General features: G+C 45.8%; 4 protein-coding genes, 1 non-coding gene and 1 pseudogene across 10 annotated transcripts; 1 reads left to right on the top strand and 5 right to left on the bottom strand.

The window, feature by feature from the left end:
* The window catches only part of LOC136505233 (respiratory burst oxidase homolog protein B-like), an 18700-nt pseudogene extending 15648 nt beyond the window's left edge, over positions 1–3052 (bottom strand).
* Positions 3053–11632: 8580 nt separating this feature from the next.
* TRNAG-CCC (transfer RNA glycine (anticodon CCC)) lies at positions 11633–11703 on the bottom strand. The gene has a single exon. It is a non-coding gene; the product is annotated as a tRNA-Gly (tRNA).
* A 3538-nt stretch (positions 11704–15241) lies between these two features.
* LOC136504711 (riboflavin synthase-like) lies at positions 15242–17675 on the bottom strand. The gene is made up of 2 exons (XM_066499684.1): positions 16634–17675; positions 15242–15612 (listed from the first exon to the last, which is right to left on the bottom strand). Exon 1 carries the CDS (start codon positions 17583–17585, stop codon positions 16680–16682), a length of 906 nt encoding a protein of 301 aa, XP_066355781.1. The 5' UTR covers positions 17586–17675; the 3' UTR covers positions 15242–15612; positions 16634–16679.
* Positions 17676–17719: 44 nt separating this feature from the next.
* Positions 17720–21817, top strand: LOC136504710 (tryptophan--tRNA ligase, cytoplasmic-like). The gene is made up of 11 exons (XM_066499683.1): positions 17720–18078; positions 18159–18278; positions 18898–19083; positions 19229–19280; positions 19375–19527; positions 19976–20068; positions 20192–20272; positions 20435–20506; positions 20904–20972; positions 21073–21183; positions 21486–21817. Exons 1-11 carry the CDS (start codon positions 17846–17848, stop codon positions 21534–21536), a joined length of 1221 nt encoding a protein of 406 aa, XP_066355780.1. The 5' UTR covers positions 17720–17845; the 3' UTR covers positions 21537–21817.
* Positions 21818–22515: 698 nt separating this feature from the next.
* On the bottom strand, positions 22516–28415 carry LOC136504227 (acyl-CoA-binding domain-containing protein 6-like). 6 transcript variants are annotated; one of them, XM_066499075.1, is made up of 16 exons: positions 28205–28414; positions 28157–28173; positions 27565–27771; positions 27413–27490; positions 27136–27246; positions 26957–27023; positions 26815–26876; positions 26535–26674; positions 26080–26206; positions 25893–26007; positions 25578–25666; positions 25219–25302; positions 24999–25145; positions 24710–24865; positions 24299–24358; positions 22516–22885 (listed from the first exon to the last, which is right to left on the bottom strand). In XM_066499075.1, the coding sequence occupies exons 2-16, from the start codon at positions 28160–28162 to the stop codon at positions 22724–22726; spliced, it is 1611 nt and encodes a 536-aa protein (XP_066355172.1). In that variant the 5' UTR covers positions 28163–28173; positions 28205–28414; the 3' UTR covers positions 22516–22723. The 6 variants fall into 6 exon arrangements, with proteins under 6 accessions (XP_066355172.1, XP_066355173.1, XP_066355174.1 ...); XM_066499076.1 differs by having other exon boundaries at positions 28208–28414; XM_066499077.1 differs by having other exon boundaries at positions 27565–27774; positions 28157–28414.
* A 1179-nt stretch (positions 28416–29594) lies between these two features.
* LOC136505227 (uncharacterized) lies at positions 29595–32569 on the bottom strand. Its single transcript, XM_066500374.1, has 3 exons — positions 32236–32569; positions 30289–30416; positions 29595–30086 (listed from the first exon to the last, which is right to left on the bottom strand). The coding sequence occupies exons 1-3, from the start codon at positions 32396–32398 to the stop codon at positions 29802–29804; spliced, it is 576 nt and encodes a 191-aa protein (XP_066356471.1). The 5' UTR covers positions 32399–32569; the 3' UTR covers positions 29595–29801.
* Positions 32570–70926: the final 38357 nt, after the last annotated feature.

The raw sequence follows: 70926 nt of genomic DNA, 5'->3' as shown, positions 1-70926 counted from the left end.
CACAACCGAAAGGTTTTGTCATGGAAGGAAAAGAACGAATGGGATGCCGCCTAAAGAAATCTATTTATGGATTAAAACAAGCTTCAAGACAGTGGTACTTGAAGTTTGATCAGACAATAAAGAATTTTGGGTTTTAAAGATAATGTAGAGGACAATTGTGTCTATGCAAAGTTTAAGAATAGGAAGTTTATCTTCCTTGTCCTGTATGTGGATGATATCTTACTTGCTAGTAGTGATGTCAGTCTACTACTGGAAACAAAAAAGTTTTGTCCTCAAAATTTGATATGAAAGATCTTGGTGAACCTTCGTTTGTTCTAGGGATCGAGATTTACCGAGATAAAAGTAAAGGGGTATTAGGACTGTCACAAAAGACATATATAGAAAGAATCTTAAAGAAATTCAGTATGCACAAATGTAGTCCCTCACCTGGTCCTATAGTCAAGGGCGACAGATATGGAGAATTTCAATGCCCCAGGAACCAATATGAGCTCAATCAAATGAAAGTGGTTCAATATGCTTCAGCTGTCGGAAGCTTACAATATGCTCAAGTATGTACGCGTCCTAACTTGGCATTTGTTACCGGGTTACTTGGCAGATTCCAGAGCAATTCTGGAACAGAACAATGAAATTAGTAAAGAAAGTCTTGTATTATTTGCAAGGAACGAAAGGCCTCATGATGACGTATAGAAGATCTGATTCACTCCACATAGTGGAAAATTCAGATTCTGATTATGCGAGAGATGATAGAAAATCCACGACGGGATAGTATTCACACTTGAAAAAGGGGAGCTATTTCATGGAAAAGCTCAAATACAAACCGTCACTACATCGTCCATAATATATGACAGTTTGTAGCGTGATATGAGGCAACGGGGCAGGTAAACTGGCTAAAGAAGTTCATACCCGGTTTGAAGGTGGTTGACGACATCTATAGACCACTTAAGTTATACTGCGATAATAATCCGGCAGTAAAGTATGCTCACAACATAAGTCAAGTGGTGCTGTCAAGCACATTGACATAGAGTATTATGTTGTGAAAGATAAAGTCCGGGATCAAGTTATAAGTCTTGAGCATATAAGTACAGAAAAGATGCTCGCGGATCCGCTTACAAAAGACTTACCACCCAATGTGTTTAGAGAACATGGTGTTCAGAGAACATGTAGCTAGCATGGGTTTAAGGGAAAGCCTAAAATTACTGGACAAAAGAAGGCCCAAAGATAAGTATCTATTTCAAAACAAAGTAGTGTGTTGTAGCTGTTAAGTCTATCGGCAATGGACCGTGACGATGAGACATGCTCTATGCGCTAATCTGTAATGGAATGAACAAAAGTAAATGAAATTAAAAGATGGTAGTGAGATCAAAGGGGAGAATGTTAGTTGATCTCCACCGGTCTATTTGGCCCTTGTCTCTGCTCCCTGATCGGGGGAGCCCAACCTTAATACGGTTGGTAGGCCTCTGTCGCACAGCACATATAAAAGGTAAGGTGGGGATCAGGGCTCGGGTAACGAGGTTCAACGGAGCCGCTGTACCCACCGACAGAGAAAACCTAAACCGATCTAAAGTAGTGCTGCCAGCGACGGGAAGCTCCACCACACTACCGTCGCCTCTGCAGCGCCACTGGACTTCATCTCCACCGCGCTGGACGCCTACTACACTGTGGCACTGACGTCTACTCTGCTGCTACGCCGCAAAGGGAAAGGACGAGGAGGCTTACCCAGATCTACGGTTACACAGAAAGGTATACCCACGATTCTAACAGCAAGCAGAGCAAGAGTATGAACCTCGATGTAGCCGAGGTTGTCGGGATCGAGCTCCTCCATGATCAGTGCGGTGTACTCGTCGACGCGCTCCAGGATCTTGGACAGCTTGTTGGCAGAAGCGGTCAGAGTGAGGACCTGATGGTGCATGGAATTCAGAAAGTTCAGATTGTTAACTGAATTGAGCAAGTGAGACAATGTTTGTAACCATTGATCCATTTCATGGACTAGTTTCATTACCTCTTTGAGCTCCTCTTCAGTGATCTGGCCAACGGCATTCTTGTCAACCCTGCAACAAGTTGACAATCAAGCAAGTTCAGACATGGACAGACTTTCTGAAAGTCGTATCAGAAATTCAGATTGCACTTTGCTAGTAACACAGGATTAAACCCATGACATACATGTCAAAGAAGGTCTGAAGCCTGGCATCGAATCCTGGATCAGAAAGCTGCTCCCAGAACTCGCGGACCTGATCCTTGGTGAGCACCATGGCTGTGATGCCCCTTCGCCGTGCAAGGGCGTCGAAGATCTGCGCAGCGAACTCCTCGGATCCAACCATCCCTGCAGTGCAGTGCAGCATGACATTAGGTGCCAAGAACATTTCATTGATTCAGTACCGGCAGCTGTAGCATTGTTATTAGCTGACAGAAATTCAGACATGTTCAGAGTTTTTTTTTCTCAAACCAAATGCAAGAAAGAAAAAGTGGCGGGCGGTGACTCACCGATGCACTGGCCGAAGCGTGAGCGGAGCAGGAAGCCGTCGACGGCGAGGCGGTGGAAGCGCTTCTCCACCTCGGTCCATCCCTCGGTGACGGCGGCCTGGTTGAGGAACTGGAGGCCCCTGAGCGCGCTGGCGGCGCCGGTGACGACGCTCCTGTCGAGCCTACTGGGGCGGTCGCGGTCGCGGCGGAGCAGCGCCGAGAGCGGCACCGCGGCGCGCTTCCCCGACGCGATGCGGCCGAGGTGCGCCCGTGCGGCCCTGAGCTTGGACGACAGGCCCCCCGAGACCGATGAGGTGGGTGGGTGGTCCAGGAGCGCCGAGGCGTCCTGCGCGTCGCCCAAGACGCCGCCGGCGTCGGCAAGGACGACTTCCTTGATGGCCCGGACGGCGACGTCGCCGCGGCCGCCGTCGTCCCGGACGTCGAGCGTGACCTCGACGTACTCGTCCTCGTCCTTGAACCGCGTGCTCTGGCGGCTGCCGCTCTTGCCGTCCGTGGACGGGCTCTTGAACGCCGTCGGCAGTGGTGGCCCCGCGCCGCCGCCGCTCTCGTGCTGCTGGCCCGACGACGACATGGCGGAAGACCGAGTTGAATTAATGGAAGAAGTTCCTGCAATGCATTGCGACGGCGAGAAGACGTCAGCACCGGCCACCGGATGGTCGTCGAGAACTCGACATGGTAGCAAAAGCTTGTAAATCTTTCATGCTCCCTCTCCTTGGATTGGATGACAATGACATGGCAATGCCCCTGCCGTTTTGTTCAAAAAAAAAATCGAAAAAGCAAGTTCAGACATGGCGAGAAGGCATGAAGAATTTCTTTTGGTAGGAGAAAGAAACGTTGGCATCAATCAAGTTCTTGCTCGTACGTACTTGCATCAGATGTTCAAAGTGTGATGTTGCTGTCAAGAAAGAGAAAGAGAGAGAAGAGAAATGACATGACATTCTCCTGAGATTTGGTCGCCAGTCCTTTCCACCATGACGATGAATGGAATGGAATGGACGGTGGCCATAACAGTTTTGTGAAAGCTGAGAAGAGAAGCTGAAAAATAGCAGAAGCAAGTGACAAGGACCGGACTTTGGCGTCTCTCTCTCTCCCAGCTCGAATGAAACACTCGAGGAAAATCTACATTCATGCAGGGTGCAGGGGAAGGGGACGCGAAAGCAAAGCAGAACGGGCAGGCACTCACCTTGCGCAGCGCAGCGGGCAAGGAGAACGCTGTGTGCTACTGCTAGCTCCGACTGCTGAGGGATATATAGACAGTGCAAATGTATGCAATGCAGGCATGCAGCAGGCACGCACGCACAGACACAGGACAGGAGCTAGTAGCCTCCAAAATATCTTTGTCCATGACCAATACCTACAGGACTGGATTTGGTAGCTGTGCAGCATTCTAAGTTAACTACGAGGTGGATGCTGAGGACATTGACGGGTCACCACCAGGAGAGTTTTCGATAGCAGTACTACTACTACTCGTGTTGGCTTGGGTGAGGGTAAAGATTTCCAAACGTGTCGGCACGGCACTATACGGCCCTAGCCCGCCTACACGGCACTACACGGCCCTAGCCCGCCTAGGCACGGCTCGCCTGGGCACGGCACGGCTGGCACGGTTAATGAGGCGTGCCGTGCCGTGCTGTGCCACCGTGCCGGAGTTCAGGCCCAGGCACGGCAACTTGCTGGACCGTGCCTGACGTGCCGTGCCGGTACGGCAGCCCAGCGTGCCCCGTGCCGGCCTTGGCACTGAAATTACAAAAACATTCATTCAAATCATAAGTTCGCAGAGATAACTTCTAACTCATCAAAAACATCAAACAATGCCAGCAAAAAACAGCAAAGAGCAAAGAACAGCAAAGAAAACAGGCAAGTTTTGAAACTAAAACTAATTAAAGTAGGAGCTGTGCAATGGCTGTCTCATTAAAAACCTGTTTAGGTAAAACTCACCCTTGTGAGAAACCCTAAACAGGAAAATGGTACAGCCAGCTCCTAAGATTGTTCATAAGTTCATTACATCCAGCCTCCAGCATGTCCAAGTCTTAATAGCTATTACAGAACCATTACATAAATAGAAAACTTAATCAACATCAAGATAAAGTGCTTCAAAGGCCTCTTCCAGCTCCTTATCCTCCACCATGTGCTGCAGTCTTGACTCAGCATTCATCCAGTCCTTGATGCAGGTTAGTGCCTCCACAGTCTCAGGGTTTAGCCTCCGGCGACGCTCCTTGATGATCCTGCCAGTAGTGCTAAAGGTAGATTCTAAAGAAATGGTTGACACAGGCATAGTAAAAATATCTTTTGCAAGAATAGAAAGCACAGGATAAGTAAGCTTGTGCTCATGCCACCATTGCATGAGGTCAAAATCATCATCTAACTGGCTGACTGTGTCAGAGTTCAGGTAGGATGCAAGTTCACTAGAGTTAGAAGCAGAAGCTGCCTGTAGCAAAGAAGTGGCAGAAACACCCCTGGACTGATCAAGATTAGGAGGGAGGGAAGAACAGCTAGCTCCAATGTCAAGCTCATCATCATCATAAATGTCAGTCCAAGCTGTTCTTTTTTTACCAGAAAGTGATGCAGGAACAGCCCTTTTGAGCCTAACAGAGCCATACATTGCATCATACCTGTTGTACATTCTAAAAAGAAGAGCTCTGGTGTCCAACAACTTGTTAGTGTAATCAACATTAAAAAGAGAATTCAACTTTCTAAGCACTTTGGTAAAGTCCTTAATCTTAGCTCTTGGATCCAGTATGAATGCAATGGAATGAAGATTAGGTATATTCTTCCAGTACTTATTATATTTGTCAATCATAGACTGCACAACAGATCTCAGATGTTCATCATGTTGATATTTATGCAGGTGAACAGCAATCTTAACAATATGATGAATCATAAGTGGAGAAGTAGGATAGTACACACCAGATAAAGCAACAGTAGAGTCATAAAACAGTTCAAGAAATTGCAACATCTTAGTTGCCATATCCCAGTAATCATCAGTCAACAGGAAAGGACTACCTGCAGGTCTAGGGTAATTAGCCTCAATGAAAGTATTGAAAGTACTCCTGTGAGGTAACAATGTTTTCAGCATAAGGTAGGTGGAGTTCCACCTAACATCCATGTCCAGTGAGAACTTCCTAGGTCTAACACAGTTAGCAATGCAATAACTCTTGTATGCAACAATTCTTTGATTAGAGGAGTTTAAAAAAGAGATTGCAGTTCTAAAGTTGTCAATGAGAGGATTAACAGCAGCCAATGCTTCCTTAACAATCAGGTTAATAATATGACAAGCACATCGTTGATGCAAAAACAGATCAGCACCTAAATACTCTTTAAGTATAGGTTTCAGTTTATCCATTGCATTTTTATTGGCAGATGCATTATTCAAAGTCACAGAAAAAACCTTGTTAAGTATACCATACTCAGCAAGGACAGTTTTAACACGCTCAGCAATGTTTTCAGCATTATGGGAGATATCAATCAACCTTAAACCAAGCACCCTTTTCTCTAATTGCCAATCAGCATTAATGAAATGAGCCACAACAGACAGATAATCTTCTTTGGCCTTTCGAGACCAAATATCAGAGGTAACAGCAACAGATGAAACAACATTGTCTTGCAAACAAGTCATTAATTTTTCACGTTTATCATTGAAGTGCTTAAACAGATCTCTAGCAGTAGTTTGCTTAGAGATAGGTGCAAAGGCAGGGTTATGAGCAGTTTTAATGTAATCTTTAAAGGCATCAGTTTCACCAATCAGTAAAGGTAAATCTAGCCTAGCAAGCATACGAACAAGCTCAACACGAGCTACATCAGCATTGTACTCCCAGCGACGAACAGAACCATCAGGATTAAAACCAATTTGAGTTTGAGACATGCGACATTTCTCACGACGCTTAACACAAACCTTAAGATGTCGAGTAAGATGTCTAGTGCCATTAGCAGAATAAGCAGAGTATTATTTCTTGCAATGTTTGCAAGTGGCAGCATACCTGACGGGTCTCGCCTTACCTGGCACCTTCTTGAAGTGCTTCTCAAAATCATCCCAGACAGTAGAGGTAGAAGGCCGATTGGAGCCTGCCACCTCACTGTCGCCACCGTCGGCATCGGGATCGGCCCCTTCCCCGTGGAACGGGACCGCATCTTGGTCACAGGGAAGGGGATCAGCAGCAGACCGCCCAAATAGCTTGGCGCAGTCCTCGCGGACATCGTCCTCCTCATCATCCCCGGCTAACCCGCACATCCGCAGCTCGTCGTTCTGGGAGTGATCAAACTCCCCTTCATCGGCGTCGCCTACGCCTGGGGCCATCTTTGCCGTCTCCGGTTCCTCGACGGCTGCATCAATCAACAACAGAAAAAGATGGTTAGGGTAGGGGATTAGGGTTAGGGTAGGGGGTTAGGGTAGGGGATTAGGGTTAGGGTAAGGGCCCTTACCTCTAGAGCCGAAGCGCCGGAAACGACGATGAGATGGACCGGATGCACACCCCCGGTACCTCAACGGAGACCGGAGCCCCGGAGGTGGCGGCGGCCGGCGATGAGAACGACGGACAGAAGACGGAGATGCGTCGAGGATGCTAAGAACGAGTCCCAATCGATTTTCAGGGATGAAGAACAAGGGAACAGATGGAGATTGAAGGTGGGAACCACCAGATCTGAGAGAGAAGAGGGAGATTGAGGGCAGAGAGGGAAAGCAGGGAGATTGAGGACGGAACCCACCGGATCTGACCCCTTACCCACCGGAGAACGCCATGGACACGGCGGAGCAGGGGAACGAGATGAGGATCAGGCGAACGGGCGAGAGCGAGGAGCGAGACGACAGCGGGCGAGAGCGACGAGCGAGACGAGAGTGGCGCGAGGGAGACGAGAGCAGGCGAAATGAGCTAGGGTTTGGATGGTGCGGGACTGGGGGGGCGGTCGCGGCGGAGATTGAGGACGGAACCCACCGGATCTGACCCCTTACCCACCGGAGAACGCCATGGACACGGCGGAGCAGGGGAACGAGGAGAGGATCAGGCGAACGGGCGAGAGCGAGGAGCGAGACGACAGCGGGCGAGAGCGACGAGCGAGACGAGAGCAGCGCGAGGGAGACGAGAGCAGGTGAAATGAGCTAGGGTTTGGATGGTGCGGGACTGGGGGGGCAGCCGCGGCGGGTGGCTTATGTACCGCAGGCCCGCAGCCCCGCCGGCGCCCCTCCGTGCCTGAGCCGTGCCGCCCGTTGTAACGGGCCGTGCCCGGGCCGGCACTACGGGCCGACTCCTCGGCCCAGGCACGGGCACGGTACCGGGCCGGGCCAGGCACGGGCATGGCTGTGGCGGGCTAGGGCCGGGCTTTTTCGCACCGGGCTCGTGCCAGCCCGTTTCAACCGGCCCGTTTGGAAATCTTTACGTGAGGGAAAGACAACAAAGCAAAGCAGGTCAGATGGAAAACAAACAGAGCTGTACTGCTGTCCTACCTAGGCTCCCTCCCGTGGAATGGAATATAAATAAGTTCCCTCAGAACTGGGAGAGGAAGTCGTTTTAGGGGTTTAGATGATTTGCACAAATCAAGTCGTTTTGGCTCTGTTAACACTCTTTTGGACGCGTTTGCCCCCGGCTCCTTGTTCCCTGTGCTTCATTAATCGCCACGCTCGCCTCGCTTCGTTAATCGCTCGTCTCCCCTTCCTGCTTCCTTGCCTTCTTCGCTCGCTCACGATATGGAGTCCACGGAGATATTTCATCGCCCATGGCGCTGGTGCCGCTGCCGCAAGCGCTACCCGTACGCTGTCTCTGCTGGCGTGCTGGTGTGGTGACGACCGTAAAGTAGTAGATGAAAAAGAAAGATGCCAGGACAGAGGACTAGAACACATCGGTAAAGTTGAGAGCAGAAATCACGCATCAGGCAAAATTACGAACGGTCGCAAAAAAAGAGAGAGGCAAAATCACCAACGGCAAAAACCGGAGCGCCTAACTGCACAGTGCCATGCACATGCAAAATCACGCATTTGTCCGGCAAAAATTGGGCCAACTAGGGCTCAAACCTTGCTACTCCATTATCAGGCCACATCGCACTAACCAATCCAACTACCAACGATTGTTGTACTGGAAATACCCGTAGCCCTATTTAATAAGGACAGACAAGAAAAATACACCCTAATTAACTACTCCTTGGTATGCTAAATGCTGCCCTAAACGACTTTCTTTACCAGTATGGAGGGAGTAAATAACACTGCTGCCGTTCCGTACTTGCAGCTTTAGCTTAGTGTACCCCGGCCCCGGTATCAAAATCAGATTGTGCTCCGGTCAGACCGTTACCTGCTCCGTTCCAAATTATAAGTCGCTTTGATATTTTTGATCCATCAACTGTGCTATATATCTAGACATATTATTTATCTAGATGCATAACAAAATCGATGTATAAAAAAAAAGTTAAAACGACTTATAATTTAGAACGGAAGGGGTCCGTGTCATCACAAAGACAAGAGAGGCAGATAGAGTATATTACTTAGGGCCCGTTTGGCACGGCTCATCAGCCGGCTTCTCGAGCGGCTTTTGATGAAGCCGTGCCAAACGGTGCTCAGAGAAACAGCTTGCGCCTAGAAGCCGGGGAAAAGCCATTCGGCGGCTTACACTGGAGAGGGCAAGCCAAAAAATGTGGCTTCCCCTGGCTTCTTCCTCAACTTTTCCATCTTTGTCCTCGTGGAAAGCACGGCAACGGCAGTTGGAGGAGGCAGTCCCACGCGAGGCCGTCGTGGTGGAGCGCCACCGCGCAGCTGGCGTCTGGCGATCCCCGCCCCAGTCGCGCCGCCGCAGAAGGACGGAGGCAGGCGACGAGCGCGGCGGACGGGATCTGGGGAGGCACAGCGGTGGAGGAGGCCGGACCGCCGGTGAGCACGGCCGCGATGGGGAGGCGCGTGAGGGCAGGAGGCTGCCGGGGAGCCGGAGAGCGCGAGAGCTGGCGCGCGGGGACGCGCAAGCGCGCAGCCGTCGGGCCGCCGACCTCCTGCTACGCCCGCGAGAGAGAGAGAGATGGATGGAGGCCGTTCGGATAAGAGAGAGAGATGGATGGATGGAGGGAGTGGGTGCCCGAGAGAGAGATGGATGGAGGCCGTTCGGATAAGGAGAAGAAAAGAAGGGAGAAGGAAAGAAAAAGAAAAAAAAAAGAAAAATGAAGAGAAAAAAGAAAAAAAAAATATAAGGGTATTTTGGACATTTCACATCTTCTTTACACTAGGAGAAGTCGTTTTGCCAAACGTTTTCGTACAAAATAAGCCAGAGCTAGAAAAAGCTGCTTCTCCATAGGAGCCAGAGTCAAAGCTGTTTTTTCACGAGCCAGAGCCGTGCCAAACGGGCCCTTAATAATAATTTCATGGTTAGCATTGCCGTTACATCGTCCTTGGATTCGTTGCTGGCCGCCGTGTCGTGGTCTACCTTTTTATTTTTTTTGGAGTTTGACAAATAATGGTCGTCTGCCGCATGCCGTATGTAGCCCGAGCCCCGGCCACCACCAACTCAGCAAATCCTGTAGGCGTTTTCCACTCCCTCCCCTAGTTTCTCTCACAATCTTTGTTTCCTTTTGTTTATTACTGTTACCCAAAACTCCAAAAGGATATCTTCTTCCATTTTAGTAGTCACTCATCAGGATTTGGAACAACAATCATACTTTATTGTTACTGTCGATCAACGATTACTTATTATATGTATGTTTAGTGTACATAGTTATATATATGAATAAACTCATATTCAAAATATCATTTATTATTTTTTTTTCATCACATGACACACGCAGACACTTATATATCCACCTACATTCACCTCTAGGAACGTACACATCCTACCAGCCCTATGGGCACCTCTGAAATATAGATTAGTTTTAGTATATATGTTAATGTATTTTTCTGTAAATTTGATTTGAGTTAGACACAGTAAGTTTAACTTCGAACAAAATTAAAGCAAACCATCTTAGTATTTTACAAGAGGGTGGGAGTACCGGAGTAACCTGATGAGCTGATCAATAACGCTTGCATGCATCTGTCCAAGCCGTCATCAAATGTCATTTGTCAAAGAAAAACGGTGACCCTGCTAAAGTTCAAAGAAACGCGTTGGTGGTTATCGCGTTAACACTTGCTATCTCGACTGGAATCGACTAATTAAATCGAGCGTTGAAACGTCAACGAGTTCACCCAGTGAAACCGGTTTGGTGACTCCGGCAGGAGCATGTGCCTCGGGGATCTCATGAGCACAGCTGTCTGGTGTCATTTTTTTTTCTTTATCAATATAAGATTGATTTTCTATTTTTTTCGCGAGACCAAGCGCGAACGCTCGTACGCACGAGCGTACCAGTAAAATGAATTAAAAAAAAAGCATATGTGTCAAGTCAAAGACTTAAACTTAGATAAGCCATCTCTACCACAACAAACCTAACCAACTCTGCTACTGTCGTGAAAGGTTGCCAAAGGCAATGTGGAGGGTACATGAACGAGCAAAGGCTTCAAAGCTTGTACAACGAACCAGATGATGATGAATGGAGCATGGATGGGTTGCTTTGGACTAGGATCAGGATACGTTAATAATTAGGGACTTTGGTTTTCAGTTTCGTAGTCCGGAGATCTTATGAGAATCACTTAATAGTTTATTGTGGACTGTCCATGTAATTATGAGGTGTTGTAGTTTGAAGACCTGAACGAGAATGACGCAGTTGTGATTTACTCAAAGGACTATATATAATACAAGTACAAGAGCTATCTAGCCTGCACTCATGCCTCTTTGAATTGAACAAACTAAACCCAGAGCTAATACGCATGCATGCAAGTGCTTGAACCAATTAATGCAAGCACTTCAAAGCTGCTTGAATAACCTAGCTGGCTAGCTCTTTGAAACTAGCCAATGGGTTCTGTGTACGCACCGTGTGTTCGAACCCGTGCCCATTCATCGAGTCTATGATACGTGCCCGGTTCGGCTGAAAATACCGTTGACTGATTTGTCGTAAGAGAAAAATACTATTCGTTGACTGAAAAAGTATTATAAGCCAAGCGAACAAGGCGATGGTTCTTCAACAAGAACACGAACTGAAAGGGGTTTTGTTAACATAATTGAAAAATGATTCGCCAACGAAGGTACATGGTTGCAAGATGCAATCCACGAGAGACAAACAAAATGAAAATAATAAAAATAAAAAATGGTAAAAGGGCAAATGCGCATCCGGGGAATCGAACCCCGGTCAGTACCGTGGGAGGGTACTATGATACCACTACACCAGATGCGCATGTTTTGTTGCAGTTCCACTTATACTGATGCTATTGAGCTATGCCGGACGGAGCAACATAAGCCACCGAGGCCAAGCGACGGATCAGATCGAGTTGAGAGCCGCATCTCCCAAAGTGGCCAAACATCATGTAGGCAGCACGACAAAAAGTCCAAAACTCTGGGCGACGCAAGGTGCATGCATAATCCATGTATCACTTTTATAAATTCATTCATATGAACAAACCCCTTTCAGTTCATCCCTCATTCCATGAGAGATTATTAACAAATTCTGAGCAACAAAGTATTTGAATGATAGAGGTATAAAGTTTTCAGAATCGCTTCCTAATAGTGTATCGTACAAGATTACTAATAGGCGAATAAGATTGATCACCTTAAAAACTAGTAAAATCAGGTATACGACTATTAGGAAGACGAACGCAGCTGGACATCATGAGCGCTCGAGTGGGAGGGGTTGCGTTGCGTGCATTTACTGATTGCTAGTTTGTGCTTGGACGTGGATGGTACCGTGAAACGACAACTATACACGAACAGGTGTGACGACAGACGTCTCTTCACGAGTGATCTCATCCATCGAATACATGGTTAATGGATATGATTAGATAGTTAGTTTAGTCCCAAAGGGCATGTCCTTTGGAAACAGTTGTGTCCCTTCGACACACCTCTTCATATGTATATATATCCAAGAGATCAATGAAACTGACACTTCTTCCAAATCTTGTTCTTCTAAGAGATGGAAACACCAGCATCACGACAGCTAGTTTGTGCTTGAATTTCAAAACATGTATGGCAATTTTTTTTTATTCGTTGCATCAACCGCAAAACGAATGATCCCAAGGGTGTGGCGACAGAGGGGATGGAGAATGCAAACCTTTGTTGAGATCATATCATCCCATGGGAAGCACAAGCCTGAGCGTCAACGGTGATGTCACTGCAACGGAAGTAGACCAGCCTATGGTATGTTGTGAACAAAATATGCTCTTGATTTCTACTGCACACACTGATGGATAGTAGTATCGGCTGATGTGATGATAAACCAAATGTATGGAGATTCAGTAGGATGCATATAATATCATTATTAGTATTTACTATATCTAGGGGTAAAATTATTGAGAATGGAACTTTAAAGTTTGGAAAGAACAAGCAGCAGCGACAGTGCATCGCCAATAACATCATCAATCAACACAACGAAGGGACCAGAGGTGCGCTTTTCTTGTTAAACTCTGAAATCCAGATATTGTTAATTCTTAGGCCAATGATTCATCAATCGATACCGCAGACTTTTCAGAATTCAGCAGAAACCATATACTGTATGTTATGTGGCTGCTGGGATTTGAGAGGGAGAGAGCTGAGGGAGAGGCGGCGACAGGGGGCTACAATACCCGAGGGTGCTACAGTAAAGCGGGTACTGTTCGTGACCATAACTGTGGCGGCTGGAGCTGCGAGGGAGGCCGGAGGCCAACCGGGGGCCTTGCCCACGGCCGAGCAAGAGGGAATGGATTTCCTTCTTAATTCTTGGTTGATTAGATTAATACATGTCTCCTTACATAGAGAGGTTTACTTGACCCTTAAGCAAATGACCATTATCTCTAATTAACCCTAACACTAGCGGGCTATACTGCCAGCCCAGGCCCAATAGGCTCATGACGTACTCTAACACCTAAAAACAAACATTTTACATCTTGGCTTATTTTAGCATTCTCATCCTGAAATGGACTGGAATTCTTTATTTTTGACTCTGAACATAAGGTGGACACCATCCGCACGCCAAACCTGCATGTGTACAGCCTCCTGGATCCCATGGACACCATCTAGACGAAAGGGATGCATGTGTATGGCCACCTGGAAGTGGTCGCAACAGCGACCAGCGGAGGCGCCCTCGTGGCGGCCAATGGCGGAATGCGACGGCGCTACGCGGCGCGCTTTCGCTGGTGACCCCACGCCTTCTCCCCGCCAGACGGCTGCTGGTCTGCACCGCACAGAGAAGAGCGAAGGGCTTTCGATGGACAACGAGGTGGAGGGATGCGCCTCCCCAACCGCCACCCGCCGGGAAAATAGCATGCCCGCCGCCCGTGGGGGAAACCGCATGCCCGAGATCCTCGACGTAGCGGACGAGATCGAGGTCCTCCGCGCAGCTAAGCGCAACTTGGAGGAGCTGCGAAGGGGTGCAGGACTGAATCAGCTGCAGATCGCGCATCTCCCGCACCCGCCGACGTGCTAGGAGGCCACGCGTAGCAGCCTGCAGCCGACACCTGGAGGGTAAGCATCTTCCCCGCCGACGTCATCGCGATGTCCATCGGCTGCTCGATCTGCTGCAACTTCTCGCCCATGGCTGGGATCTGCTGGGTGTCGGTTATGGAGACGGCTGTCGTCATCGAGAACTCCAACTTGTAGAAGCACGGAGGGTGGGCGCTGTGGCTGACACCCGGAGTTGCTGGTTCTGGAGCAAAGGCCGTGGACGACGAGACGTCGTGGTGGTACTGTATGTTGCCGCCGTAGAGTAGAGGGCCCTCAACGCCTCCATAGAAACCCCCCTCGGTGTAGGAGGGCTGCTGTACCGCCCCACCATAATGGATCAGGGTGGTAGGGGCTAGGGTAGCCAACGTCGTGGTCGCCGGGAACGTTGCCATCGTATACACCGGCCCGACCGTCGGGGCCAGGGTATAAGATGGGATCGACGACGGGGAAGGCGGCATCCGGAGGAGATGGATGGGAACGCCCGTCATGCTGGAGTAGGGCATCCCATACAGCAGCACCGCTGGTAGGGTGGTCACAGCCGGTTGCGGCGACGGCGGCTGGGGCTGCGGTTGGGGCGCATAGGGCCCGACGAGAAAGGCCCTGATGCCCGCCACGGCCTGCCCTAATTCCAGGATTGCGGCCGTCATTTGCTCCGGGGTGAGGACGAGGGCGGACGGCGCCGAGGCAGAGGGCGTAAGTGCCCCTGAGGACGCCAGCGCGCCCAATGCCGGCGCGCCTGCTGTGTGGGGCAGCAGCGCCGACGAAGACGCTGGTGGCAGGGGGTGGGTGTGCGGCGGCGGCGGGTGGGAAGAACTCGGTAGAGGACTGGACACGATCGAACCAGAGATCTCTGATACCAGATTGTTATGTGGTTGCTGGGATTTGAGAGGGAGAGAGCTAAGGGAGAGGCGGCGATAGGCAGCTACAGTACCCCGTGACACTACAGTAAAGCGGGTACTGTTCACGACCATAATTGTGGCGGCTGGGGCTGCGAGGGAGGCCCTTGCCCACGGCCGAGCAAGAGGGAAAGGATTTCCTTCTTAATTCTGGCTTGATTAGATTAATACATCTCCTCTTCTTATATAGAGAGGTTTACTTGACTCCTAAGTAAGGCTTACTTGACCCTTAAACAAGCGACCCTTATCTCTAATTAACCCTAACACTAGCGGGCTATACCACCAGCCCAGACCCAATAGGCTCATGACGTACTCTAACACTAACCCAAGCACAAGATTTTTACCCAGCGATCTCCAATCCAATGCCAACCAGTTCAATCTTATCCCCAAAAGGAGCTGTGAGCCTGTGCCTACTATCAACACTGACTTATTTCGTGTAGTCAAGGAAAAGGTTTTACACAGCTAACTACACAACAAAGTAGTCTTACCATGGTTCTAAGCCTTATAATCCCATTGTTCCAATCACAAAGCTCAGGTCTCATACAGATACAGTAGAGGGGTAAGTGCACCAGAATAGCATTTTGAATTTGCAGGCTGCAGCAACCAAATGAACATCTCCCAAATATCATAACAATTGAAGAATCCATATTGCAGCAGCAGGCTGCAGCAAGCAAATGAGCCAAAATTATCATGCATAAAATTCGTTCAGTGACATCTCCATCACAGGACCCTAAGTGAGCCGGGCATAGGCATTGAATCCAAGCCTTTCTCCACCCCTGCGTAGCATAATAAGCACTTTGAAAATTTACTGACATCACAACGAAAGAAAATACACTAATCAATCAAGTATATTCTTCAAAGAAAGGTAGGAAGACAGCCTACCCTATTTGTAGTGGTTACTGGTTATCAGTTCACCCTGTAAACAACATATCCTGATCCGTTCAATATTGCCTATTTATGTCTAAAACATAAACATTCATCCATATATTGAAACAAAAATAAAATCGTCTCCAACTGTTATTTGTAGTGGTTATTTGGTATCAGTTATCGCCCCGCAAACAACATATCCTGATCCATTCAACATTATCTATCTATATATCTCAAACAGGTATCTGTACATTAAGACAAAAATAAAACTGTTTCCAATTGTTCCGCTACAGTTATAGAAGAGTTTATTTTGGCACATCACAATATTTTTAGGGGCAGGAAGCTGTCAGCGGCTGGTCCGGCACCATGGTTGCAGTGAAGTCAGAGGAATGCGCAGATGCAATTGTTTTTTTTTTGTCACTTGTTATCGATCCTAATTTTCTTTGTTTGAGAAAATAAAGAACATGTGGGTCATGGCTGCATGATCCTCCAACTAGACAATACGTTCAGTACGGTGCAATGTGCCTCCAGAAGCATGTTAAGGCTTCTATATTCTTTGGATATGATTGTTCTGGAGGGGCTCATCATTTATTTGGCAGCATCATTAGTCAGTTAGTTTCTGGATGCTGCTATGCTGCATTGCTGCTCTTGTTCACCTCTTGCTAATTTTCATCAACAACGAAACAAACTTCTACATTTGGCTGCATATTAGAGTATGGGTAATTGTACATCTATCGTCTCAACGGGTAAAAAGAAATGATGAGTCAGTCCTCGATAACTTGATGCTTTATTACTTTCTTTCTTTTTCTTTTTTTGAAACATGCTAGATGCTTTATTACTGTTTCACTCAAATAAAGAAGGCCGCAACCCAATTGCACAAAATGGAATGAACTGGTATTATTGATGAACATAATGACCTTGCTGTAATACCTATAGAATGACGAGCAACCCAGCAGCTCAGCAATGGTAGATTAGATCACGAATCAACCTTCGCCATGGCCTCAACCCTCCCGGCGAGGAGCTTCTCGACGTACTTCCCCAGAATATCCGCCTCCAGGTTCACCTTGTCTCCGACCTTCTTGGTGGGCAGCACGATGTTGTCCTGCGTGTACCTGACGAGCATGAAGTCAAACCACCCTCCCTCGTCGTCCACACTGACAACAGTAAGGCTAGTGCCGTCGACGGCGACGAAGCCCTTGGGCACGAGCAGGCGGAGGATCTCCGGCGGCGCGTGCACGGTGACCCAGAGCGAGTCCCCGTCCGGCCGGAACGCGGCGATCTCCCCGGTCCCGTCAACGTGGCCCTGCACGAAGTGCCCCCCCATGCGGGACGACGGCGTGAGCGCGCGCTCGAGGTTGACGCCGTCGCCCGGGGCGCGCCCGCCCAGCGACGTCCGGCGGAGCGTCTCCGGCGCCACGCCGAAGGTGAGCGTGGACGCGGCCGGGTCGATCGCCGCCACGGTGAGGCAGGTGCCGTCGACCGCCACACTGTCGCCGAGCTGCGTCCCGGCGAGGAGGTCCTTGGTCTCGACCTCCAGGTCAAGGCCGGGAGCCTCGCCGCCGCCGCCGTCGCCAGAAGACGGCGCGAGCGGCGGGCCGAGGCGGCGCACGCGGCCGACCTCCTCGACGATGCCAGTGAAGAGGGAGCGTACGGGGACGTGGGAGGAGGAGGAGGCGGAGAGGCTCTTCGGGACGGGGGAGAGCGAGAGCCGCGGCGGCGGCAGGCGCAGGAGCGCGGGCGCGGAGGCCGCCGCGCCCCGCGAGGCGAAGGGGAGCGTGGCGGGGCCCGAAGGCTGTGGGAGGAGACCCCCGCCGCCGCAGCGGAGGAGCAGGTGCGGGCTGTGGTGGCGGACGGCGGCAACCGCAGCGGCTGGCGGCGCCATTGCCAGAGATTCCTCCAGCGGTTCGCGGTGGCCGGTGGAGACTGGGGATTGGGGTAGTTGGAGTCGGAGTCGGAGTCGGTTCGGTCGGCTCTCGGGTTTTTGTATCCTATAAAACCCGAGACCCGAGACCCGCAGGCGCCATCGCTACTCGCTTTCCTGCGGGCTCCACACGGCAGCGAACGCGAGCCCGAGGTTTACCCTGCTGCTAATCCCCTCGCGCTGCCGGAGACGAAGCAAGGGAGGGAGATCTGCGCGCGGCCATGGCGGCGGCGGAGCAAGGGGTGGACGTCGCGAGGAAAGAGAAGGAGGAGGAGGAGGAGCAGGTGGTGAATCCGTGGGAGGTGTCGGCGGGGAAGGGCGGCATCGACTACGACAAGCTCGTGGACCAGTTCGGCTGCCAGCGCATCGACGACGCGCTCATCGACCGCATCGCACGCCTCACCGGACGACCGCCGCACTGCTTCCTCCGCCGAGGCCTCTTCTTCGCCCACCGGTACCGAGCCACCTGCACCCAAAAAAACACTACTTTTTTATCCCCGGAGGAGGAGGTGCTGACGAATTTTTGTGTTATAGTGATTTGAACGAGCTACTGGATTTGTACGAGAAGGGGGAGAAGTTCTACCTCTACACGGGGAGGGGACCCTCGTCGGAGGCCCTGCACCTCGGCCATCTCATCCCCTTCATGTTCACAAAGTAAGCATTGTGTCACGGTACCCTGAAATTTGGGCTACGGCTCCCAGTTATGCTCTGATTTATGTTTGTGTTGCATAATTGGACAATGCTGTGTCTGCGAGGGAGTAGCAAGTGGTGTTCTTTCACTACATACAAGAACCCACTTTGGATATGTTAATGACACATGGAAACTCTTCTCTTTTTTTTGACAAAGGATTAATGGAAACTATTCTTGATTTGCAAATATAACCAAATTGAGTTATCCAATTTGAACTGTTCCTTGTGGTAGACTGTTAGTTCACATGGCTAATGAACTGATGGCCAGGGACGGGATAAGGCAGGATATGTGCTGCAAAATTGACTTCTCCAATTTGAGGTGTTTCTTGTGATAGACTGTTTTTCACATGGCTAATCAACTGATGGTCGGGGACGGGATATGGCAGAATGTGTGCTGCAAGTCTCCACAGTTGAAGATCCTTAGGAATATTCATAAACATGTTTCTTGAAGTGAAAGGGTTTTATTTTATTTTATTTTGAGGAAACCTAAACAACACTCAAGTTTGTTTGATAACTCGCACGTCGCTTTCTTAGTTCTGGTTTTGTAAGTAATGTTTCATTAACTATCAGAATCTTTCTTCAGATACTTGCAGGAGGCTTTTAAGGTGCCCCTAGTTATACAACTGACAGATGATGAGAAGTTCTTGTGGAAGAACTTGACTATTCAGGAAAGTAAAAGGCTTGCCCGTGAAAATGCTAAAGACATTATAGCATGTGGTTTTGACATTGAAAGAACATTCATTTTCTCCGATTTTTCTTTTGTTGGAGGGTAAGATTACTCTTCCTAATTCTGATTGATATTTTAACTTTTGACTGATATTTTTGGTCCATCACTAAGTAAATGAATACCATGCTGTAAATCTTGGCTTTGCTTGTTATATGCAAACAATAACCCCTCTGGCCTTGTCTTGCAGTGCTTTTTATGAAAACATGATGCAAGTTGCCAGATGTGTAACTATGAATAAGGTGAGAGCTGTTCAATTAAGAAAAAATATTCAAACACTACAGAGCTTACATTTAAGCATCATTGGTTGGCTAATATGTTTTACTCGAACAATAGGCTATAGGAATATTTGGGTTCAATCTCGAGGATCACATAGGAAAGGTTAGCTTTCCTCCAGTGCAGGCAGTCCCATCATTCCCTTCTTCATTTCCCCATCTCTTCGCTGGCAAGGACCAACTGCGGTGCCTTATCCCATGTGCAATAGATCAGGTACAGACATCTTTGGTATAATGGTCTTTACTAGCATAAGTGGTTGTATATCAACTTGCTAGCATACTTGTAATATTTCTCTTAGCGTAAATTTCTGAACTATTGCCTTTTAAGTTCCTGTTTATTTCCATCCTAAATTTGAATTGAGCCCCACTTATGCAAAGTAGGGGTAAATTTGACAATTTGAATTGGTGCCTTTGTCATTTGTTATTTGTAGCACTATATTTGATTGTGCCCTCCAATATGCAAATTAAGAGTAAATCATTCTTCCCGCAATTATCAATAAAATGTATCTTAAGTGTTTTAATTGGAAGATGCCGAGAATGTGGCATATGTTTGTGTCTTTTGTTTTAAAGTTTGACCCATATCAAAAAAAAAAAAAAAATCGGTACATCTTTGTGTGTCTTTCCCTTCAAATTTTGAGAGTAGAGTTTTTTTTTTCCTGCAGGATCCCTATTTTAGGATGACTCGTGATGTTGCTCCTAGAATTGGTTATCAGAAACCGTCACTGATTGAATCTAGATTTTTCCCTGCTCTTCAGGTTTGTTGACCTTGATTGTTTCCAGTTAATTTATAGTTTTAACTTGCTTGTGATTTCTTTACCTGTTTATTATATAAACGGTTATGATTTCAAGGGCATTGATTTGTATGTTCTTTTTCACAGGGGGAGAACACAAAAATGTCAGCCAGTGATGCAAATTCGGCGATATATGTGACAGATAGTGCTAAAGAAATAAAGACAAAGGTCTGCCCTGCTCTGAAGTTTGTTTTTAGCTGGAAATTCTTTTTACCAGACTACCCGTTTTAGTTGTCCCATTTAAGTTATGGTGAAAATGGTTATTAGACTGAACCAAGAATTAGCTGATCTCCTGCATCTATCTCTTATAATTTGTTTCCAATGTTCCAGGTGAATAAATATGCCTTCTCAGGTGGCCAGGACTCAATAGAGCTCCATAGAAAACTTGGAGCTAACCTTGATGTAAGCATTTTCCTGTTTATAATTGAGGATATTGTATTCCAAATAGTGTGCCTGCATTATGCACCTGACCTTTTGCTTTGAACTCAAAAATTAGATTTTTAATATGAATAAATATATCACTGGAAACTTCCAGTTCTAAAATTCATATAGCTCTAAATGTCTTCTGTTTCTTGAAGTATTTCATGTCATACTTCAGTGCTAACATGCTGAAGGTTGTGATATATTTCTTCTTAGACTCCTTTCTTCTTCTTAATATAATGATACGTAGCTCTCTTGTGTGTTCGAGAAAAAAATATTTCCATTTCCATAATCTGCTTGATATTCTGGTTAATTACCATACTCTTCTTAAGTAACACATAACTAGTTTGTGAATGACTGGATTTTTGTTGTGATGAAGGTGGATGTCCCAATCAAATACCTGAACTTCTTCCTTGAAGATGATGACGAGCTTGCGCACATAAAGAAGGTATTACTACAGATTTATGCTTCATCATAGACATAATTCATCATTGTGAAAATACTTAAGTTGTGTGCTTCCATTTTCCATTTTCAAACACAAACACCAGGAGTACAAGGAGGGAAGGATGTTGACGGGTGAAGTGAAGCAACGACTTATTGCAGTTCTATCTGAGATTGTTGCTAGACATCAAAGAGCTAGAGCTCAAGTGACTGAAGAGGTACATGATTCATTCGATCTGCCGTCTTGCATATTGGCTTCTTTTTTATCGACGTAGGAGAGCTAAGTGCCATTTTTCATTACCAAACATATGACCCTGCATGATTGGTTTCTTGCACCTTGTTTCCAAGCGAGATTAACAATTTGTTTATCTTGCGCGCACACATGCATGGCATTGCTTGTGTAGTATCTGCACATAGATATGCAATTCTCACTTACACCCAGGCTGAATGGAACTATAATTGTCCTCATATGAGTTTGTATGAATTTCCTGCAATGCTTTGACGATTCTGTTTTGTGCAGATGGTCGATGCGTTCATGGCAGTGAGGCCTCTTCCCAATATGTTTGGCTGAGCATCACGACGGCAACTTGGAACAAACATTTTTGTTATCAGGGAGAATTTAAGGGTCTTTAGAATTATATGGTATCACCATAAGTATCTCCTGTGTTTTACTTCTGGATTTATGCGAACCTGGCCAAAAATCCCATGTGGTGGCTGTGGTAGATTTTGTAAACTCATACATGATATGGTATCAATTCAGATAGTTTTTTCAAGCATATATACATGTCATTGTAATAGCGAGTACCTCATTTTTTAGGTATAAATGGATGTTATTTTTGTTTAAGTCGAAAACCAATGTGTTTGAATTTAGATGAACAATTACTTGAACGAAACTATAAAGAGAAATTAACTTGTTTCAACAAATGGCACTGATGGTAAAAGAAGACATTGATCAACAGAAAAGGGCTTTTGATTCGTTGTAGTTAGTTTCTCATTAGTTTCTTTGCTGCTTGTATGTCAGCACCATTCGGGGCTCTGCGTCTAAGAGCTAAGGGGGTGTTTAATTAAGAGGTAGTATATTATCATCTAACTCCTTAATCTTTTTGTTTGGTTGGTGAAATAGAATGAGTTGATGCAACACCATCTTATATTTCTTATAAGCTAATAATCAGTACTAGTACGAGAGTGAAGTTATTCCACCGAAATTGAGGGATAGCAATATAGCATTATGATGTATCATCTCATTTAGAATGGATTGGTTCTTCAAACCAAACACACCATATGTGTTTTGACTCCTATCTATATTTTTAAACTTCTCTCTCTCCTTTTCTCTCTTAATTGAAAGAAGGCTCTTGCCACAAAAAAAATTCCCCTCCTTAAATGACACGATGGCCTATTTCTGGCATTCAATCATTTGTGAACCAGCATGTGTATGCCGTCGTTTTCTCATTTGCAATTCATAGGATTTCAAGGAAAAGTAAATCGTTTATGGTGATCATGGTCGATGCCATTATCAGATAAGAAATAAGAAATTGTCCTAACACAGGAAATGCGGGAACACGTGACATTCATTTTACTTTCTATAAGATGTTTTTCACAGTTGATGGAGCTGCAGTTCGTTTAGATCCTGTATATGCTTCCGAACTAGTATCATCCTGAATTCATATATATCATGTTCCTTCAAAATTTTGTGAAATACATGAAATTTAAAAGAATAACTCTTTGGAAGTGGATTCTCTTCAACACTCCTACTTGAGTTCACCCATTCCACCTCCAGAAGCCCCTGCTGCGGTGGGTCTGGTTGCCACTAGAAGCTTCCTCTTCCGATACAGTGCTGTCCAGTTCACTGCGAAGTGATTCAAACTCCTTTTCTAGGGTATCCATCTTCTGTAGTCGTTCTTGAATCTCTGAAATTTCATTCTGTCCATTGGGCAGTGGGGGAGCGATGTTATTGTTATTTCAATATCGAGTACTAGCAAATGAAACAACAACAACAACAACAACAACAAAGCCTTTTAAGTCCCAAACAAGTTGAGGTAGGCTAGAATTGAAACCCAACAGAAGCAATCAAGGTTCAGGCACGTGAATAGCTGTCTTCCAAGCACTCCTATCTAAGGCTAAGTCTTTGGGTATATTCCATCCTTTCAAGTCTCCTTTTATTGCCTCTACCCAAGTCAACTTCGGTCTTCCTCTGCCTCTCTTCACGTTACTATCCTGACTTAGGATTCCACTACGCACCGGTGCATCTGGAGGTCTCCGTTGCACATGTCCAAACCATCTCAACCGGTGTTGGACAAGCTTTTCTTCAATTGGCGCTACCCCTAATCTCTCACGTATATCATCGTTCCGAACTCGATCCCTTCTTGTATGACCGCAAATCCAACGCAACATACGCATTTCCGCGACACTTAGCTGTTGAATATGTCGTCTTTTCGTAGGCCAACATTCTGCACCATACAACATAGCAGGTCTAATCGCCGTCCTATAAAACTTGCCTTTTAGCTTCTGTGGTACTAGCAAATGAAAGGCGACATGAATAAACTGAATCATTCAGAATTAAAAGGGGGGATGGGGTGCTAATTGATAACCTGTACTCACCACAATGTATTGCACAAGTCACTTGGTTAATTTGTTTCAATCAGCCTATTGTTTTCTTTTTTTTATATTATAAAAAGAAGAAGAGATAAAGGCAGTTCAAAATCAAGTACCCGCAAATGAAAGGCAACACAAATAAACTGCACCATCCAGAGTTTTTTTTATAAGTACCATTCAGAGTCAAAGGGGTGCTAACTGATAACCAGTACTCACCATCACCACAATGTATTGTACAAGTTACTTCACTAATGTGTTGAAATTAGCCAAATTTTAATTTTTTTGTAGAAAACCAGTGCGGCATAATGGTTACTACTTTTTTAGAATGGTATACTGGCAATATATAAGCAAGGTGGCAAAGAGCCATGATTACCAGTGAAAAACGAGTTTGTTTATTAGACATTATGCTGTTATTGGACTTGGTCACAAATTTAACTTATCCCTGCTCTGAACATATTCCCTTTTCTAAATTTCTACCCCCTCCATTCCAAATTGTAAGTCGTTTTGGTTTTTCTAGATACATATGTATCTAGACAGTGCATATCTAGGTGCATAGCAAAAATTATATACCTAGAAAAACCAAATATGGATCAGAGTATAAAACAATTGTTCAGGAAAAAGATATATTCTAAAAGGAAACTAAGTTCGCTACAACCATTCATAGCATGGCATAAGGTATTGAGATGATAAATAATCAAAGTGCCAGAGCACGAGCTCAGATCTTTCCAAGTTATTGCCTACCTCGAGTTTGGAAGCCCTGGTTTGTTCAATAGAAAGTTGATCTCGAACTAAGTGGAGTTCCTGCATAAAAGAGAGCCGAGTGAAGAAATGGAACAATTCTCTTGTATGTGTATATGTTCTTTTTTTATGATTTGACTTTTCTAAGAGCTCGATTCAAGTATAGTATTTGACACAATACATAGCAGTAACAACCTATAGCTTCATTGAGGTGCATTGATTCAAAATAGATTTTCTATCTTGTTCAACCTTATGTTGTGACAAATGGTTCACAAGATATTTCTACAGAGGTCATGGACAAAGAGATCAACATGTAAGTGCATCATCACTTAGGCATTAGTAGTAGCACTGTAAATAAATATTATTGACATTCTCTGCAGTTCTGCACAATTTGGTAAGTGAGATATAACTCGCCTCAGTAAGTTTTGCATTTCTGTTCTCCACATCAGCTAGTTCCTGCTTCAGGCAGAGACTCTGCAAGCGCTCATGATTAAGTCTGTCTTCTATTTGATTTTGTTCATCCGTGGCTACTTGTCCCAAGGTTTTGCTGTTATCTGCCCTATTGCCAGGCTGATGGTGAAAATAGTTGCATATGTTTTAACGAACAGACCAGAGAAACCATCCAGCATTTGTGTTTGTGTATAAAATTATTAAGAATGAAAAAGAACAGAAACTGTGTTTATGCATCCAAACATTACATTACCTTTACATCTTTAAGTTCCTCAATTTCAAATATGACTTTCCTGCTAGAATTTTCTGCTACAGATATGGGGGCAAAACCATTTGACTCTGCTTCATTTATTTGTTCAGACGGGACACTTGGTTTGAGACTTGCCTTGAGAGCATAAGCCTAAACAAAAAGAACTGCTCAGCTGAATATAAGGGCATGTGAAAAACACTAGAGTGCTCATAGAGAAGCATGCCTGATTACTATAACGCCCACTATATCCTCCAAATGACACCAGAAAATTCTCTCCATTAATTGTGTACATTACTAAACTTGAGCCCTGTCATAAATATGCCTCTGAATATCAGTAACAGGCTAACAGAAAGAGCACGTAACAAATTAGTACAATCAATGAATAATTATGAGTCTATAAGTTTATAAAAAAGGCAGTTTATTAGACCAGACGAGCTTCACCATTGTGAGATACTTAAATCCATAAATCGTGACCTTGATTGAGTTGGAATTTGAACATTAAACCAGAAGTAAGTTTTTTTCTCAGTTGAAAATACTAAAATTTTCGAGTGAATAGAGTATGCAGAGTATCAATGAGCTCACCTCACTTGTAGGGGGTGCACGGGCCTCAAGATCAGTGAGAACTGACCATTCATAAGTAGACATGTTGAGTACAAGAGTATCTGAGACACCTGCAGTGGATCGGGCGCACGTAAGCAGGAATTATTTTTATGATTTTTTTTAGAAAGTGAAATGATATAACAAGAGAAGAAAATGATTGACACCACACGACAAAGATAGATAAGTAGGCAGTTATATTTATCAGGACATTCCTGATGTCTCCACCATAGAAAATTGGTTTTGAGTTATAACTCATAAATCGTGGGGTAATAAAACTGTCAGATATCTCAACCTTACCTTTCCTACTATTTCCACCCCCAGTAATGAACCAATATTCTCCAATAGTTACACCTGCATGCCCTGCTCTTGGTTCTGGAGTAACACCTTGCTGCTTTGGTCTTGACCATTCCATCTGTAACGACAAAGTGATTCATTTGGACTCCCAAAAGAATTACATACCAGCTTTAGAGAAAAGAATACTCACTGTCTGAGTGTCAAGGAGGTGTAGGTCACTGAAACATGTAGAATGAGATCCCCCGCCAAGTATCAGAAGATACCGCTCAGCAAAGCAAGCAGCAGCGTGCTCTGACCTTGGAGAAGGGGGAGTGCCTCTGGAGAGCAACAGCATAATTTGAAAACAGTCAGATATTAATCCTGCCCCTCAAAGCAGAGCAAGAAGAATACAAGTTTCATTCCATGTCCTAGACCAATTGTATTACCAGCTGCAACTGCAAGCGAATTACGAAGTAGCACAATCACATCACTTCAAGTTTGGGTTCTCCACAATTATATAAGAAACCAGTTCAACATAAAGTGGAAGGCCAAGAATCTTTCCAATAGGGACCGGTGCATAAAAACACATCCACATTTACAGGTTTAGCTAAACCATTTCTAATGTAAGTTAAACAATTGAAACTAAATTTACTTCATAGAACTTACGTGGTCTCAAATTCATCCCAAGTCATGGTCTCAAGATCGAGAATGTGCAGATCATTCAGAAGAGATCTCCCATGACCTTCACCGCCAAACACAACTAGAGTGTCTCCAACAAGAGTCACTGACTGACCACCACGTGAGCTCTAAAGGAAATAGGAAAAATCATCACAGATTTGAGGGGAAAAAAACAGCAGAAAACAAAGCAAGTTTCAGGTAATAAGCTAATTTGTATAAATACTATAGAAGCTTTCTGGCGATAAAACACAGACAAACACAATCATACCGGTGACCTTCCATAAGTACGCAAGGTAGACCAAGTGCAGGTTTGTGGATCAAACTCCTTCACTGTCATAAATGAGCATAAGATATCAGAACTAAGACACTGAGAAATGAATAGGAAAAGACATGTGAAATATTAGCCTAACCACTGAGACTTTCTGCAGGTTCTCTAGTATGTCCTGCAAGACATAGGATCTTATTTCCCCATTGAATCTGGAAGATATTAAAGCCAGATGCAAATACACTATACAGTTATGAGCTAACCAATTGGGATAAAACTGGCCAATTCCCTAAGACTCGAGTGAAAAGAGCTTTTGGTGATTACCACTGAATGACCAGCACATGCAGAAAATGGAACCGCTCCAGCAGATTCTGATGGCTCTGCTTGTGATTTAGCTTCCAGCTTTGACCATGACAAAGTTTTGAAGTCCAGAACCTTTGATCAGAAAAGGATTCCCAATGTTAAGACCCATGGCGTTGTCGCTAAGACAGTAAGACTGAAGGTGCTGGCTCAGTACAGCATCTCAATTCAAGATGGTTGTGAGAATTCCTGCCCATAAATGCAGCAGCCAACAGATACAACATCTAGAGGAACAATCTACCTGAATGTCGCCAAGGTAACGGCCATTGTGATTTCCACCAAAGACGTACATCTTCTGCTGAACCACCGCAGCTCCATGCTGCAACCATCATTGACAACAGGTCACTACGTGCGCAAAAGTGAAATTAGGCAGTCAAGAAAACCAAGTGGGACCTTATAGCGTGGTTTCGGGAGCTGGCCAGAAACAGAGAGCGGCGTCCACTGATCATAGGTGCTTATGGAGCAGAGCCCTTCCATACTGACTTCCTTGTCCTGGATATCAGCCATCTCCCCGTTCTCCTCCGACACGACGACTTTAGGCCCCTCAGCGGCAATGCTGTTGGGGATGGACGATCCGATGGCCACCGGTCCTTTTGCAGCCTACTAACAAGATTAAGGAAACAAGTCCACGCGATCAGAGATCATACTGTTACGTTAGAAAGCAGTCATGATCACATATCCTGGTGGTCCTAATGATCAACTATTACGTTAGTGTATCGAATTACCAGAGCCTACCACAATCATGAATCATGGGACAGAAAATGTCCACAACAATGGAATGCCAAAAAAAAAAAAAAAAAATGGCCGCGGTATGACGAGATGTAAGAAACTGAAACATCTACTTTGTGCAACGGGCACTACCAAGTACCGTAGTAATGACTCTGCGTCGCTAAAGCTTGGGCGGCAGCCGCAACGCGAGAAGCACGGATAACAAGTCGAGAAACCAAGCGGCAGCGCACGAATTATCCTCCACGAGAACACTCACCGCCATCTCGCCGCCCGGCGCTGCGCCCAGGACCGGAGGTCTGCGCCGCCGAGGGAGGGGTGTCGAGATCCGGATGGAGGGGAGGAGGAGCCGAGGAGGGCGCACACCACACAGTGCAGGGGTTCTAGAAGGTTCTGGATCCGGCGGAGCCTCGGGAGGGCCGGCCGGGGCGGAGGATTCTAGAAGGCTCGAGATCTGGTGGGGAAGCGCTCGCTTGACGCAGCGGCGACCCGCGAAATGGGAGTGGGAGTGGGAGGGAGGCGACTTCGAGCAGCGTACCATGAGATTCGTGCAGCCACGGATCAACGAAAAATCAGATTCAAGTGTAATAATAATAATAATAATAAATTGATACAGCATGAGAAAGCTTGCTGCCGCAGCGAGCACAATCGACCTTTGGATCGAGCATGTATAGGAGTATCTCCGAAAAGGCAGGATATGTTCAAATGTACAGGCAGAATATATTCATATTTTCAAATCAAACAATGAATGTACAGGGACTTCAACCTCCAACTAGAATGGATTCAGAAATAAGAGCAGCCCATGGCAGGTGTGTCCTGCATCGGGTAGATATTGGTTTTAATTCATCGGCTCTGTCGCTCAATACTTTTTTAACGAGGCTTTTCATATTGTACGCCTGCGTCAATACTGGTCTAAGAAATCCCTCGCTTTTACAAATTTTCTAATGGAAAGCCATCAAGACCGGGGGTTGTATTATGTTTCATCCGAAAAAATGCCTCTCATATCTCACAATCATTACAGTATAAAATCATGCAAGTGAATTGCCTCCCAGGAAGCTCCAACTCTCTCAAGTTAAAAGTGCCGATGATTGCGTTAAACAACCATAATTATAATTGGCATTATTCTTTTCATGTGAACCATATATGGATATGATATTAAAATCACCCTCTACTAAAAATAGATAAAATTGGTAAGGTTTTCTTTAGTACAGAAGTTGTACCAACTCCTTAAGAAACGATTCATTGAATTGTTGCTAACATAGACAAACATAAGCCGCCCCCATTGATAACCATCCTATTTAAATCCCCTTCTTCAATTATGCAATACCAAAGTTTAAGAAACTAAACCTACCAGCATACCACCAGACCGGCCATGAGATCTATATAATGCCACAAAAATTTCTTCCTATCATAAAGTTTTTTCAAGATATTTGGAGTGCGATCCCTCCGGCCCGTTTCGGATAAGGCTACAAAATTTAAACTCATGTATGCTGTTTAGAAAAGTGGCTAAAACTGATTTAAGCGCCTCTTAAAATTTGCATAAGTTGTACAGCAAAATGGCATGAATATAACAATAAAGCTATATTCGCCGGATGTCGTTTGCACTCAACTTTGGTCCTGGCAAACACTCAGACACTGTTCTCACAGTTCGTGATGCTTTCACAAGACCCAGAATAGACCAATGCCCGTATCAATCGTAAGCATGACAAGCCCATCGGGCAAAAAAACTGTCATCTTTATTCAGGTAAGGAAACACGCCCATGTTTTCTCAATTTCCACCACCTCCTCATCTCAGCAGCAGGAGCAGGAGAAAAACACTACAAAATGACAGACATTCCAGCAGTTCTCTATGAGCTTGGGAACAAGAACAAGGCTCAGAGTTAGCTGCAAGACCGCGTGGACCCTCAGTGCTCCTCTTTCTTCTTCACGTTCTCATCCTGGGGCAGCGAAACGAACTGCACAATGTTTTGGACGACAGAGGCTTCGACTCTGAACCTCGAGGCGATGTCGTCTACACTCATCGGACCCGGGTGGTTAGTAGACTTTCCTTGGTACAGTTGGATTATCTCCTGAATGTGCTGGACGTTCAGGGCACCTGATGGTAGCTGCCGGCTCCCACTTTGCCCAGGTTCAGCCTTTGATGTTCTCACCTTTGGGAGCGGTCTGTTGTACCGCTGTACAACAGAAGCCTGCCAGATTGAATCTGTGTTAGTTTCGGTTGCAGTGGGTACTCTTTGTAAGTGGATAACCAAAGACAGTACTACTTTTTTTTTTTCATACAAAAATGGTGTTGTTCAATTGAAAGTCTGTAGGCCAATGCAATATGTTGCCATAACTTCAATGATTCAGACCTATAATGTGGGAAGCATTCCTTAGTTCTAGCGGACTTACTTCACCCATTTCTGGTTTTCCTCCAGGTTTAGTAGTGATTCTCCCAACCATGTGCTTGAGCATCTCGTCATAACTTGGATCACGTTCCACAAGTACACCATGGACGTTTTTCGCTGGTGTCGTGACATCTGCATTATACTTTTAAAAATTACAGACTGGTGAACAAAAAAATTGACCACAGCTTACATGCTAAAGTTTGCAGTTAACCAACATGGGAGTGTCATGCTATATACAGAGACACTCTAGATCCTTGATTCCTAGACAAGCAAAGAATTTGCATTTAGAACATACTGAAAAACAATTTTTGGCATATTGGCATATGAGCATTGAGGTACTAAAAGAAGAATTATCCAAAGAAGACTCAAACGGGATTAGCTAGGCCCTGTTTGTTTCCGCTTATAATCGGATTCTTAGTGAAAAAAAAATGAGAATCCTAACCAAACACTTCGATGATTTCTGATTCTGCTGACTGCTGCTTCACAACTTTGAATTAGCGAATTTGTGAATGGAGAATTGGAAAAATCCCTGAGGTACGGTGAGATTATAATCAAGTATGCTATAGGCGGAAACAAACAAGGCCCTAAAATCCATACCCACCCACACAAATGCTTTAGCGCTGATGATTTTGGTCCTGAAAATCCTTTTTTTTTAAATCATCAACAACCAAAAACACAAATGTCATGCAACATAAGAAGCAGGCCAAACACCATCTCCAATCTCAAAGTTCATGTTCTTACTACTAGCTAGTTTGGCATCGGTGGACATGTCCATGAACATTAAAGGTGTTAAATGCCTGCGAATCAGATAAGTGTGGTCCTTGCCTACTCTGAACTCCCTAGTGTTCTTCCCTTCTATGATATCACACCGATGCCAGTATCCATACTTAGCAGAATTGAGCACTGAACCAAATGAAATAATGTAAAATTTCATATTAACACACATCACTGTCATGTTGGAGAAGACAGGCTTGCCTTTATTGTAGGTGTGGATATTAAACCTTGTAGCATAGGGTGTATATATGGGGCTCACACCCAGAAAACCAAATAAGAAAGGACTTCTAATTGTGGGGCTTTAAGTACCAGAGTTTGGAATAAGTAGATCCAATGTTTTGAAACGAATTACAGTTCAAAGAGAGGAGCAATGTCCTTTACAGAAGAGTGAGAGCTCATATTTCCCAATAGATCCAATGTTTTGAAACGAATTACAGTTCACAGAGAGGAATAAGTAGATCCAATGTTTAGAAGCTGATTATTGGTATCGTAGAAGTTGGCTAGAAGAATGAGTGCTTAACAATAAGAGGCATCAAACAGAACAAATTGCCAAAATCTTGGATCAATAAGGTGATGAATAAACAGCTGCAGAATTTTGATGGAACACTAGCCACTGCCCGCCCCCCACCCCCCTACCCACACACACTGCGTCCTGTATGAAGTAAAAAATCAACAATATATTATCATACTTTTCCATATACTAAAATGCTAGTGTGAAGGACTGAAGGGCGCACTGTATGCAATAGTCCAATTTGGTACCTGTAACCAGTAGGAATCCACTGTAGTAAATTCAATATTATTTGGGTTAACTGAGGCATGGCAGGCACAGTAAAGTGGTGATACTACATACATTTCTACTGAACAGCTCTAATCGTTGGCATACATTCCAGTATTCCACCCATCTGATTAAATACCTTAGCACAAGAAAACACAACAGAGGGCCCAGACTCAAGAGCTAGCTTTTATTACGTCCTAACCAATCCGAATTAACAAGCATCCTACTTTCGGTCCTCAATCTTTTGGTAGAACTTAATCCACAACCACGTCACCCCGTGAAGACTTACTAGGCTACGGAAATGCAAGCGTCAGCAGACCAGGAGCCTAGGCAAAACCAGCGAAGCGAGCAAGCTATAAATCCTAGAGTGGAGAATCCAGGAGAAGCAGCAGCCGGCCCTACCGTCACCGGAGGGCGCGTCGAGCCGGTCCTGCGTCGCGCCGCCAGCGGCCGCCGGCGATGCCCGGGGCGGAGGCGGGGGAGGGTGGGGTTGCCTCGCGGACGGCGAGGGCGAGGGAGGAGGGGGCCTCACGCGCCCCGAGGAGCGGCGCAGAGCCTGGCCCATGGACCTCCGGGCCTCCGGCCACCGGCGGCGGCGAGCGGGAGGTGGCGGGTGGGGGACTGGGGATGGATCAGGGTCAGGGAGGGAGGAGGACGCGGCGGGCGAGCGCGCGAGGCGGCCGCCGCGTGTGTTGTGCGAGCCTTGGTCGGCGGTTTTGGGCGCGACGTGTTGGGTTTTCGGCCCGTTGGGGGCGTAGGTTGGGGAAGTCATTTGATCGAATTGCGGTTTTCTTTCGAGACTTTTCCCCGCGTGCCATTATAAAAGATCGTAATCCCCTTTGTGCCTCTAAAAAAATTCAGCGGTCTTCAGCGCCACTACTCTAACTTTTTCGTGTCCTCCATGCCACTTCCGTTAGTTTAGGCTCTAACGCCGTTAAACTGCAGGTGTGAAAAGACGAAAATGCCCTTAAGTTTAAATATGTTATTAATTTTTTTGAGCATCTTAACGACTTCAAAAGAAAAACTCAAAACTAGAAAGTTGTAGATCTCGTCGAGATCTATAATTTTCATATAATTTTTTTTTCATTTAATTCCGCAAAAAAAATAATATGATTTTTCTAAGATATATTAATCATATCAAATCATATTTTTTTGCGGAATTAAATGAAAATAATTTTTATATGGAAATTATAGATGTCGACGAGATCTACAACTTTCTAGTTTTGAGTTTTTTCATTTGAAGTCGTTAAGATGCTCAAAAAAATTAATAACATATTTGAACTTAAGGGCATTTTCGTCTTTTCACACCTGCAGTTTGACAGCGTTAGAGTCCAAACGGACGGAAGTGGCATGGAGGACACGAAAAAGTTGGAGTAGTGGCGCTGAAGACCGCTGAATTTTTTCAGAGGCACATAGGGGATTACGATCTTTTATAATGGCACACGGGGAAAAGTCTATTTTCTTTTCAATTTTAACCGCTTCATTAAAGTAAGAATTTAAAAATAACCCGAACCTGACTTTTCTAAACTAAATTTTGCCTCGCATGTCACAACGGGCTTGTTTGCTTTGGGGAATGAAAAACCTGTCCGGTTCAAGTAGCGTGTACCCACGGACTCCTCTCGAGACCTATAAATTTTTAGGTAAAGTTCTATAGTGTATGTGAGATAAAGATTTAAGATCAAGTAATAGTCGGAGGTATGTGTTGTTTAGCCCTCCTAAAGTTTTTTCTGGATCCGCCGCTACGTGTACCCCAGTCGTCCGATTTCGAACGTTGAATCATCAGATTAGGAAGAAAAATCTTTTTTTTGGATAATTGTGTTCTTACCCTTGTTCAGTAAGTCGATTGTGATTTTGCTCATATTTTTTCAACTTTGTGTTTTTACTCCTGTTATTTTGGAATGAAAGGTCTGTTTGCCCCTGCTTTCGACGTTCGTCAAGTGGACATGGATTAAACAAATTAGAAAAATTCCAAATCTAAAATATAAAGGCCAAATGACCATAGTGCCCCTTATCCTTATCGACTCATCCCAAACTAATGGGGACGGAGGTCCGACTCCAGGTGCGGGCGTTTTGCATCAGACACGGGCTGCTCGTGCAGCTTTCCAGCGGCGGCTACAGACCGAAGGGGAAGGGAGGCTGCAGCTCTGGGGTGTGGGCGCGGGACTTCCTCCCACTCGCCGCTCTAGGGTGCGGACACGGCCTCCAGGCGTGGAGAGGCTGCGTCGCCCTCCCGCGGGTCGACATGCGCGCGTCGGGCGGCAGCGGCGACGCCCTGCCACGACTCACCAGCGGCCTCTGCCTGTCGGTCCCGTGAAAGCTCTAGTTTGGTTTTGATAAATTAATGAAACCCTAAGTGCTAACCTAGTTTATCAAAGTAATCATGAGATAGGTAGCACATTCCAAGTGGGGAAGCAAATGAAGATCATGACATGATGATGGTGATGCCATGGTGATGATCAAAGTGCTTGGAGTTGAAAAGAAGAAAGAGAAAAACAAAAGGCTTAAGGCAAAGGTATAAGTGGTAGGAGGCATTTCATTTCGGTGATCAAGACAGTTAGCGAGTGTGATCACATTTAGGTTCGATAGCCATACTATTAAGAGGGGTGAAATTCGTATTGAAATACGGTTATCAAAGTGCCACTAGATGCTCTAACTTATTGCATATGCATTTAGGATCTAGTGGAGTGCTAACACCCTTAAAAATATTTGTGAAAATATGCTAACACACATGCACAAAGGTAATACATATTGTGTTTAGCACTTGAGAACAAGAGTGCAGACAGTTTGACGGTGCCACCAGCGCCCTATACAGAAAAGACAGGATTTCATAGAGTGCACCGGACACCGGTTATACAGTGACCGGACGCTGGTCACACAATGACCGAACACTGGTCACACAGTGACCGGACTCTGACCCTGTGTCCGATCAGTAGCAGCTGACAGCACGCGGTCTCGGTCTCATGATCGGACGCTGGCGCGAAGAGTGACTGGACACTCAAGGCCTACGTCCGGTCAGTACTGACATACGCTGACGTGGTAGCGTGAGGAACAGCAGTGACGCGTGGCAGTTGGAGAATGATTGGACTTAGATGCTACGTCCGGTCGTACAGGAGCGGACGCGTTCGGTCGCAAAATAAGATTCAGGGAGCTCTCTAGAAACGACCGAACTCTGGCTTGTCTGCTCCCGGTCGCTTATAACCGGACGCATTCGGTCACGACTGGAACCTTACTGAAAGTGACCGGACGCTAGGGTCCTGTGTTTGGTCCTACACTATAGAGCATCCGGTCACAACTTAAGTGCACTGATGATCGTTGAGATCGAACGATCAGCAATTGAAGTAGGGGCCACATGGCGTGCATCGCGCGACCGGACGCTGAGGTCCTGTGTCCGGTCGATCTGACCAGCGCGTCCGATCGCCCCGATTTTTTAGTGAACAGAGGAGCCAATGACTCTATTCATGGGGGCTCTCTATTTAAGCCCCATGGCTGCCTCAAGCTCACCCTCTTGGCCATTTGCATTGACATAGCAACCTTATGAGCTTAGCCAAAGCCCTCCCACTCATTTCCATCATTGATTCATCATCTTTGTAAGATTGGGCGAGAATCCAAGTACATTGCTTAAGTAATTGCATCTAGAGGCACTTGGTATTTATGTTTCGCTGCCGGATTCGCTTGTTGCTCTTGGTGGTTGCCACCACCTAGATGGCTTGGTGCAGCGGAGGAGGATTGGCACGAGTTGGTAATTGTTTGTGGCCATGTCCGGTGATTGTGAGGGGACTTGTGCCTTTCCTGGTGGAGCGCCGAAGATAACCCTAGTGGATTGCTCGTGTCATTGAGTTACTGTTGATGCAAAAGTGGATCTACAAACACAAAGGGCTAATACCCGAATCGATATCCAAAGCGTGCCAGTCGATTTGACCTGTTAATCGACAAGGATGAAGATACGAGCACTTTGGTCCTGACAACAGCGATACGCCCAGAAGTCACGGCCAAGAGGTACTCACGCGGAACTCGAGAATCGCCGAAGGTCGCACTGAAGCGATGCAACTCGCCGAATCAATGAGAACTCATAAAAAGAAAAATATGCAAATTGACGAAGTCGCCGAAAAGTAAGTAGATGCAAATAGGAGTAAAAATTGGTTTTGATATTGATTGATCTGTATTACATTGCCCCTCAATCTATATTTATACCCTGATCTAAAGAGACATAACCAAATACGACTAGGACACCAAGTCCATATCTAAGGAAACACGTGACTCTTACACGAATCATACTCTAACAAATATAGAAAAGGAAATCAACTCCTATCTATTTCCCTGTCCGCCTTAATTACGATGGAATTCTCACCGACCTCTTTTCTATCGGCATACTTCCTGTTTCATCGGCAGTAGTTTTCAAGCCTTCCTTCATCGGCATCGACAATAACATCTCCAACCTTATCGGTAACGTCCGAGTCTAAATCAACCTTTCCATCGATCACCACCATTCATCGGCAACCATCTTTATAAGCTGATTTTCATCGGCTGTCAGCGTATACAGTAACTTTCCTCCTGCCGATTAGCCCACTCTGATAATTTTGACACGTGCAAAAAAACGGTGTCAACACATGCCCCCCAATTTCGGAGTATAAAACCATTAATGCTCCGAAATTTACTCCAGATAACGTTTGCCTTCGCCCAATTACCGTAACTCATCCTCCAAGCCAAAACTTGATCTGTTATCAAATCTAATCAAATCTAGTCCTGATCCACGCACCTCAGTAAATATCGCACAATTTCCAACCACTCTTGCCCTGATTATGGTTAAGATACCGAAACAATAATCCATCAGCAAGATCCTAACATAATAATGCCGCCATTTTCAGAACTAAAATATCCTGTACCGAGATCTCTTCCAAGTCATGATTACTTGCCATCAAATCATCTGTACAATCCCTTGATTATCGTGCGAACAGTTACCATATTCATCTAAACCACCTCGACCTACATGCGCGCGGCATAGAGATAAGTCCAGAATACCCCTACTCCAAGCGGCTTATAAATAGATTTCTCCGGAACGCTTGTCTTCTACTCTCAGACTCCAATCTTTGGCATTCTCTCTTTTCGGCGGCGACTCCGACGAACAATCGCGCGACCTCAACCAACAAGAACTTTTCTCCAGCGTCAACCTCGAGTCTCTAGCTCGTGCCCCCATCTACCTCAAGATAATGGCAATCAACTTCGACGTCCCTATGGTTCGTTCCACTTCCGTTACTTTTTACCCCGATTCCTCTGGTCTTTGCGAGTTCATACAGTTGGTAATTTTTTCTCTTTTTCTTTGTTCTTTGGATCCTCTAAACTTAGGAACTTCGCAACAAATTAGTTATTCCAACCGATCAGCCGCATTTCCAATGCCTAGGACCAATGGGCAACCCAGATCCAACTGATCTGATTAATGCAGAGGTTAACAGAATCCCTTTTAGAGCCCAAAATTTCTCTCTGAATTTATGGAAAGATACATTCCGATCTTGGCCTAAAACCACCAAAGGGTGGAAAGATTGGTACTTGAGGGTCAACAGGTCGATGCAAGTACACTGGGCAGAATGGAAGCTAGACCAATGCATTAGGCTATCCATTGCCGATATGCAAAAGAACGAGTCAATGATGATTGCAGCTGCTTACTTCTGGTCAGACACAACAAACACTTTTATGTTTGGACATGGCCCAGCTACTCCCACACTTGTCGATGTCTACATGCTCACTGGCTTGGACATTTCAACTACCGATGAAGGCTCCATATATGGTAGAAAATCTGAATATAGGGTGAATACCCGCAACATCGGCGGTTGGACGGGATATATTCAAGAATGCCAGAGGACCGGGACAGTTAACCAGAGGGAACATGCCACATTCTTGAATATGTGGTTAGAAAAATTTATCTTCTGTGGTCGATCAATAGGACCAACCAACGCCTTCTTCCCCGCGGCTGAACTCTTGGCCAATGGTGTAAGGTTCCCTCTTGGCCGATACCTTCTGAGCTCCACTTATCATCTTCTTCATCAAGTGTCTCAGAAACTTTTGCTTGGCGAACCCATCGGCAACTTAGGAGGCCCGTGGTGGTTTATCAACATGTGGCTGAATGCCCATATGCACAAACGTTTGCAATGGGACTTCTTTGCCCAACAATTCCCACGAGAAATTGCTGAAGACCACGTGCTTGGGGATGAGGAATCGGCAACACGCTCACCCCTCAATTTTGGTGAAGCCATAATTGTCCTCCCTGGAACAGAGGCCAATGAAGACCAGATCGGCAGATTCTTCCAAAGCTTCTACAATGGTCTTTCTCGTGATCATAGGGCCTGGGTACCTTATATTGACGAAGAAAACATATTCCCCCTTCTTTTCAACTTTGCCGATGACACTCTGAATCAAGATAATGAACTCATGATGGCCATCATTACTCCCAGGGCAATCCCAGTAAACACATTCGGTAGCGGGAAAAACACCAATATCACGTATGAATTTTACAATCCATCGGCAGTATCCTGTCAATTGGCTTTTGGGCAACTGTCAATCAAACTTTATTTTGCCGATGTGATCAAACCCAGAGAAACAATCACCTGCGGAACAGATTGGAGCAGGGTAGTGCGACTCTCCCCCGATGCCGATACTACAGATGTCGATATATCCATCTGGATGCCAGCATCTTTCATCACCGAATCATATAAGCAATGGTGGCGAGAGTGGAGGGAACAACTGTTTGCAACATCTGCTCACACATATCGGCACATGATCGACCCTGAATACGCCATTCCTGATGACGCAGTAAGTTTCTTTTAACTCTCTTCTGCTTTTTCCTTTCATACATCGGTAACTAACTTTCTCATGACAGGTTAACAACCCAGCACCATCTATGAGCAAAAGTGGGAAACCCTTCGATCTTCGGCCTATTTCCCCAATATCACCGATCGGCTACAACGCCCCCACCTTAGCTGCTTTGACTCACCAGAAGACCCGTGCCAAGACCATCACCTCTAAGTCCAAATTGGCTACAGCTAGGGCCACTCCATTGGCTGCTGCTACAACCCTGATCAAGGCATTCAAGGTAACAACCCTATTTATTTTTACTCATGCCGATCACAAACTGTATTAACATTAATCATCAGGGTGTAAGAGCCACTGCTGGATCGTCATCGGTAATTCCTCCGACATCAAGCACCACTACCTCTGACAAACCTTCAGAGGTATTCCTTTGATTTTACATTTTATCTGTTAAATATCATACCTTACACTTGTTTTGCAGCAACAAATGGGTACATCAGCAAGCGTACTAGATATTCAAGCTCCACAACCAACAAGTGCCGATGCCCCCCAGCCAACCGTTGCTGAGGCCCAAGCAAAGCGCAAAGCCTTAACAGATGCCAAGGCACAGCCAAAACGACAGAAGTCCATGCTGATCCCCACATCTGCCCCAACGTCTGCAAGCCGGCCAGAATCAGTCGATGCAACTGAGCAAGCAGTTAATCCTCCTGTACAGGACATACCATCGGTCATCATACCCCAAGGGCCAACCACCGATGAGGCCACAGAGGATATCCCATCAGCAAGCTCAACCGATCCTCCACACAGCATACTCCAGGCTGCTTCCTCTAGCCAAGTACAAGAAATTGCCTTGAAACTGGCAAGCCGATTGACCTAGTCGATTTATAATATTCATACTTATCCTTAACTGACCTATTTTTCTTTTTCTCAGGAACAAGACTCCCCAAACAGCCTATTTTCTTTTGCCATTGACGTTTCTGACGATGATGGAGATGAAACAAGTTCTTCCCTTGCACTGGGAACAATATCGGCAGAAATTAAGTCCAAGTTGGAAGCTCTCATGGACTTGTTACAGCAGGATACCGCCCAACTGGTAGATGACTCGGACCCCGCAAAGGCAATTTTCAAAACAATCCGTGGCCAGGTCCCTGCCGATGTTGAAGAAGCACTCTTCCCAGCAGCCCATTTAGAAAGCCGCCAACTGCAATATCAATGGGCTGCTCAACACATTGCCGATAGAGCAGCTCAGGCTCAACTCAAAGAAGAGATGCTACAACTGAAACAGATTGCCGATGAGAAGCACAAGGGCATCGGCAACTTGCAGACTTTGGGCGCTGAACTTAAGCAGAAAATCTTAGATTTATCGGCAAAGAAGATGGCTCTATTGGCTGAATTGAAAGAAGTCGAGGCAGCCCTAACTCATGCCCAGCAAGAAGAAAGCCAGCTACCCGATGCCATCAAGACCCTTCAGCAAGAAAGAGACAACCAGGCTCGCAAAGCCTTGGCCATGAAGAAAAAACTCAAGCCTGTGGAGGGTGCTGCCGATGAAGACATCAAAGAAATGAAGGAAGCCGACCAGATTCGCCTACGTGCGATATTGGCTATCCAATCCTTGTTAAGCTTGTAAATCTTGTCTATTGCATCGGCACTTTATGAGACATTAACATCCTTGTATAATTTTAGGCGATAGGACTGTTATCGGCACTTATACTTTTATGCATCCATCCAGATACTAGGGTAATATTTCTTTAAATATTTTCCATTTAATGCTCTGGGAAACACAACCCCTTCGAGGGTTTCTAGAATATATGCGTTACCAGGAACAGACTGATTTATCCGATATGGACCTTCTCAATTAGGAGACCACTTTCCAAACTTTGAACTTTTAGTCCCAATCGGTAAAATCAATTTCCAGACCAGATCTCCATCGGCAAACTCCTTTACCTTCACCTTCTTGTCATACCATCTGGCTACTCTTTTGTTATTTTCTTCGATGCTAACTAAAGCCCTTAACCGATGACCCGCCACATCTTCCAACTCATCCTTCATAAGAGTATCATAATCATCGGCTGTTAGCTGATTTTGAGAACGTATTCGCCTAGAGCCAGTTTTAATTTCCCAAGGCAATACTGCGTCGTGTCCATATACTAACTGATAAGGTGTTACTCTGGTTGCACCATGACATGACATCCGATATGACCACAAGGCTTCATTTAATACTGTATGCCACCTCTTAGGATTTTCTTTAATTTTGCGCTTAATGAGTTTGATGATCCCTTTGTTAGAAGCCTCAGCCTGACCATTAGCTTGAGCATAATATGGAGAAGAATTTAAAACTTTAATTCCCATACCTACAGCAAACTCATCAAATTCTCCCGATGTAAACATAGTACCCTGATCGGTAGTGATAGTTTGAGGAATACCAAATCGGTAAACAATATACTCTTTCACAAAATCGATCATATTAGCCGATGTCACCCTTTTTAAAGGAATTGCCTCAACCCATTTTGTGAAATAATCGGTAGCAACCAGAATAAATTTATGTCCTTTGCTCGATGGCGGATAAATCTGACCGATGAGATCGATAGCCCATCCCCGGAACGGCCAAGGTTTAATTATAGGGTTCATAGCCGATGTAGGCGCTCTTTGAATATTACCAAACTTTTGACACTCCTGACACCCTTTAAAATATTTAAAACAATCTTCAAGAATAGTCGGCCAATAGTATCCATTCCTTCTGATCATCCACTTCATCTTGAAAGCCGATTGATGCGCTCCACACACTCCTTCATGAATTTCACCCATCAAGTTTTTTGATTCATCACTGCTAACACATCTGAGTAAAACTCCATCTATAGTTCGATAATATAATTCATCATCGAGGAGCACATACTTGGTAGCTTGGAACCTTATACGTCTTTCAACCTTTTTATATGGATCCTTTAAATAATCGACAATCTCCTTTCTCTAGTCATCGGTATCGACTGCTGATGTTAGCACTTCCTGAATAGGCTGATACCCTGAAGCATGCTGAGCTAGTCGATTAGCCTCTTCATTATGCAATCGAGAAATATGTTCAAGACGAAAATCTCTAAACCCTTTCAACAATTGCAAACATCTTTCATAATACGAAATTAAAACTTCACTTCGGCATTCATAAATCCCAGCCAATTGATTTATAACTAGCATAGAATCACCAAAGATTTCAACAACATCGACACGTATCTCCTTCAGCAATTCTAACCCTTTTATCAAGGCTTGGTATTCAACCTGATTGTTTGTTGATGTAGCAACAATCGGCAATGAAAACTCATACTTCCTTCCTTGAGGTGAAATCAACACAATGCCGATACCTGCTCCTTCACCACATGTGGACCCATCGAAGAAAAGTGTCCAAGGAGCAACCTCCAGAGAGTCCACTGTATTACAATGCTGAGTGACAAAATCAGCCATAACCTGCCCCTTAACTGCCTTAGTCGATTCGTAATGTAGTTCAAATTCTGATAATGCTAAAATCCACTTGCTGATTCTACCACTTAATATCGGCATCGACAGCATATACTTGACTACGTCGTCTTTGCATATGACCGTACATTCGGTAGATAACAAATAATGTCTTAATTTGACACAAGAAAAGTATAAACACAGACATAATTTTTCGATGGCCGAATACCTTGTCTCAGCATCCACTAATTTTCGGCTCAAATAATAAATAACATGTTCTTTCCCCTCAAATTCTTGAATAAGAGCTGAACCGATAACGGTATCATCAGTTGACAAATACAACCTGAAAGGTTTCCCGTGTTGAGGTGGAACTAGCACTAGAGGATTTGTTAAATATTTCTTAATTTCATCTAGGGCTAACTGCTGCTCAGTTCCCCATACAAATTCCTGATCGGCTTTCAATTTAAGCAATGGACTGAAAGCCTTGATCTTACCCGACAGATTAAATATGAATCTTCTAATGAAATTAATCTTACCGATCAAAGATTGCAATTCAGTTTTATTGACAGGAGCAACCACCTTGTTAATTGCATCAATAGACTTCCTACTGATTTCGATGCCCCGCTGATGCACCATAAAACCCAAGAATTGACCTGCCGATACACCAAATGCACATTTATTAGGATTCATCTTCAATCCATGCTTCCTTGTGCACTCCAGTATCTTTCGTAGATCGGCTAGATGTTTTGTGATATCTCCAGACTTAATCACTACATCATCAATGTAGATCTCCACTAATGTGCCAATGTATTCATGAAAAATAAAGTTCATAGCTCTTTGATAAGTAGCGCCGGCATTTTTCAACCCAAACGTCATGACTATCCACTCAAACAACCCTACATGACCTAGACATCTGAAAGCAGTCTTGGGAATATCTTCTTCAGCCATGAATATTTGATTGTAACCTGCATTACCATCCATGAAGCTGATAATTTGATGTCCGGCTGCAGCATCAATCAACAAATCAGCAATCGGCATTGGATAGCCATCCATCGGTGTGGCTTTATTGAGATTCCTGAAATCAATACAAACACGAAGTTTTCCATTTTCTTATAAACAGGAACCACATTAGAGATCCACTCTGCATATCGACACTGCCGAATAAACTTTGCCTCAATTAATTTAGTTATTTCGGCCTTAATGTCAGGAAGTATATTAGGGTTGCATCGGCGCGCTGGCTGCTGATGTGGCCGAAATCTAGATTTGATAGGTAACCGATGTTCAACTATCGATCGGTCTAATCCAGGCATCTCAGTATAATCCCAAGCAAAACAATCTTTATACTCTTTTAACAAATCAGTTATTTGCTGCTTATACTTGGAATCTAACTTAGCACTAATAAAAGTAGGTCTTGGCCTATCTCCATCACCAATATCTACTTCTACTAAATCATCTGCCGATGTGAACCCTTGACCTAATTTTCCATCATCGGCAAACCTATCCATTAAAACTCTTCTTCAGAACCGACTGCTTGGATCGGTGGAATTTCATAATCAGGAACTCTAAGGAACTCTTTTTCCCAAACTTCTCCTGATATGCATTTAGTTTGCTCATAAGTATCTGATTCTACTAATGCGATGATATAAGAAGAATAACCAGGGACAACCTCAATCTTATCCCCAATCCACTATACGAGGCATTGATGCATTGTAGAAGGAACACAACAATTAGCATGAATCCAATCCCTCCCTAGAAGCAGATTATATGCACCCTTGCCATTAATAACAAAGAACGTCGTCGGTAAGGTTTTGCTGCCGATGGTCAATTCAACGCATACTGCCCCTTTAGCTGGTGACACATTGCCTTCAAAATCCTTCAGCATCATATCAGTTTTGGTCAAGTCTCGATCTCCCTTACCAAGTTTCCGATACATCACATAAGGCATAATATTAATCGCAGCCCCTCCGTCGATAAGTATCTTAGATACAGGCTGCCCATCAACTCTACCTTTCACAAACAAAGCCTTAAGATGCTGTCTCTCGTCATCGGTAGGTTTCTCAAAAATAGCCATCATTGGATCTAGTGTCAACTGAGCTACTTGATCAGAGAGAACAACTTCTTCCTCATTATCAGATAGTGCCAAAAACTCCATCGGTAACATGAATACCATATTAACATCTGCCGATGGACCCTTATTTTTGTGTTTTACCTGCCACTGCTGATGACCAGACCTCTCATTGGAGGAATTTTCCTCTCGGTATAAATCCTCCTGATGCTCACGTTGCATCCTCCTTTTTAGTATCTTTGTCAGACCCTCTGGGCACCATCGAGGAAACTTGGTTTTCCAAACCGGCTGATAACAGGTCCTAGTTGATTCTACATGGCGTATATTAGGGTCCCTGTAGAATATTTCTTCATCGGGAACTCTTGCGTTTGCCATCTCCTCAAGCTCCTCTTGATTCCTTGGAAAATATCCAGCGCGTTTACCAAGCCTCTCATGTGCACTAAGTCTGCCCCCCAGCCGATCATGCACTGATGCTCTGCCTCTGATCGGCTCATTGATAAATAAACCCTGATTACCAGGTTGAAACCTCCTTTCTGACCGATTGACCCCATAATAACCATTGCACTCAGGGCAATTTTCAACAGTTGGCAATTTAATACCTTCTTCCCAGCAATGGATGAAAAACGGGCACCTCCAATGATCTTTATGCCGATACCATTCTTCCCGACGTCTTTCTTCTTGCTGTTGTCGATATCGGTCCTTACGCTGACGCCAACCCTCCTGCTGCCTTCGATGGGTAATCACAATGCCAGGTTGAGGAGGGTTTTTGGAACTATTGCTTTCTTCCAGCAAACCCTTACTTTTTGCATCATCGGTAGTTATCCAATGTTGGGGATCCACTGATGCGTTTTTCTCAGCAGCCTCTGACGTCAATACCTTGGTCTTCCCTTTGGCCTCCAACATATTTGCTGGAAAAGGGTGTTGATCAATTTTCATCGGCTTCTGGGCCTTGGAAGTATCAAACTTAATTCTCCCAGATTCAATAGCCGATTGTAACTGTTGCCTGAACACCTTGCACTCATTTGTACTGTGTGAAGTTGCATTGTGCCATTTGCAGTACAAGATCTTCTTCAACTCTTCTGCCGATGGGATCACATGATTAGGTGACAGCTTAATTTGGCCCTCTTGAAGCAGAAGATTAAATATCTTGTTGGCCTTGGTGATATCAAAGGTAAACTTTTCTGGCTCTTTCTGACCAAAGGGACAAGATATCGGCTTTTTATTCTTAACCCACTCAGCTAAGCCGATAACTGGTTCTTCATCAGAATCAGAATCTCCTACTTCTTCAACAAATGATACTTTTTTACTCCAATTCTTTTTAGGTTCAAAAACCCTAGTATCTTGATCAGAGATCCTTTGCACAAGATGACTGAGGCTTTCAAACTCCTGAGAAGCATATCTGTCTTTAAGATGTGGCAATAACCCTTGGAAAGCCAGATCGGCAAGCTGCCGATCATCCAGCACCAGGCTGTAGCACTTATTTTTTATATCTCGTAGCCTTTGCACAAAGCTTTCTACCGATTCATCATTACGCTGTCTCAATTTTACTAAATCGGTAAGCTTCTTTTCATGGATTCCAGCAAAGAAATACTTATGAAATTGTTTTTCTAGATCAGCCCAAGTAATAATAGAATTTGGTGGTAATGAAATGAACCATGTAAATGCCGATCCAGACAAAGATGATGTAAATAATCGAACTCTTAATTCATCTCTGCTAGCTGCCTCTCCACATTGAATAATGAAGCGATTGACGTGTTCCATTGTTGATGTATCATCTTGCCCAGAGAATTTAGTGAAATCTGGTACCTTGTACCGATTTGGGAGAGGAATTAAATCATATGTAGGAGGGTATGGAGTCCGATAAGAATAAGTATTGACCTTGGGCTTTATCCCAAACTGATCCTTCATAATTTCTGCTATCTTATCGGCCCAAAAAGCATCAGCCTCCTGCTGACGAACTGGCTAAATTTCTACAGGAGGTACCTGCTGATATCCCTCCACATATCTTTGTGGCCCACTATCTCCAGCAATCGGCATATTTGCCGTTACTTGTGGTCCATTAACCTGCTGAAAAGGATTCATCGGCTGAGCTGCCGATGCTTGATTCTGGAAACCAGCTTGCATATGACCTTGTTGAATCCCTGCAACCTGCTGATTTTGCTGAACTGTATGTTGAACAGGTAACTATCCTGACCAACCATTATTAGAACTCATCGGTACAAAACTTACCGATGGCTGGTAATTTGCTGACATTGTTGGAAAATTATAACCAGCCTGAGGCATGAACTGAACCCTAGTTTGACTCATAGCAGGGGCTTTCTGCTGCATCGGCAGTAAGCTTGCCGATGGACTTGAGTTGGATGTTTGAACCAAAGGCATCTGGAAACCTCCTGGAGTTAGTTGCACAGTAGTTGCTGTGGCATATTGAGGCACTTGAGCCATCGGCGAAACAGCCGATGGTATAGGAGCTTTTCCTACTGCATCAAACACTTGAGGTAACCCAGGATTGAAAGCAGATGACTCCGGAGGCATACCATATCCCCACCAATTAGCAGGAATCTGGCTATTCTGAGACACAGGGCCTGACATAGCTGATGCCGATAGATCTGTATTAAGCTGAACTCGTCCTCCTAGTAGTATCGGATCTGATCGTATCAGTGTAGATTGAATATTAGGTAAGCCTGTCGATACCAGAGGAGAAGTAACTTCTGTACCCACAACGGCCGAGGGAGCCAATGGAGTATTGACAGATGCCGGCTCTGGTTGGTGATAGGCAGGCCCAACGTAATGCGGTGATGCTTGTCCTTCTTTGAGAGTTTGAACCACAGCATTATGAACAGTATTGGACAACACATTGGAATGATTAATCAAAGCATGATTTACTGTAGAATTAACCATCTCTTGAAGTTTACCAGGATTGGAGTCAAAGGTAACCTGCCGAGGCAACGGCAAATCTTGCTTCTGGATGACTTGTCCACTCTTGTTCATGCTAAACGATCTCAGACAAAGCTGCCTGTATTCTTCTATAGCCTTTTCCATGGCCTGCCTCTGCTCTTCCTTAAGATCTTCTTCTGATACCGCGATAATGTTCCCTGAATCGATCTCGGGATTGAACATATTGATTGGATTGATTTGTCCCACCGAGCGTGCCAAAAGATGTGTTGATGCAAAAGTGGATCTGCAAACACAAAGGGCTAATACCCGAATCGATATCCAAAGCGTGCCAGTCGATTTGACCTGTTAATCGACAAGGATGAAGATACGAGCACTTTGGTCCTGACAACAGCGATACGCCCGGAAGTCACGGCCAAGAGGTACTCACGTGGAACTCGAGAATCGCCGAAGGTCGCACTGAAGCGATGTAACTCGCCGAATCAATGAGAACTCGTAAAAAGAAAAATATGCAAATTGACGAAGTCGCCGAAAAGTAAGTAGATGCAAATAGGAGTAAAAATTGGTTTTGATATTGATTGATCTGTATTACATTGCCCCTCAATCTATATTTATACCCTGATCTAAAGAGACATAACCAAATATGACTAGGACACCAAGTCCATATCTAAGGAAACACGTGACTCTTACACGAATCATACTCTAACAAATATAGAAAAGGAAATCAACTCCTATCTATTTCCCTGTCCGCCTTAATTACGATGGAATTCTCACCGACCTCCTTTCCATCGGCATACTTCCTGTTTCATCGGCAGTAGTTTTCAAGCCTTCCTTCATCAGCATCGACAATAACATCTCCAACCTTATCAGTAACGCCCGAGTCTAAATCAACCTTTCTATCGATCACCACCATTCATCGGCAACCATCTTTACAAGCTGATTTTCATCGGCTGTCAGCGTATACAGTAACTTTCCTCCTGCCGATTAGCCCACTCTGATCATTTTGACACATGCAAAAAAACGGTGTCAACAGTTACCTTACTTGTGGGTAGGTTCTTGCGGTGTCCAATTGTGTGGACGAGGTTCATACAAAACCTCTTAGCCACCGAACCACCAAGTGTTGGTTGACATAATGGGGGCGTAGCGTGTTGGCAAGCACGTGAACCTCAGGAAAAAATTGATTGTCTCTTGTCCTTTAGTATTCTCCTGGTGATTGAGTTAGCATTCATCTTGTGATTGGTTCACTCCTCTATGCGGCGGTATAATCACCTTACTTACTCATTTACATACCAGAAAGTAGTTGTAGTAAGCTCTTTAGTGTATCTAGAATTAAGAGCTTGCTTTGTAGCTTAAGTTCATCTAGTGGAGCTCTGCCGGTGTTTCGAGTAAACACCAACTAGTAAATTTGTATTTATTGTGCGTTGGGCCTGGATGGTATGCTAAAAGACACAAGGTTTATACTAGTTCGGGCAGAATGTCCCTACATCCAGTTTGCTGTTGCTCATGTTATTAGCACTGAAAGGTTCGTAGCAGGGGGTACAAACAGTCGAGAGAGGGACAGGTCCCAAGTCTTTGATGGAAAGGGTGAAAGGACGCTGAGAGCTCGGTTGCTGCTCAGTTGTATGTTATGTGTTGCGTGGTGTGTTGAATTGATCCCTTTAGTGGGGTGCCCTGCCCTCCCTTTTATAGATCAATGGGGAGCAGGGATTATAGATGGGAGAAAGAAGAAAAACTAGACATCAGGCGAGGCGGAGCTAGCCCCCAGATGTCGGGCGAGGCGGAGTCTACCCTCAGACATCGGGCGAGACAGAGTCTGCCCTGAGACGTCAGGCGAGGCGGAGCCTGCCCCTAGATGTCGGGCGAGGCGAAGCTAGCCCTCGGACGTCGTACGAGGCGGAGCCAACCCTTAGACGTCGGGCGAGGCGAGTCTACCCCCAGACATCGGGCGAGGCGGAATCCAGCCCTCGGGGGTCAGGCGAGGCGGAGCTAGCCCTCGGACATCGAGCGAGGAGGAGCCAGCCCTCGGACATCGGGCAAGAAGTGTAGTTGCGTTCTTGTCTGTTTGGAAGCATCAACATTTGATGGTTATTAGCTCCTCCTCTTTGGGTACCCCAGTATTCGGTTCCCGATAGTAGCCCCCAAGCCCTTGGGTGATTCGGATAGAATCGCCCGAGGGGTGATTTGACTTGCTAGAGGGTGCACGCGAGCGCACCCGATGGGTGTAGCCCCTGAGCTCTCGGGTGATTCGGATAGAATCGCCAGGGGGGTATTTTAGTTTGCCAGAGGGTGCGCGCGAGCGCACCCGTCGGGTGTAGCCCCCGAGCCCCCGGTGATTCGGATAGAATCGCTCGGGGGGTAATTCGGACCCTTCACGGGTATGGCTATGAGATTTGGTGTTTTGATAACTGGATAGTTCGATTGGAGTCCCAGTATCCCATTCATGGGGATCTAGCAAGAGTTAGCCTGGCTGAGACTCAATCATGGGTTGAGGTACTTATGGCACTCGTGTGCCTGGGTTTTGGCCTCTCGCGGGCCCATCCTTCGTCGTAAGGCTGCCTTGGGACGGTCGTCGAAACTGTTGATGGGCCAACCCTCGAACTCCTGGGCCTAGGCGGGCCAAAGGAACACTTTTTGACATGTATCTCTCCTGCTGATAAAGAGTCCTGGTCCTCCCGGGAAGGCAAAATGTCCGACGTGTCTTCGGAGGGAAAGGATAGGGATTGCGGGCGCATATCCCGCGTGGTGACATGGTGGCGAATCGTGGTAGGCACGGAGATCCAAGCGAGCGGTTGCCTGCCTCGCATCCATCGCCCCTATAAACCAAAGGGTCGCCCCTAGGGTTTCATACATTGCCTCCTTGCCTTTGCATCAACAACCTCTGCCGCCAATTGCCTAAGCCTCCCACATCCGCATCTCAGCCACCGTCAAGTTCGCGTCCATCCACCCCAATCATTTAATGGAGCCGTGGTGTAGATCCGATGTCACACTCTAGCGCCTGGAGGGCCTCGTTCGCTGTGGCCTTCTTTGCATGTAGACCGTCGGTGAGGAGTGGTGGCTGCCCGGCAATGAGGACGCGCCGTCGCCGCCTGAAGGCTACGTTGTGTCCTTCACTCACTTCGACGAGCGGGGATTTGCCACCCTCGCCCACAAGTTCCTTCGAGGGTTGCTACATGACTACAATGTGGAGCTATAGCACCTTACTCCCAATGGGATCCAGCACATTGTGGCGTTCGTCACCTTGTCTGAGGGGTTCTTGGGGATTAGTCCCCACTTTGACTTGTGGTGGCATTTCTTCGCCGTCACCCTCCTAAAGAAGCGGGAGAAGAGGCAAGAGTTGAACGTGCCAATGGGATGCTGAAAGGTCCTAATGGCTAGAGGGGGGTTGAATAGCCTATTAAAAATTTCTACAACAACACTTAACAAACCGGTTAGATAATTATGAGGCAAAGCGAGTGTTGCGCTAGCCTACTAAAAAGCAAGCCACCTACCACAATTCTAGTTTATGTAGTTTCTATCCACACAATAACTATGTCACTACACTAAGTTAGTATGCTCTCAAAAGACTAACTAAAGAGTCACACTAACCAAACTAACAAGCTCTCACAACTAGGTACACTAAAGAGCTTAATAACTAGTTTGCAGTAATGTAAAGAGAAAGAGCAAGATAGTTATACCGCCATGTCGAGGAGTGAACCAATCAATCACAAGAATCAATATTAATGAAGACCAATCACCTCGGAATCAAATGATGAACACAATGATTTTTTATCGATGTTCACTTGCTTGCCAGCAAGCTACTCCTCATTGTGGCGATTCACTCACTTGGAGGTTCACGCGCTAATTGGCATCACACGCCAAATCCTCAATAGGGTGCTGCACAACCAACACAAGATGAGGATCACACAAGCCACGAGCAATCCACTAGAGTACCTCTTGGTTCTCCACCGGGGAAAGGTCAAGAACCCCTCACAATCACCACGATCGGAGCCGGAGACAATCACCACCCTCCGCTCGACGATCCTCGCGGCTCCAAGCTATCTAGGTGGTGGCAACCACCAAGAATAACAAGTGAATCCCGCAGTGAAACACGAACACCAAGTGCCTCTAGATGCAAACACTCAAGCAATGCACTTGGATTCTCTCCCAATCTCACAAAGGTGTTGAATCTATGATGGAGATGAGTGGGAGGACTTTGGCTAAGCTCACAAGGTTGCTATGTCAATGCAAATGGACAAGGGAGTGAGCTTGAACCGGCCATAGGGCTTAAATAGAAGCCCCCACGAAATAGAGCCGTACCCTTTCATTGGGCATAACATAGGGTGACTGGATGCTAGACCTCAGCGTCCGGTCACGCGATGCGTGCCACGTGTCCTCTCTCTTCAAATACTAAGCGCTCGATCTCAACGGTCAAGTGATGACAGGACGCACTGCTGCGAAGTGACCGGACACTGGACCTCAGCGTCTAGTCGTTTCCAGTAAGCATCCAGAGATGATTTTTCACGACCGGACTCACCCAACGTCTGGTCACTTGGCGTTTCCCCCATGCATGACCATGTTAGTGTGACTGGACGCAGCCAGCCAGCGTCCAGTCATTTCAGCGCCAGCGTCTGGTCGACGACCGATGTTGTGCTTCTTCTACTGCTACTGACCGGACGTGCCGATCCTTCAGAGACCAGCGTCTAGTCACTTACAGTGACCTTGTTCACCTGAGTTTAGGGCGCTAGTGGCACCGTCGGACTGTTCGTATTCTACGGGCGGACACTCCACCGGTGAAGTTTCTAACCCTTGCTCAAATGTGCCAACCACCAAGTGTATCACCTTGTGCATATGTGTTAGCATATTTTCACAAACATTTTCAAGGGTGTTAGCACTCCACTAGATCCTAAATGCATATGCAATGAGTTAGAGCATCTAGTGGTACTTTGATAACCGCATTTTGATATGAGTTTCACCCCTCTTAATAGTATGGCTATCGATCGAAAATGTGATCACACTCACTAAGTGTCTCGATCACCAAAACAAAATGGCTCCTATTATTTATACCTTTGCCTTGAGCCTTTTGTTTTTCTCTTTCTTCTTTTCAAGTCCAAGCACTTGATCATCATCATGGCATTACTATCATGTCATGATCTTCATTTACTTCACCACTTGGAGTGTGCTACCTATATCATGATCACTTGATAAACTAGGTTAGCACTTAGGGTTCCATCAATTCACCAAAACTAAACTAGAGCTTTCAATCTCCCCCTTTTTGGTAATTGATGACAACCCTTTCCTAAAGATATGAATTGAAATTTAATTGAATCCATGTTGCTTGCCCAAGCATATTTACCATGTGTAAAAGGATATGGATAAGTTTTATGAACCCCAAATGGTAGCAATTGCTCCCCCTACATATGTGCTAAGAGTTTGGATTGTAGCTTGCACATATGCTTAGATAGGAAATATAGGAGACAATGTCTACCAAATAATGCTAAGGTGTAAAAGATGGACCTTTGAAGCGTTATACCAATCGGAGTGCACCATTATACCATCCTTAGCACCATGGTTAGCTTGATACCACTTGGAAATACTTGGAAATGAAATCATTCGATATACTATGCATGCTAGTTTTTCATTTTATCATTCAAACCTACAACTAGCATACACCACACAAGCATGAATATTGAAATTTAAAACTTGTGCCATGCAAGCAAACATATGAAATGCACATTCAAATGCACCATACAAGTTCATGAGCTTGCTCCCCCTACTTGTGTGCTCAAAATTTTAATTGATCCATTTCCTTTGTCATAGTTCTCCCCCTTTGTTGTCTTTTCACCATCTTAGTACACTAATATATATTTTGTCTTTCTCCCATGTACTAATATTTTTGTTATTTCTCCCCATTATCACATATATCTTTGTTTCTCTCCCCCTTTGTCATCAATGACAACCCTTTCACAAAGATATGAATTGAAATTTAATTGAATCCATGTTGCTTGCCCAAGCATATTTACCATGTGTAAAAGAATATGGACAAGTTTCATGAACCCCAAATGGTAGCAATTGCTCCCCCTACATATGTGCTAAGAGTTTGGATTGTAGCTTGCATATATGCTTAGATAGGAAATATAGGAGACAATGTCTACCAAATGATGCTAAGGTATAAAAGATGGACCTTTGAAGCGTGATACCAATCGGAGTGCACCATTATACCATCCTTAGCACTATGGTTAGCTCGATACCACTTGGAAATGAAATCACTAGATAAACTTATGCATGCTAGATTTTCATTTCATCATTCAAACCTATAACTAGCATACACCACACAAGCATGAATATTGAAATTTAAAACTTGTGTCATGCAAGCAAACATATGAAATGTACATTCAAATGCATCATACAAGTTCATGAGCTTGCTCCCCCTACTTGTGTGCTCAAAATTTTAATTGATCCATTTCCTTTGTCATATCTCTTGCCATATCGCTCTCCCTAGTAAAAGTTCTCCCCCTATCACTTATATCTTTATTTCTTTCCCCCTTTGTTGTCTTTTCACCATCTTAGTACATTAATATCTTTGTTTTTCTTCCCATGTACGAATATCACTAATATCTTTGTTTTTCTCCCCCTTTGTCGTCAATGACCACAAAGGTTAAAAAATAGATATGTTGAGATTATCAAAGTCAATCAATGGGGTGAGGATCATTTTCCCAAATTTGGTTCAATCTAGAATACTTGCCAAAGACATTTAACTCAGTTTGATCCAAGGACAAGCTTCTTTATACCTCCAAAGAAGGGTTATCTTGTACCATGTTGAGTTAAACACTTAGAGCTCATTTTCTAGATCAAACACTAGGTTTACAAGCCCACAAACATGTCATATGCTACCACTAGATCAAAATAAGCATAGAAGCAATAGTGGTATCATACAATCATCAAATTCATTTGATTTTTATGAATGAGCCTATTAAATGTGAAAGATGTCTAGATGCACTAAACAAGTCCTTAGCAAGGATGTATGCCATGCCAATCAACTTTTACCTTGGATTGCTCGAAGGAGAGGCATGTCATATGAGTGGGGGGTGCATCAACACATATTTGAGAAATCCAATATGTTCAACTCATTCCTTAGCTTACAAAACCTTTTCTCATCCAATGGCTTGGTGAATATATCGGCGAGTTGATCTTCGGTGCCAACACTCTCAATGCAAATGCCCCTTTTTTGTTGGTGATCTCTTATGAAATGGTGGCGAATATCAATGTGCTTTATTCTTGCATGTTGAACCGGATTGTTGGTCAACTTGATTGCACTCTCATTGTCACATAGCAATGGCACTTTCTTGAACTTGATTCCAAAATCACTCAAAGTGGCCTTCATCCATAGTACTTGTGCACAACAACTACCGGCGGATATGTATTCGGCTTCGGCGGTTGATAATGCAATACTATTTTGCTTCTTTGATGGCCATGAAACAAGTGATCTTCCCAACAATTGACATGTGCCCGAGGTGCTCTTCCTTTCAACCTTGCATCCCGCATAATCCGAGTTGGAGTAACCAACTAGCTCAAACTTTGCTCCTTTGGGATACCACAAACCAACATTTTGTGTATGCTTTAAGTACCTCAATATTCTCTTAGTAGCCTTCAAATGACTTTCTCTTGGTGAGGCTTGAAATCTTGCACACATGCATACACTAAACATGACATCTGGCCTTGATGCGGTCACATAGAGTAGGCTTCCAATCATAGATCGATATAATTTTTGATCCACCATATTTCTACTTGCATCACTATCCAAGTTGTCATTGGTTCCCATTGGTATGCTAATGGCCTTGCTATCACTCATGCCAAACTTTTTGATCATGTCCTTGATATACTTGCCTTGACTCACAAATGTACCATTCTTCAATTGCTTGATTTGAAGATCAAGGAAGTAACTTAACTCTCCAATCATGGACATCTCAAACTCATTAGCCATCATCTTTCCAAACTCATCACAAAAGTCTTGATTTGTTGATCCAAATATGATGTCATCAACATAGATTTGCAACACAAATAAATCTTTTCCAATCTTCTTGATGAAAAGAGTGGTGTCAACCTTGCCCATCATGAACCCTTTAGAGAGTAGGAAGTCCCTCAATCTCTCATACCATGCTCTAGGTGCTTGCTTCAAGCCATACAATGCCTTCTTCAACTTGTACACATGGTCGGGCTTCTTGTCATCTTCAAAATCAGGAGGTTGCTGAACATATACTTCTTCATTGATGTAACCATTGAGAAATGCACTCTTGACATCCATTTGATAGAGCTTGATGTTGTGGACACAAGCATAGGCTAGCAAGATTCTAATTGCTTCCAATCTAGCAACCGGGGCATATATTTCTCCAAAGTCAAGACCTTCAACTTGTGTGTATCCTTGTGCTACCAATCTTGCTTTGTTCCTTACTACTATCCCATCTTGATCTTGCTTGTTTCTAAAGACCCATTTGGTTACAATCACATTGTGTCCCTTTGGTCTCTCTACTAATTCCCATACTTGATTTCTTATGAAGTTATTCAATTCTTCATGCATAGCATTCACCCAATCAACATCCTTTAATGCTTCATCTATCTTCTTTGGTTCAATGGATGACACAAATGAGAAATGCTCACAAAATGAAGCTAATCTTGATCTAGTTTGCACACCTCTTGAAATATCACAAATGATAGTGTCCAATGGATGATCTCTTGCAATATTGGTTGGTTGGAGTATTGGAACTTGATTGCTTGCACTTGCTTGATAATTGGGTTGAGATGATGTACTAGCCACTTGATCTTGTTCATTTTCATGAGAGCCACTTGTGCTAACTTGATTTGTATCATCTTGCACATTTGAGTTAGAGAGCACTTGCACTTGATCATCTTCATCATCATTCACTTGCCTAGGCCTCAATTCACCAACATCCATGTTCTTCATGACATTTGAAAGTTGCATGCCTCTAACATCTTCTAAGTTCTCATTCTCTACTTGTGAACCCTTGGTTTCATCAAATTCAACATCATGAACTTCCTCAAGAGTACCACTATCCAAATTCCAAACTCTATATGCTTTGCTTGTAGTGGAATAACCAAGTAGGAATCCTTTATCACATTTCTTGTCAAACTTGCCCAATCTAGTGCCTTTCTTCAAGATATAGCATTTGCAACCAAAGACCCAAAAATATGCAATGTTGGGCTTTCTACCATTCAAGAGCTCATATGGTGTCTTCTCTTTCAATGGGTGACAATAGAGACGGTTGCTACAATAGCAAGCCGTGTTGATAGCTTCGGCCCAAAAAGATTGACTAACATTGTACTCACTAAGCATAGACCTTGCCATATCAATGAGTGTTCTGTTTTTCTTCTCAACAAGGCAATTTGATTGTGGAGTGTACTTGGCCGAGAATTGATGTCTAATTCCAAATTCATCACACAACTCATCAATTCTAGTGTTCTTGAACTCACTACCATTGTCACTTCTAACTCTCTTGATGGTTGTTTCAAACTCATTGTGAATGCCCTTGACAAATGATTTGAATGTTGCAAACACATCACTCTTGTCCACTAGAAAGAATACCCATGTGTATCTAGTGTAATCATCTACTATCACAAAGCCATATTTGTTACCACCAATGCTAGTGTATTGTGTTGGCCCAAACAAGTCCATATGCAATAACTCAAATGCTTTACTAGTGCTCATCATGCTTTTCTTAAGATGGGTGTTTCCAACTTGTTTGCTGGCTTGACAATTGCTACAAAGCTTATCCTTCTCAAACACAACATCTTTCAAGCCTCTAACCAAGTCATGCTTAACCAATCTATTCAATTGTTTCATTCCAACATGACCAAGCCTTCTATGCCATAACCAACCCATGCTAGACTTAATGAACAAGCATGTAGATAATTTAGCTTCACTAGCATTGAAATCAACCAAGTATATATTCTCATATCTAAAGCCTTTGAAGATCAAATTAGAGCCATCTACACTTATGATCTCAACATCATCTACCCCAAATATGCATTTGAATCTAAGATCACACAATTGAGCCACAGATAGCAAATTGAAGTTCAAGCTCTCTACTAGCAATACATTGGATATGCTCATGTCATTGGATATTGCAATCTTACCAAGCCCTTTGAACTTGCCTTTGCCATTATCACCAAATATAATACTATCATAACCATCATTGTCATTAGTGTTGATTGAGTTGAACATTCTTGCATCACCGGTCATGTGTTGAGTGCACCCACTATCAAGAACCCAATGCCTTCCTCTAGCTTTGTAATTGACCTACAAAAGAAGATCAATTCTTTTTAGGTACCCAAACTTGCTTGGGTCCTTAAAGGTTAGTTACTAAGCTCTTTGGTACCCAAATGGCTTTCTTCTTTGAGCCCATCCATGGTTTACCAATGAACTTAGCCTTTACACCATTTGCACCCTTAGTAAGCACATAGGAAGAATTAATCTTAATGGAGGATACATTAGCATTTTTACTCTTACTCATGCTCTTTATGACCAACTTGCTTGCAACTAGTGCAAAACCAACCATTGTTCTTCACAAAACTAGTCTTGTGAAAGCAAAGGCCGCCTTACCTTTCTTGGGGGTATAGCCCAATCCCTCTTTGTAGAGAGAAGCTCTTTGGCTACCCAAGCACATAAGCAAGCGGTCCTCACCACCATAGGCCTTAGACAAGGTGTGAGTGAGCATATTGACCTCCTTCTTGAGGTTCTCATTCTCAACCATTAGTGAGGCATCACAGGTAAAACCATCACTACTAGATGAGGTGGAAGTAGAAGTACTACAAGAAGGGTTAGTGGGAGCAACAATGATAGGTATAGATAATGATTCATCAATTATATCACAAGTTAAGCCTATATTGTAAGTTTCAACATGCTTCTTTTTATTTTGCTCATCAAGCAAAGAGGAATGAGCTTTTTCAAGCTTCTTGTGAGCTTTGCCAAGCTTCTCATGGGCTTCCTCTAGCCTCTCATGAGTTTCTTTGAGCTCATCAAGGGCTTGCTTAAGGGCTTTTACCTCCTTATTCAAGCTTTTGCATTCCCTTCTCTTAATGTCAAAGTGTTCTTTGGCATCTTCTAGCATGTCAAATAATTCATCTTTAGTAGGTTCATCATCATCACTATCACTATCACTATCATTTTCATTATCATGTTCCTCATCACTTCTATCATCACAATTTTCTACCTTAGTGGCCTTAGCCATGAAGAATGATGGAGTGTCGAAGAGAGAAGGCTTCTTATTGATTGCAATGCTTGCAAGTGCCTTCTTCTTGGTGGTCTTGTCATCATCACTATCATCATCATCATCACTTGAGGAAGCATAACTATCCCAAGTGACCACATATGAACCACCCTTCTTCTTCTTGAAGGTCATCTTGTCCTTCTTCTCTTTCTTTTCCTTCTTGTCCTTCTTCTTGTTCTTCTTGTTGTCATCATCATTGTCGCTATTGTATAGACATTGAGCAACAAGATGATCTTTGCTTCCACATTTGAAGCATCTTCTTGACTCTTCCTTGTTCTTGGATGAAGATTTCTTTCTTCTAGCATGGTACCCTTTCTTCATCATGAACTTACCAAATTTCTTGACAAAGAGAGCCATCTTCTCATCATCATCATCATCATCCCATGAGCCATCATCTTCACTTGATGTTTCTTGCTTAGCCTTGCCCTTGGATGATGTGGCCTTGAATGCTACACTCTTCTTCTTCTCATCTTTCTTTTCTTTCTTTTCTTCCTTCTCATCATCATCTCTATATGTGTCATCGGTCATTATATCTCCCAACACTTGGTTTGGTGTCATGGTGTCCAAACCACTCCTCACTAGAATAGTGACCAATGTGCCAAATCTTGAAGGTAAGCATCTTAAGAACTTGTGGGAGAAGTCCTTGTCCTTCACCTCTTCTCCAAGTGCTTTGAGATGATTGACAAGCACTGGAAGCCTATGAAACATCTTCGGCACACTCTCACCCTCCTTCATCTTGAAGCTTGCAAACTTCTCTTTGAGAATATATGCCTTTGCATCCTTCATGGCTTGAGTGCCTTCAAATGATTCCTCTAATTTCTTCCATGCGTCATGAGCCATCTCAATATTCTTGATTTGCTCAAATGTTCTCTCATCAATTGCATCATGAATGGCACTTAGAGCAATATCAGTGTTTTAGAGAAGCACTTCTTCGGCCACGGTGGGATTCTCCGGATCACCAATCTCAATTTTGGTTTCTACCACCTTCCACACCTTTCTATTGATTGACTTGATATGTGTGGTCATCTTTGATTTCCAATACGGATAATTTATGCCATCAAATTGGGGTGCCTTCTTGGTGTTGTTGATTTGAGCCATTTTTACACCGAAGGTTGCTAAGCCTCAAATCATGGTGACCTCGGCTCTGATACCACTTGAAAGGTCCTAATGGCTAGAGGAGGGAGTGAATAGCCTATTAAAAATTTCTACAACAACACTTAACAAACCGGTTAGACAATTATGAGGCAAAGCGAGTGTTGCAATAGCCTACTAAAAAGCAAGCCACCTACCACAATTCTAGTTTATGTAGTTTCTATCCACACAATAACTATGTCACTACACTAAGTTAGTGTGCTCTCAAAAGGCTAACCAAAGAGTCACACTAACCAAACTAACAAGCTCTCACAACTAGGTACACTAAAGAGCTTGATAACTAGTTTGCGGTAATGTAAAGAGAAAGAGCAAGATAGTTATACCACCGTGTCGAGGAGTGAACCAATCAATCACAAGAATCAATATTAATGAAGACCAATCACCTCAGAATCAAATGATGAACACAATGATTTTTTACAGAGGTTCACTTGCTTGCCGGCAAGCTACTCCTTGTTGTGACGATTCACTCACTTGGAGGTTCACGTGCTAATTGGCATCACACGCCAAATCCTCAATAGGGTGCCGCACAACCAACACAAGATGAGGATCACACAAGCCACGAGCAATCCACTAGAGTACCTTTTGGCTCTCTGCTGGGGAAAGGTCAAGAACCCCGCACAATCACCACGATCAGAGCCGGAGACAATCACCACCCTCCGCTCGATGATCCTCGCTACTCCAAGTCGTCTAGGTAGCGGCAACCACCAAGAGTAACAAGTGAATCCCGCAGCGAAACACGAACACCAAGTGCCTCTAGATGCAAACATTCAAGCAATACACTTGGATTCTCTCCCAATCTCACAAAGATGTTGAATCTATGATGGAGATGGGTGGGAGGACTTTAGCTAAGCTCACAAGGTTGCTATGTCAATGCAAATGGCCAAGAGAGTGAGCTTGAACCGGCCATGGGGCTTAAATAGAAGCCCCACAAAATAGAGCCGTTGTACCCCTTCACTTGGCACAACATGGGGTGACTGGACATTGGACCTCAGCGTCCGGTCACGCGATGCGTGCCACATGTCCCCTCTCTTCAAATATTGAGCGCTTGATCTCAATGGTCAAGTGATGATCGAACGCGCTGCTGCGAAGTGACCGGACGCTGGACCTCAGCATTCGGTCGTTTCCAGTAAGCATCCAGAGACAATTTTTCATGACTAGACGTGTCTGGTCATGCTCGACCGGACTCACCCAGCGTCCAGTCACTTGGCGTTTCCCCTGTGCATGACCATGTTAGTGTGACCAGACGCAGCCAGCCAGCGTTCGGTCAACGACTGATGCTGCGCTTCTTCTGCTGCTACTGACCGGATGTGCCGGTCCTTCAGAGACCAGCGTCCGATCACTTATAGTGACCACGTTCACCTGAGTTGAGGGTGCCGGTGGCACCGTCGGACTGTCCATACTCTATGGGCGGACACTCCACCAGTGAAGTTTCTAACCCTTGCTCAAATGTGCCAACCACCAAGTGTATCACCTTGTGCACATGTGTTAGCATATTTTCACAAATATTTTCAAGGGTGTTAGCACTCCACTAGATCCTAAATGCATATGCAATGAGTTAGAGCATCTAGTGGCACTTTGATAACCGTATTTCGATATGAGTTTCACCTCTCTTAATTGTACGGCTATCGATCCTAAATGTGATCACACTCACTAAGTGTCTCGATCACCAAAACAAAATGGCTCATATCATTTATACCTTTGCCTTGAGCCTTTTATTTTTCTCTTTCTTCTTTTCAAGTCCAAGCACTTGATCATCATCATGGCATTACTATCATCATGTCATGATCTTCATTTGCTTCACCACTTGGAGTGTGTTACCTATATCATGATCACTTGATAAACTAGGTTAGCACTTAGGGTTCCATCAATTCACCAAAACCAAACTAGAGCTTTCAGATGCGCTGGCATCTAGCTCCGCAACAACCGGGTCAACGAGTACCCACCGACGCATCTGTCAACTTCCAACAAGGGGTGGCATTTGTATTGGTTCTACATCAAGAACGACGCGGCAACCCCCTTGCCAGAGTTCACCGGGTGCCTCATCGAAGAGGTCCCGGAATCATGGAGGAAGTGGGGGGTTCTAGAGAAACACAAGAAGAAAATCCAAGACCATTTCACCGCCATCCGAATCCTGAAGGAGAGGGGTGTGAAGGGGTCAGGGATCATCAGTGCCTATCACACACGAAGGGTGGTGCCGCTGATGAAGCGCGCGCTTCCCCTGCACATGATGGCGCCTGGGGTGTCGCTCGAGGGGACGGCGCTCACCGAGGGAGTGCTCTCCCCCTTCGAAGTAGCGTAGTGCATCAAGGAGGCAATGGAGCCTTCTTGGGACGACACCGGCGCTGTTCTTGATTTTGTGTACCCGGTGCCGAGGCATCCCCCAATGCGGCCGGAACCAGGGTACATTGACTTCGTAAGTTTTCTTTCCCTGTGTCTCCTTTTTAATTGAACTCTTGACCCCTTGATGCTAATATTGAGATAGGGGAACTAGCTGAAGAGACTTGTCATTATGGATTGCCCGGCTCCGTTGCTAAAGGACCCATTGGTGACAGCGACCAACCGCGCCGCGACCGAGTGGCAGAGGAAGACGAAGGAGGTCGAGAGGAAGAAGGAGCAGTAGAAGATGCTGGCATGGGAGCGAGGAGAGGAGACAGACAGTGATGGTGATGACAGTGATGACAATGAGGATGACAAGGTAGTTGCCGACACTGAGTGGGACGACCTGACGAGCAAGGATACACTGATAGGTATATACTCATCCGTGTAGGGGCCTTTCCTGTTCCATGTAGGGGAAAGCACATCTGCGGGGCTGGCGGAGATGGACCGAACCATCAGCCTACCCTAGGAGACAGTGGGAGTGGGTGGGTCAGCCACCGCGCCCGAGGTGCTGGCGTAGGGGGGTGGCCCCATCATCATGCCTCAAGAGCTATTAGGCGTGGGTGGATCTGTCGCCGCGCCCGAGGTGTCGATGGAGGGTCGGCTCCACTGCCGCGCCCTGGATGCAAGGGAGGTGGGTCCCTCTACCCAGAAGTAGGGGGCAGGCTCAAAACATTCTGGGGGTTCATCCCCCAAACGTCTCCACCGCCCAACAGCACCAACATAAGTCACCAGCTTCTCTGTTTTCTCTGTTTTTGCCTGTTGTCATCGTGACTCATGCCTTTTGTTTATTCTATAGTGTTTTGAGATGGGTCAGATGGGGCACTTCTTTAGCGCTGGTGCCCAAGAAGCGCGTCGCCATTTAGGCAAGGCGGGGGCCATTGCCTGACGTTGCTCCTATTTTGGGCGACAGCGGAGCTGGTGTCACAGCTTCATCGGCCGGTCAGGCGCTACCCACGGCAGTGCCCATGCCCTCAGTGAGTCAAGCGGTCGGTGAGGCTGAGGGAGCGCCCTCGGAGGTCACCGAGCAAACAGCGACGGAAGCGGTTTCGCTGCCGATGTTGGAGCGGGCGGAGCTGCCGGCCACACTTGTTGTGTCGACCATGGTGGGCGTGGCATAGCCAGATGAGGTCTCACCAATGGAGGCAGAGGTGATGGTGGCTATGATGGATGGGTCATAGCCAGAAGCTGCGGTGGCGGCGCCTGAGGCAGCGGCGCGTCCCATGGTACCGATGGCCCTAGAGACGACGCCTGTCGTGGGCAGGATGGAGGGGGTCATGGCCGAGGGACCCTCGGACACCATGGTAGTTGTCGAGGAGACCAGTAGGGAGTTGTCTCTAGTTCTGACATTAGAGGGCCGCCACCCGCTCGTGTGGGATGAGCCCCTACTCCGGTGGGTGAATCCGCGAGACCCGTCGTCGGAACTCTTCACCCTCGACGATGCCGTCGAGGGCATGGAGCAGGAGAGTCTCAACAAGGGGATCACAGGCGTGCTAGAAGCTCTAAACCAAGCTAGGGGCACCCTACGAGACATGATCGTTCCCACCGGCAAGGTATTCACTTAGTCTTGCCTCTCGCTCTCTTCTTTCTTCATCTATTTTTGTTTTCTAACCACCATCTTTTTTCAGTCTCTTATTGCTCGTAGCCAAGAGAAATCCCAGTTCCTTCATGAGCATAAGGAACTAGGACTGCCTCATCGATGAGCATAGCTACATAGGGACGTGACTGCCCAACTCCGATAGAGGGTCACCAAGTTGACTCCCCTTGCCATGGAGGCTGACAATCTTCGACGATGGGAGGCTAAGGCCTGCCGGGATGCGGAGGATGCCGAGAAGTCTTTTGAGGAACTATCAGAGAGGGCACAACAGGATGAGGAGGAGGCCACTAGAGTGCGAAAGGAGGGGGATGAGCTGCTCTAGTGGATGCCGAGACCCTCCAGCAGATCATCGACCTCCTGGCTGAGGCCGAGAAGGAGCAGGATCTCAGGCTAGGAGCTGAGGAGAGGTCTGTGGCCCTAGAGCAGAGGGTGAAACTGGATGTCAAGGTGGTCGCCCAGCTACGCAAGGAGTGAGACGAGCTATGCCATACTTCGGAGAGGCTCCACTTAGAGCATGGCCCGGCCCATGGGGAGCACGACCAGGCCATCCGAGAGCGCGATGAGGCATAGCAGCGGATCAGCTCCCTCCAGACCAAGCTTGGAACCATGAAAGCCTAGAAGTTGGAGGATGAGGGCACTATTGCTGGAATAGCCATGGTTCTCATCGAGGCAAGGAGTCTTCTTCAGGCGGAGAGCGACGAGCTGGATGTCCTGATGGTTGCCCATGGCGTAGTCTGCGATGACCTATAGGTGGTGCAGGCAGAGGGGGCCAGCTCGCTCGTGGCCCGCACCGTAGATATCATGGCATGGGTGGACCAGTTGGAGAAGGAAGCACTTTGCTTAGGGATCACCCAAGCCTTCGCCATCGCTCGCTCGAATTACGATGAAAGCATTGACTTGGAGGCGATGAGCCTTGGTTACGCGCCAGGCTACGAAGCCTCCGAGTTGGATGAAATAGAAGCGGCGGTGGCTCCTCTCACAGAAACCCTGTTGAGCAAAGTTGAAGATATAATTCTCCCCTAGAGGGGGTAGTTAGTCGAATGGGTTTGATGGACATCGTCTATAATCTGTGGACAAGTGCCGACCCTTTTGTATCTTAAAAACAGATTCATAACTTTGTTTCGTTAAACAAATTCGTAATTTCATTTCATTTGATTGAGCTTGCTTTCTTCCCTTTTCGTATTCGAAAAAAGAAGGGCTCATGCAATCCAACCCTTTTGTTCGTTAAGGCCGTTGGGCCCAAGGTGTGTAAGAGGGAGACTTTGATTATGCTGGTGAGCAAAGTTACCATAGCCGTTGGGGCATGGTTTTTTTTGCAGTCTGACCAGGCATGCTCGGTTATTCATTCCCACAAACCTTGCCACTAACCTTAACATGAGGAAGAGGTCCGACGTAGCGACTGTTTCGAAAAAGGAGGTATTTATACCTTTATCAGCCCCCAAGTGAGATCCAGCTCCTTGCGGTTGCTGGAGTCGAATGTCATTGAAGACCAAAGAGGGGATAGCGAAACTATTTTTGTACTCGCACGTACTCCTTCCTTAGGATTTTAGCTATCGTTCTATGACCGTGCGTTTGGTCTCCTTGCAAGTCCAACCTTTCCTGAGCCCCCGCGCGTAGCGGGGATTTGGTCAAGGGTCGGCTCGTTTTTGTGACTGTTGTCCCATCCGCGGTTTGCGTAACCGGAGGGGTTGAGGCGACGTCACTTGCCTCAATGGCTTAAGTGACACACTTGATGAGCTCGCTAACGGGGATGTTTGAAAGGAATTCGGTCCCGTCGCTCGCGATAGGGTCGACAAGGCCCTCAAGTGGCATTCCGTTGCTCCTTAACCCGCCTTCCAATAGATTCCTCCTCAATGGGGATTCTATGGGCTTGACTAGAGGCTAGATCGAATGAGAAGGATGAGATGACCCTATCCGCCTCTATGCGGGTTGGGTGAAGGTCGTTGAGGCTCATTTGCGTTTTCTCCCCTAGCTCTTGTTCGACATGAGTGGCCTCGGGCCCTTCATGGGCTGGCCTTCAAACCTTGGTCTCTCGATCTAGGATCGGGTGCCTCTAGCCCCCAAGCCCATTGGGGTCTGATAGGGGTCGACCATGTTTCATGCGTCACCCCGTCCTTAGTTTCTACAACTAGAGGAACTGAGCTAATGACACTTGCCTCGATGGCTCAAGTGTTGCGCTCAAAGAGCTCGCTAATAGGCATGTTCGAGTGGAATCCGGGTCCATCATTCACTCGGGTGGCCCTTTGGCCTCTCCTCAATGGAGATTCTATGGGTTTGGCTCGAGGTTAGAATCGAATGAGAAAGAGCGAGATGTCCCTGTTCGCTTCTGAGCGGGGTCAGGCAAGGCCGCTGGGGCTCATCTTGGTTTTTCTCCCCTAGCTCTGTTTGACATGAGGTGGCCTCATGCCCTTCGTGGGCTGGCCTTTGAACCTTTGTTAGTTGCCGATCATATCGATTGAGGCGACTACCGCTTCGTGACACGACGCGAAGCGTTGAGATGCAGCAATTGCATATGTAACGCTTGCATATATGGGATGAATGTACGATATAATGGAAACAAAGGCAAGGGTCGGTGATGTTACCTTGGTGGCATGAGTGACGTGGAGCTCTTACCAGACATGTCCGTGTGGGGTTTGGGTCCGACGTTTGCGTCGGGGCCGGTGTAACCTGCACGAGCATCGCAATTTTTTGTTTCGGTCTCTCGGCAGCGATCCGAACCATTCAATCAACTTGGGCGACCTGACAGCTTCTCCTTGAAGGAGATTCCGCAGGTAGACCCCTTCGAACCCTTCTCAAGAAGGTGGATTCTAAAGCTTGGGGTGCAGGGACAAAGAATTCGATCACACTGGTGAACAAAAACATCGTAGCCGCTGGGGCGTAGGGTCTAGCGGTTCGAGCAGTTTTACTCAAAGTTTATACCTGCACACCATGCCTCTGGTTTTTAAATGTAAGGAGGGGTGGGGCGAAGAGAATGTCTAAATGAGTAGACACTGTCGGCAGCCCCTGAGCGATGTCCGCGCCCCTACCGTTGCTGGGGTCGGAAGCCCTGTAGTGAAATTGATATGTAAAGTAAGTAAATAAGGGTGCTTATCTTTCGGTGGCCGTTTGGTTCCTCAACCCCATTGCTCGGCATTCGCCTAGGCCATCCAATTGACTCAGGAGGCCCATTGGTCTCCCCTTGATGGAGGTTCCATCGTTGGGCCCTTCTAGGTCCTGCCTTGGAAGGTAGAGAGCTGCCTGCATGCGGCTGCGCCTTGTTTCTCATGCCCGACGTGTGGTAGTGGTGGGCCATGCCCAAGACACGTCCCATTTGACTAGGTGCCATCTTGTCGAGCAGGGCATGTCCCGTCGGTCAAGACACATCCCATTGAATTCCTATCTGCATTGAATAGGGGAAGGGTGAGGGTTTTTTTGCCCCAACCCTTCACCTTTCTCCAACTGCTGCGTCTCCTCCTTAAATAGGGGGAGGGAGAGGGTTCTCATCCCATTCCTCTGCCTATTCTTGAGCTGCTACCTCTCCTCCTTCTTCCTTCTCGCCGAGTGCATTCGTGCGTCGCAACGGTTCCTAAGTGAGAGAGGGTAAAGTGAGGGAGGGTAGAACTCATAGATCCGTTCATGAATTCGGAGCGTGATGTTGAGCTGGAGGTCATCCAACATAGATGAGATGGTGCTGGCCGCCTTCACCGAGAAGGGGCCGCTTTCGCCGAAGGAGGAGGCGCACTGGAGGGTGCTGCACGTCGCTGGCTTTGTCATCATCTGCAAGGCCTTCATCGGGATGGAGCCGTATGTAGACTTCTTTTGGTGAATCTTCTCTAGGCGAGCCTTGTCGATGGGGAAATCGCCTAGGACTACGCCGATGGGGGTTTCGCCCTTGTAGCCACTCAGGTCGACCAGTTCATCAAGTTTGATGAGATGTTGAAGACATCCACCAACCATGGCAGCCATACTTCGGTGGGCAACGTCCCCATCCAGGAGCTGCCTCGTCTTAAGGTGCCATTGTCAAGGTTGTAGCTGATCATGATGGCGTAGTCCCCAGACACCCTGGCGAAGACACCACGATCACCGATATGGTGCTCGACATTGCAGACGACAGCACCCTCAGGGATCCCACGGAGCGGTAGGATGTTGCTGATGGAGAGCATGGCGTGGTGGCCATAGTAGTATTTAGAGTAGAAATGGTCAACAAATGTAACTATTTAAGTTGTGGGGGAGCCCCCATGTGAATAGATTTTTGCATTCATGAATACATCAGTTCCTTTTCATGATGAAATCACTTTGTAAGGGGAAGCTTGTCCCATCCGTTTTCTACCAATGGTCGTGCCGTTTGGTCGATTCGGGCTACCTACTGAAATAAGAATTTCCTGTGGATATAAAGGTTGCGGACATCCCACGCAAGAATTTAGTTAAGCAGGGAAGCCATGCAGCGAAACTTGTAACAAATGGACAAGCTTTCAAATTTTGTTACAAAGAACAACTTCTTATTTCTTCTCCACTTTTTTTGTAAAAAAGGTTTAGCGCATCCCGACCCTTTCCATGGTTAAGGTCACAAAAGCTCAGAGTGCGGGCGAGCCAATTCTGATCACACTGGTGAGCAAAGAGACTGTACCTATCGAGGTGTGGGTTTCCCGCAGTCCTACCAGTTATACTCATGAATTGTGCCCATAAATCAAGCTCCTAGGAATTAATGTAAAAAAGGAGGGCGTGCGCAGAGAATGTTTGCAAGGTAAATGTACTCATACCAGCCCCTGAGTGAGGCCCAACCCCTAGCACTTGCGGGGGTCGGACGTCACAAAAGATCGAGGATTTCAACAATGAAACTGATAAGAGAAAGTATGCGTTTATTTAGGGGTAAAAAGCGACATAGCTGCTTAATGTTCCAGGCATTGGTGAAGACCTCGCCGTCGATGGTTTTCAGCTTGTAGGCACCTGGCTAGAGTACTTCTGCAATGACGTATGGCCCCTCCTAGGGCGGGGAGAGCTTGTGGCGGTCCTTATTGCTCTGCATGAGGCGGAGAACTAGGTCCCCGATGTTGAAGGCTTGTCCTGCACCCATCGGCTGTGGTACCATCGCAACGCCTGCTGGTACTTGGCCGAGCGGAGGAGGGCAACGTCGCGAGCTTTGTCTAGCTGGTCCATGGCATCTTCGTGGGATGCCTTGGCTCCCTGTTCATTGTATGCCCTGATCCTTAGTGCTCCATAGTTGAGGTTGGTTGGGAGGACAGCCTCGGAACTATAGACCATGAAGAAAGCATGTAGCTAGTGGCTCGACTAGGGGTTGTCCTTAGGCTCTAGAGCACCACAGGGGGCTCGGCGACCCACCGTGCACCAAACTTGTTCAACCGATTGAAGATCTTGGGCTTAAGGCCCTGTAGAACTTTGCTGTTTACGTGATGTACCTGCCCATTTGTTCGGGGGTGTGCGACGGCGGCCCAATCGACCCGGATGTGGTATTCATCGCAGGATCGAAGAAACTTTTTTCCGTTGAATTGCGTACCATTGTCCATGATGATGGAGTTCGGAACTCCAAAGTGATGGACGATGTCGAGGAAGAACAGTACGACTTGCTTGGATTTGATCACGGAGATCGGCCGAGCTTCTATCCACTTTGTAAACTTGTCTATGGTGACAAGCAAGTGGGTGTATCCTCTAGGCACCTTCTTGAGAGGTCCAACTAGATCGAGCCTCTAGACCACAAAGAGCCACAAGATGGGGATCATCTGGAGTGTCTGGGCTAGGAGGTGAGTTTGCTGAGCATAGTATTGACACCCTTTGTAGGTGCGTACGATCTGCTCGACATCGGCTACTGCAATGGGCCAGTAGAAGCCCTATTGGAATGCATTTCCAACCAAGGTTCTAGGCATGGCATGGTGACCGTAGACCCCACCATGGATATCGCTCAGCAAGCGTTTCCCCTACTCAATGGGGATGCAGCACTACAGGATCCCGGTGTGGCTTCGTTTGTAGAGTTTGCCCTCCACAAGAACGAAGGACTTGGCATGGCGTGCGAGCTGTTGAGCCTCTGCCTTGTCTATTGGCAGTGCGTCATGGAGTAGGTAGTTGAGGTAGAGCGTTCTCCAGTTGACCAGAGGATAGGCTCTATTACTGGATCTTGTTCAAGCTCCATGACCTCAGGACTGGATGGAGCCATTGGTTGGTTAGCCCCTGAGGCTAGATTGGGTAGACCATTGTTGGCCTGTTCTGACCCTTCATAGCATACCGAGGGTTTGTGTTGATCGCTGTGAAGATGCCTGTTGGCATCGGCTCTCGGTCGGATGCCACCTTCGCAAGTGTGTCGGCTGCCTCATTGAGGCACCTTGTGATGTGATTGAGTTCGAGGCTGTCGAATTTGTCCTTCAGCCATCGGACTTCTCTGCAGTATGCAGCCATCTTGGCATCATGATAGCTTAACTCCTTCATGACTTGGTCTATGACCAGCTGGGAGTCGCCCTAGACGTCGAGGCGTCGGCTGCCCAACTCGATGGCAATGCGTAGGCTGTTGATGAGTGTTTCATACTCAGCCACATTATTGGATGAGGGGAAATGGAGATGAACCATGTACCTCATGCGTACCCCGAGGGGTGATACGAAGACCAGCCCCACGCCAGCACCCCTCTTCATCAGCGACCTATCGAAATACGTCGTCCAGTACTCTTGGTCGACGACCGCCGATGGCATTTGGACCTCGGTCCATTCCGCGATGAAGTCGGCCAACACCTAGGATTTGATTGCTGTTCGGGAGGCATACGTAATGCCCTGATCCATCAACTCGAGTGCCCATTTTGCGGTTCTTCCCATGGCGTCCTAGCTTTGGACGACCTCACTGAGGGGGAATGACATCACAACCATCACCGGGTGTGACTCAAAGTAGTGGCGTAGCTTTCTTTTGGTGATGAGGACGGCGTACAAGAGCTTCTGGATTTAGGAGTAGTAGGTCTTAGAGTCGGATAGTACCTTGCTGATGAAGTACACAGGGCGGTGCACCTTGAGGGTGTGCACCTCTTCTTCCTGCTCCACCACCAGGACAGCGCTGACCACTTGTGTGGTGGCCGCTATGTATAGCAGAAGGGATTCACCATCGGTTGGAGGAACCAAGATCGGGGCCTTTGTCAGAAGTAGTTTGACCATGTCAAGTGCCTCCTGGGCCTCGGATATCCATTCAAAGAGGTCGGCTTTCTTCAAGATTTGATAAAGGGGGAGACCTTGTTCACCGAGGCACGAGATGAATCGGCTGAGTGCGGTGAGGCACCCTATAACTCATTGAACCCCCTTTATGTTCTGAATCGAGCCTATCCTTGTGATGGCTGAAATTTTCTTTGGGTTGGCTTTGATGCCACACTCGGAGATGATGAAGCTGAGAAGCATACCCCTCAAGACCCTGAAAACACACTTCTTAGGATTGAGTTTGATGCCATTGGCTCAGAGTTTTGCAAAGGCCTGCTCAAGATCAACAATGAGGTGGTTAGCCCATTTGGACTTGACCACGATGTCGTCAATGTAGGCCTCAA

The sequence above is a fragment of the Miscanthus floridulus genome, chromosome 14 (genome assembly GCF_019320115.1).
Source record: "Miscanthus floridulus cultivar M001 chromosome 14, ASM1932011v1, whole genome shotgun sequence".
Lineage (NCBI taxonomy): Eukaryota > Viridiplantae > Streptophyta > Magnoliopsida > Poales > Poaceae > Miscanthus > Miscanthus floridulus.
This window is presented reverse-complemented; position numbering and strand designations above follow the sequence as displayed.

What these genes read in the sequence shown, in the direction of transcription:
- LOC136504711 (XM_066499684.1), bottom strand. Translation starts at nt 17,585, where the DNA reads ATGGCGCCGCCAGCCGCTGCGGTTGCCGCCGTCCGCCACCACAGCCCG.
- LOC136504710 (XM_066499683.1), top strand. Translation starts at nt 17,846, where the DNA reads ATGGCGGCGGCGGAGCAAGGGGTGGACGTCGCGAGGAAAGAGAAGGAG. An exon ending in GGCCTCTTCTTCGCCCACCG is followed by an intron (nt 18,079 to 18,158) that starts GTACCGAGCCAC and finishes TTTGTGTTATAG; the next exon opens with TGATTTGAACGAGCTACTGG. An exon ending in ATCCCCTTCATGTTCACAAA is followed by an intron (nt 18,279 to 18,897) that starts GTAAGCATTGTG and finishes ATCTTTCTTCAG; the next exon opens with ATACTTGCAGGAGGCTTTTA.
- LOC136504227 (XM_066499074.1), bottom strand. An exon ending in ACCTGCAGAAAGTCTCAGTG is followed by an intron (nt 26,877 to 26,956) that starts GTTAGGCTAATA and finishes CATTTATGACAG; the next exon opens with TGAAGGAGTTTGATCCACAA. An exon ending in ACCTCCTTGACACTCAGACA is followed by an intron (nt 26,008 to 26,079) that starts GTGAGTATTCTT and finishes TTGTCGTTACAG; the next exon opens with ATGGAATGGTCAAGACCAAA.
- LOC136505227 (XM_066500374.1), bottom strand. Translation starts at nt 32,398, where the DNA reads ATGGGCCAGGCTCTGCGCCGCTCCTCGGGGCGCGTGAGGCCCCCTCCT. An exon ending in CGACGCGCCCTCCGGTGACG is followed by an intron (nt 30,417 to 32,235) that starts GTAGGGCCGGCT and finishes AGTATAATGCAG; the next exon opens with ATGTCACGACACCAGCGAAA. An exon ending in GAAAACCAGAAATGGGTGAA is followed by an intron (nt 30,087 to 30,288) that starts GTAAGTCCGCTA and finishes TCAATCTGGCAG; the next exon opens with GCTTCTGTTGTACAGCGGTA.